Source organism: Scyliorhinus torazame, chromosome 3 (genome assembly GCF_047496885.1).
Source record: "Scyliorhinus torazame isolate Kashiwa2021f chromosome 3, sScyTor2.1, whole genome shotgun sequence".
NCBI lineage: Eukaryota > Metazoa > Chordata > Chondrichthyes > Carcharhiniformes > Scyliorhinidae > Scyliorhinus > Scyliorhinus torazame.
The window spans coordinates 172,220,653-172,292,741 of NC_092709.1; positions in this window are offsets into that span (position 1 = coordinate 172,220,653).

The following is a 72,089-nucleotide window of genomic DNA, read 5'->3' on the forward strand; positions in this document are numbered from 1 at the left end:
TAGAGACTGGAAGCCAGAGTCCAGTGGTGTACCACAGGGATCTGTGCTCAGTCTCCTATTGTTTGTCATTTATATAAAAGACATAGATGACTATGTGGGGGGTCGGATCAGTAAGTTTGCAGATGACACAAAGATTGGCCGGGTGGTTAACAGTGAGGTTGAGTGTCTTGGTTTACAGGGAGATATAGACGGGATGGTCAAATGGGCAGAAAAGTGGCAGATGGAATTTAACCCTGAAAAGCAAGGTGATAAACTTTGGAAGGAGTAATTTGACAAGGAAGTATTCAATGAATGGCCTTACACTGGGAAGTTTCGAGGAACATAGGGACCTTGGCGTGTTTGTCCATAGATCTCTGAAGGCAGACGGGCAGGTTAATAGGGTGGTGATAAAGGAAAATGGGACACTTGCATTTATCAATCGAGGCATAGATTGCAAAAGCAGGGAGGCCATGTTGGAGTTGTATAGAACTTTGGTGAGGCCACAGCTGGAATACTGTGTGCAATTCTAGTCGCCACATTACAAGAAGGATGTGATTGCACTGGAGGAGGTGCAGAGGAGGTCCAGCAGGATGTTGCCTAGGATGGAACAGTTAAGTTATGAAGAGAGGTTGGATAGGCTTGGGTTGTTTTCGTAGGAGCAGAGAAGTCTGAGGAGTGACTTGATCAAGATGTACAATTTGAGGGGCATGGACAGGGTGGACAGGGAGCAACTGTTCCCCTTAGTTGAAGGGTCAGTCACGAAGGGTCCACAATTCAAGCTGAGGGCAGGAGGTTTAAGGGGGGAATTTGAGGAAAAGCCTTTTCACCCAGAGGGTGGTGATGGCCTGGAATGTACTGCCAGGGAGGGTGGTAGAGGCGGGTTGCCTCATATCCTTTAAAAAGTACCTGGATGAGCACTTGGCGCATCATAACATTCAAGACTATGGGCCAAATGCTGCCAAATGGTATTGGGTTGGTAGGTCAGGTGTCTTTCATATGTCGGTGCAGACACAATAGGTCGAAGGGCCTTTTCTGCATTGTACTATTCTGTGATTCTGACTATTTTAGTTTAAAAAAATAGTGGCCACCTTGTGAATTGAGTATTGATGTGGGTTAGGTCTGTGCATTGAATCTGAAAAGAAATTTCAAATCTGTAGAAAGCTGATGGTTATTTTAGGTACTTAAGGTGACAGCAAATTTGTCAAATTTAGAACAATCTCACTCAAAGGTGACAATGAACCTTGTTGTGGTTGTAGGAATCATACATGAACACGCTACGCATGAACATTTGCGTAGGGAGAAAAGGGGTTACTCTTCTTAAGTAGTGATTTATGCATAGTGTCATGGCAATATGTGGAGAGCTCTATATTGTGTGGCCTAAAATTATTTTATGCTATTACTGGATGTTAAGTGGCAGAGTTCTAAGTGGTACAATGCAGTGCTTCATTTTCTAACCCTGTCATCATCCTTCACTCTGATGAGCCTAAAAGTGCAGAAATATTAAAAGAATAATAGACACCTTACCATGCTGTCAACCACTGACTGAAAACAATGATGTTCCTAATGGTTTTATTATGCATGGGAACTCAGTATGAGTAGTAAACCATTCAGAACTTTGTTCCATCATTCAGTGAGAACATGGCAGCTCTATATCTGTACTCCATCTTGGCTCCATACTCAGATTTATCCTATTTTGATCCAAAGAGGATTACCTCACACTTATCTGCATTGATATCCATTTGCCAAACTTTTGTTCCATTACCTACTCTATCAATGTTTCTTTGCAATGGCATGCTCTCTTGTTACTTACTGAACCAACACACTTTTGTCATTGGCAAACTTGTGTGTGCGACTCTAATTCACGAATAAACCTGGTGAATAGATGAGACCCCAGCATAAATTCATGTCAAAATATTACGAGCCATATTTGAGTAATGCCCACGATACCTACTCTCTGAGCTAAAAGTTGGATTGTGCCGTCAATCAAGTGTAGGGGTCATAATTCATGATTTATCTACTTCGATTCAAGTTAAAGTAGGCAGCTTATACAATTTGTGCTCTCTCCGCATTTCTTTGATAGTGCATGCAGCTGAGTTGCCAACCTGCTGCATGCACAATTGGGGAGACTAAAAGCAGGTTAAGTTAGCCTTGTGTACCAGCTATAGTCAAGCTCTTAAACACAGTTTGTTCCCCTGAAAGAGAGGGTGCTTTGGAGAAATGAAGGCTAGAAAAAAAATGTCAAGGTTTGAAAATGAAGGAAAATGATTTACCGGTACAAGAAAAGGCTCTAGGTTTTAGTACTGTCTCTCGTACACTGTTAGAGACAGTAATCTTGGCAGTTCCCAAAATGGGAAGCAATCTTTCCAAGAGGCCAGGAGGCCACACGCCAGCCACTCCAAAAGGAGTGGGAGCTTGTTGCAAGGGGAATAAATGCCTAGGATCTGGTACCAAGTGCTGAAAGAAGTTTAATAGCTTCACATGTGTGGTCAAGGTAGATTGATGCATCTTTGAAACAACTCTCATATCCACCAAAGCTTGAGCCTCTCATACAATTCTGTCTTAACATTACCATCTGTCACCCAACAGAACCTAATGGCACTCAGAACACATGTCCAATATTCACATATTCCACCTCACCCACACACAACTTCCACTGATACCAGCTTCACTCCCACCTCTCATAGCCTAAAAAGGCGTCCAGCAATTCAGAGTATCACCCACGAAAGCACTTCCCAGTCCCTGATATTGTGCCTTCTCACTTGGAGGACAAGGTGACCCAAAACCCCAGGGGGAAGCAGCGGCGTTGGGAGCAGAGGTGAGAGTAGGAGAGGGGGGAGAGAGGGAGGAGGGTGGCATGTGGCACTATGACTCCATCAACTCAGCCCAATGATGAAGATAGTTCACCAAATCGCAGGGCAGGCTGCAAAAGATTGTTTGTCATCTGGTGTGGCTGAGGCCATCAAGGATGATAGCAAGTTATTTTCTTATGCCCTTCTCGACTTCCTGTTCAAACTCATCCTGGAATCTGGCATGACATAAGAGCTGCATGGACCTCCTGTTTTCCTCCCCACAGTAAGCTGTCTATCTGTTTTTATTCTTTCAGGTATCCAAGAACTGCCACCTCTCCAGCTGTTGCAGATTAGAGAGAGAGCAACACCAAACCAGTGATGAGGAAGAACCATTGGCTAATCTGGGCGAAATTCTCCCGAAACGGCGCGATGTCCGCCAACTGGCACCCAAAACGGCGCCAATCAGATGGGCATCGCGCTGCCCCAAAGGTGCGGAATGCTCCGCATCTTTGGGGGCCGAGCCCCAACATTGAGGGGCTAGGCCGACGCCGGAGGAATTTCCGCCCCGCCAGCTGGCGGAAACGGCCTTTGTTGCCCCGCCAGCTGGCGCGGGAATGACAACCCCGGGCGGCGCATGCGCAGGAGGGTCAGCGGTCGCTGACAGTTTCCCACGCATGCGCAGTGGAGGGAGTCTCTTCCGCCTCCGCCATGGTGGAGACCGTGGTGGAGGCGGAAGGGAAAGAGTGCCCCCATGGCACAGGCCCGCCCGCGGATCGGTGGGCCCCGATCGCGGGCCAGGCCACCGTGGGGGCACCCCCCGGGGCCAGATCGCCCCGCGCCCCCCACAGGACCCCGGATCCCACCCACGCCGCCTTGTCCCGCCGTTCAAAAGGTGGTTTAATCCACGCCGGCGGGACAGGCAATTTATCGGCGGGACTTCGGCCCATCCGGGCCGGAGAATCGAGCGGGGGGGCCCGCCAACCGGCGCGGCCCGATTCCCGCCCCCGCCGAATATCCGGTACCGGAGACTTCGGCAACTGGCGGGGGCGGGATTCACGGCAGTCCCCGGCGATTCTCCAACCCGGCGGGGGGTCGGAGAATGACGCCCCTGATGCTTTTAGCCATCAGCACAGGCACTGACACTCCAAGTATTTTAGTGACTAGTATAGAGTTGATATCATCAGTATCAGGACATGAGTCACGGTAGAACAGTGGTTAGAACTGTTGCTTCATAGCCCCAGGTTTGATTCCCGGCTTCTGTGCGGAGTCTGCACGTTCTTCCCGTGTCTGCGTGGGTTTCCTCTGGGTGCTCTGGTTTCCTCCCACAGTCCAAAGATGTGTAGGTTAGGTGGATTGGCCATGCTAAATTGTCCTTAATGTCCAAAATGGTTCGGTGGAGTTACTGGATTATGGGGATAGGGTGGACGTGTGTGCTTAATTAGGGTGCTCTTTCCAGGGGCAGGTGCAGACTCGATGGGCCAAATGGCCCCCTTCTGCACTGCAAATTCTATGGACATCTATGCCTATGAGTAGGCTACAGCCAAGTCAGAAAGAAAGGATTGTTCATCTGCCAACTCATCCAAGGGTGCGGACACAGGTGAGTTCTGTTGAAGAGGACTCATGTAAAGACATTGATGGGGCAGCAAACAGTTGAACATCGATGAACATGCACATTGAGATATTTGCCATATTGACAGGCCTGCAACAAAGTCTCCTGAGACAGTTGTGGACCAAGGAAGAGTCCAGCATCAATGTGGCAAAGGGCATCACGCAGCGTTTGGAGTCCATCCTTTCCTTTGTGGAAATGATAGCCAACTCCATGGCAGCACTGACAGACCCACTCACACTGCAGCATCTGGTTTATGGTGTTGTCACTCCCTTAGAGAAATAAAGGAGGCTGCTTAGGCAGAATCTTTACCATCTAAAGCAATGTTCGTCAAACTTTTTTTCCGGGCGCCCATTTTTACCAACCAGCCAACCTTCGGGACCCTACCCAGCCGACCTTCGCCACCCACGCTGGCCAACCTTCGTGACCCACGCCGGCCGGCCTTCGCGGCCCACGCCGGCTGACCTGCGCAACCCACCATTTTCTCTTATCTTGTTTGCTGCTGACAAAAATGGAGGAAATGGTTTTGGGTCCCTTTGGCCCTCGTACACGCTCCTCCAATTGAACCTGTTGGATGAAGGTGAAGCCTTCCTGTGTCGGAAAGTGTGGAGTCTCCATCTGTCCGAAGTTCTGCATTTTGTTCCTGTAGAATTTTATCAAATAAACCCCCCCCCCCGAACTTGTAAAAACAAATTTTAAAAAATGAATAAAATAAGTGAAAAAATGAATAAACCACCCCGAACATGTAAAACAAAAAGCTGCGACTGTTTTGAAGGCTGTCTGCAGCTGGCGTTATTAAAAGCCGGCTGCTGCGGCTGTTGCATGCAGATTTGCACGATCGGGACCGCCACGACGGACGGCTCCGCGACCCTCCCGACATCCGCCCGCGACCCACCTACGGGTCGCGCCCCCGAGTTTGACAATGCCTGATCTAAAGCTATGCTAACTGTTTATTAGTTATTATTGTTCAGATAATTAATGACCCAGATTTTGCAGTAGTAATGACAGCGAAATCTGTCAGCGATTGCCATCATTATTCCTCAGAAACTGACAGCGATTGTAGGAGTCAGGATGTACACAGTTAAAATGTGGAAATCCAGAGGTTACTGTCTGTGATTCAGCACTTCCTCACACGGTGCCCCATTGAAGTGCTCCCAGGTTACAATCAACTGGAAATCACTGAACTCTTGAGAACCTTTCCTTCTTTTATGCTATATTACTTTCACTGTAAAAACCCTTGACAAACTTAGCCCTTGTTGAATGAGGTGTGAATGAGGCTGAACATCTTCACTGACACTGAAAAACAAAATTTGTATTCGTGGAATGTTAAATTTCTCCATCATGTGAAAAAATTTCACATTTTAAACAAACCAAATAGTACCTTAATCCTATGTGTCAATCATTTACTTCTTTCTTTGTAAAATTTAATTATAACTGAAGGATGATCAATGCATTTCACTTCCTCGATTTTTGCTCAAATTTTGTGGGGAACTTTCTTTGAAGTCAGTGGCGAGCACCATAATTTTGCTGCTTTTTGCAAGATCAGGGTCAATAAGCTTAATGCTTAAAATAAATTATTTTACATTATATGCTGTTGAATTGAAGAGACTATTTGTTCTTTAGTGGCCAATGTCTCATTTGTCAGCTTTTTTTGGAATATGTGTCGCATATTAATCTATGTTCTTATGCTGCCATATAAATCTTTGTTTATTTCTCACAGTACTCTGGGATAAATAATATGTAGTTCTGTTTGCTTTAAGACCTTTTAGCTTGACTATTAGTTGTTTATATCAATAACCTGAATTTTGCCTGGTTTTCTTGTTTTGGTGGACGGGGTGGTTGAAAAAAGCACTTTATTCAGGTCTTTTCTTGTGAATACGATGATAAAATAATCATTCAGAATGTTTTCCAATTTATGCGCATAGAATCATTGACTAGGATCTTACAGCACAAGAGGAGATCATTCAGTCTCCCGTGTCAGTACCAGCTCCTTGTAAGACCTATTCCATTAGAGCCACTTCTCAGTTCCTTTCCCACATCATTGCAATTTCCTCCCCTTCACCTATTTATCCAATTCCCCTTTAAAAAGCAATATTTAATCTGCTCCCATCATTCTTTCAGGCCAACATTCCAGATCCTAATAATTCACTGAATAAAAATATTTTCCTCATTGACTGCTGGCTGTTTTGCCAATTATCTGAAATCTGTGTCTGCTGGTTACCAGGCCATCTGCCAGTGCAAACAATTTCATCTTACTTACCTTATCAAACCCTTCACAATTCCCAACATCAGAACCAGAATCACTAGTTTCAGGTCCTTTATAACGTTCTCACCTCTTCACTGACTGTTCTTTGTCTATTCTAAGATTGAAAGAATGTCAACTCTCATGTTTTGCCTCCGATGTTTCTGCACAGGGGTCTCATTGGCCCGCTGACCAAAATTTACTTGCTTTCTGTTTGATTCTATTTTGTCCCTGTGAATTCCTTCTACTTTGTTTCCACTAGATTTGTAAATGTATCCTGTTATATCAAAACAATACCGAGTCTTGGTTGGACCATACTTGGGGTTCTGTGAACAGTTCTGATCTCCATTATACAAAGAATTAGAGACACTGGAGGTAGCGCCAAAAGGATTACATAGGATATACGACACAGAAAAAGGCCATATGTCCCATTCAGTCCATGCTGACGTTTTTGCTCCACTCAAGCCTCCTCCCATCTTTCCTCAGGCAGAACAGTGGCAAATGGAATTTAACCCTTAAAAATGTGAGGTGATGCATTTTGGGAGGACTAACAGGACAAAGGAATACACAATGAATGACAGGCAGCTAGGAAGTACAGAGGACCAGAGGGGCCTTGGGGTGCATGTCCAAAGATCCCTGAAGGCAGCAGGACAGGTAGATAAGGTGGTTAAGAGGGCATATGGGATACTTGCTTTTATTAGCCGAGGCAGAGAATGTAAGAGCAGGGAGATTACGTTGGAGCTGTATAAAACGTGTGTTAGGCCACAGCTAGAGAACTGCATGCATTCTGGTCACCACGCTGTAGGAATTGTACTGGAAAAGGTGCAGGGGAGATTCACCAGGATGTTGCCTGTGCTGGAGCATTTCAGCTATGAACAGAGGCTTGTTAGGCTGTGGCTGTTCTCCTTAGAGCAGTGACCTAATTGAGGTGTAAAAAATTATGATGGAAATAGATAAGTTGATTGGAAGAAACCTTTCCCTTTAGTAGAGGGGTCAATTACCAGGGTGTACAGGTTTAAGGTAAGTGACAGGAGATTCAGAGGGGATTTGAGGAAAACCTTTTTCACCCCAGCAGTGGTGGAATCTGGAATTCACTCCCTGAAAGTTTGCGAGAGGCAGGAAACCTCACAGAATTTAAGAAGCATTTAGGTGTGCAGTTGAAACACCTTAGCATACAAGGTTATGGACTAAGTGCTAGAAAATGGGATTAAAATGGATAGATGTTTGATGGCCGGCACAGACATGATGCGACAAAGGGCCTCTTCCTGTACTGTAAAACTCTATGACTCATCTAAATCTACCATCATCCGTATAAGAACATAAGAACATAAGAACTAGGAGCAGGAGTAGGCATCTGGCCCCTCGAGCCTGCTCCGCCATTCAATGAGATCATGGCTGATCTTTTGTGGACTCAGCTCCACTTTCTGGCCCGAACACCATAACCCTTAATCCCTTTATTCTACAAAAAACTATCTATCTTTATCTTTAAAACATTTAATAAAAGAGCCTCAACTGCTTCACTGGGCAAGGAATGCCATAGATCCAAAACCCTTTGGGTGAAGAAGTTCCTCCTAAACTCAGTCCTAAATCTACTTCCCCTTATTTTGAGGCTATGCCCCCTAGTTCTGCTTTCACCCGGCAGTGGAAACAACCTGCCCGCATCTATCCTATCTGTTCCCTTCATATTCTTATATGTTTCTGTAAGATCCCCCCTCACCCTACTAAATTCCAACGAGTACAGTCCCAGTCTACTCAACCTCTCCTCGTAATCCAACCCCTTCAGCTCTGGGATTAACCTAGTGAATCTCCTCTGCACACCCTCCAGCGCCAGTACGTCCTTTCTCAGGTAAAGAGACCAAAATTGAACACAATACTCCAGGTGTGGCCTCAGTAACACCTTATACAATTTCAGCATAACCTCCCTAATCTTAAACTCCATCCTTCTAGCAATGCAGTACAAAATTCCATTTGCCTTCTTAATCACCTGTTGCACCTGTAAACCAACTTTTTGCTACTCATGCACTAGCACACCCAGGTCTCTCTGCACAGCAGCATGTTTTAATATTTTATCATATGAATAATAATCCCTTTTGCTGTTATTCCTACCAAAATGGATAACCTCACATTTGTCAACATTGTATTCCATCTGCCAGACCCTAGCCCATTCACTTAGCCTATCCAAATCCCTCTGCAGACTTCCAGTATCCTCTGCACGTTTTGCTTTACCACGCATCTCAGTGTCATCTGCAAACTTGGACACATTGCCCTTGGTCCCCAACTCCAAATCATCTATGTAAATTGTGAACAATTGTGGGCCCAACACTGATCCCTGAGGGACACCACTAGCTACTGATTGCAAACCAGAGAAACACCCATTAATCCCCACTCTTTGCTTTCTATTAATTAACCAATCCTCTATCCATGCTACTACTTTACCCTTAATGCCATGTATCTTTATCTTATGCAGCAATCTTTTGTGTGGCACCTTGTCAAAGGCTTTCTGGAAATCCAAATATACCACATCCATTGGCTCCCCATTATCTACCGCACTGGTAATGTCCTCAGAAAATTCCACTCAATTAGTTAGGCACAACCTGCCCTTAATGAACCCATGCTGCGTCTGCCCAATGGGACAATTTCCATCCAGATGCCTCGCTATTTCTTCCTTGATGATAGATTCCAGCATCTTCCCTACTACCGAAGTTAAGCTCACTGGCCTATAATTACCCGCTTTCTGCCTACCTCCTTTTTTAAACAGTGGTGTCATGTTTGCTAATTTCCAATCTGCCAGGACCACCCCAGAGTCTAGTGAATTTTGGTAAATTATCACTAGTGCATTTGTTCCACTCTCCCTCATTTGGGTACGTTATTTATCTCAATATCATCTGTACAATTCACTTGAAACATTCCCTGTAGTAGCGAGTTTCACATTCTCTCCACTCTTGGTGAAACCATTCTCTGTTTATCCACTTGATTGAAATCTTTCATAATTGTAAAAACCTCTATTTGGGGCTCTTTTCTCAACAAAATATGTGACTGAGAGATGACATGATAGGTTACGATTATGAAAGGATTTGATAGGGTCGACGTAGCAAAGATATTCCTTTGGGAGAGCAGAACAAGGGCCATAAATAAAGACAATCACAGTCATCAATTAATCCATGAGGGAACTCAGAGAGTGGTTACAATATGAAATTCTCTACCTCAAGATGTATTTGAGGCAACAAGCTTAGATGCACCAAAGTGAAACTTTTACAAGCACAGGAGAGGGAAATGAACAGAAGGATATGTTGATGGGGTTGAATGAAGTATGGTGGGAGGGGGCTCATTGAGCATTGGCAAGACCCTGTTGTAACATTTGGCCTGTTTCTGTGCTCTAAATACTATGGGTGGCATTTTCCAGCCCTCCTGTGCCATGTTTATCGGCAGCGGAGGCGATTTGCCATTGGTTGTCGGTGGGATCTTCTGGTCCCGCTGATGCCTATGGCATTTTGCGTGGCTTGCCCATCCTGCCACCGGAGGGCTGACTTCTGCAGGACTGGGAGATCCCACAGGCAGGAAGGGCCAGAAAATACCACCCTTAGTAGGTATTTCTTGTGCTTGACGGATAGCCTGTAACATACCCAGCACAGTAGCACAAGTGGCTCACACTGTGGCTTCACAGCGCCAGGTTCCCAGGTTCAATTCCCCGCTGGGTCACTGTTGTGCGGAGTCTGCACATTCTCCCCGTTTCTGCGTGGGTTTCCTCCGGGTGCTCCGGTTTCCTCCCGCAGTTCAAAGACATGCAGGTTAGGTGGATTGGCCATGATAAATTGCCCTTCGTGACCAAAATGGTTAGGAGGGGTTATTGGGTTAAGGGGACAGGGTGGAAGTGAGGGCTTAAATGGGTCGGTGCAGATTTGATGGGCCGAATGGCCTCCTTCTGCACTGGATGTGCTATGTCCTATGTTGGACGCACAATGTTAAATGGGACATTTTCACATCCACAGTGTAAATACATCTAATTTAGTCATCAAAATTGTTGGAGAATTTGTTTAATAAGTTAAATAAGTCCACACCTGCCACTATCTATAATCGCTGAGTAGTTTGGCAATCATTTTTGCAACTGGGCTCTTGGACAACTGGAATGACAGAATAGCTTGCACAATTGCTTTGTTTAACAGCACTGCTGTTAGATGTAAATTGAACAAAAACGTCTACCATGACAAAAATGATCATGTTGAAATGCAGCTACTCCACTGTGGATTGATTAAATCAACTTTCAATTTGATGCAGCTTCTGTATAACTGGAACAAATATCATATTATCATTTAACAGTCAGAGAAATATCAAAGTGAGGGCCATATGAGATGTTGGAAGAGGCAAATGTGATTGATTCTTTCAACAGCAGTTACTGTGCACTACTTATTACATTTTAATAACTCTTGTTGTATTTGGCCATTGTCTATAAAGTAAGGCACTTCCTCATCTCTACAGCTTTCCAGGCATGTAATTTTGATCTTGATGGTTAAATGCATGATGAATAATTCATGATAGGATTCCCTATGTGCTTTACATTTATATTTAAAACTATGGAATAAGTCTGTTTTTTATATTGAATAATTATTTTCCTTTGATAATGCTTTTCAGATTGTACAAGCAAGAGGCGTGTTCTCCAATCCATTTCAATAACTTTTGACAAAAATATTGATTTCTGAAGGATTTTATAAATAAGCTATTTTATCAAGTGCTTCAAATCTGTTTGCATGCCAGATTTGTGCATGATATCTATCTTAGATAAGCAATATTATCACATTGTGCGATGTAGGGAAAAGTCACACAGCAAGATTTAAAAAATTCACGGTTAACCTTAAACTGCTGAAATGCTTTGAAATAAAAAGCATCATTCAATGAACATCGGCAGTCCACACTAATCAAAGATTGAATTATTTTTGACATTAAAACAAAATGAAAAATCAATTCATCGTGAACCCAAAACTTTCAATATCCGTTGTTCAGTGGGCTTTTTCATTTTTACCATCACATATGACCTCAGATTGACATCCATACATTCTCCTGGCGCCATGCCCCAAGTATTAATCCTTTCCACATAATGGTGAGTGATATGCAAGCTATTAAATGTACTTATATTGTGTTTTGCTTGACTGCCTTTTTAAACCTTCAGTGTTAAACCATTCACCTTCAAGGATATTTCCTTCAGCTATCGTAGCAGGCATACATCTTAAAATAAATTTAAAAGTGAATAAATTGTTCAGTATTGTGATGGATTTTGTTTTGGATTGCAACACATCACAACTGTATGATTTATATTACAATTATTATGTGTCCTTTAAATGATTATTTTTTAATATCTTGCACTTATAGAATGCTGACATTTGTTAAAATCACCATCTTATCTACACTGAAAATGTGCAACTTTGGAGAATAGAACAATTCCTGCCATTTTCTATCTGAATATAAAATGGACAGGTAAACCACAATCCATATTTTCTTCAGTAAATAATGAGAGCTGGTCCTGATGATAGAAGCAACATATTTTATGGTCGCTGTTTCTAAAAACCTTTTGAAACCTTATTTTGGAACCTCTCAACAATTCTGATAGAAATAACAAAGATAATGGGCGAAATTCTCCTACCCGCCCCGCCACATTTCTGCCCCGACCGGCCGGCGGGAGTCTCCGTAACACCGGCCGGTCAATGGGGTTTCCCATTGTGGGGCAGCCCCACGCCGTCGGGAAACCCCCGGGCGCCGGCAAAACGGAGACTCCCGCCGGCGGAGAATGACGCCCAATATTCCTCCGAAATTTACAATGCAGCTAATTCATAAGAACCAGTCAAAATCTCATCCCTTCCTCTGGCTCTTAAGGTAGGAGGTTAATTTCTTGCTATGCATTTGGGCACATGGGTTCTTGAATTGTAAATTGGTCTCCTTGCCTCATTAACATTGAACAAGTGAGCAACCAATGCTGCTCAATGCTACCAATAGCTCGCCTATTTGATGGCCTGAAAATGTCTTCTAATCAAATAGGACATGTACTTCAGCTACTGAATGCTGAAATCTTGTAAGGACAATTCAGATATGCCTGATACAGTTACTGTGAGGGCTCCCAAATTGTCAGATGCTGCACTGAGGACGTGATAGAGATTGTCCACCAGAGGAATGATGTGCTGATCCTACTTGGGGTTAAGATCATAAGACAATAAGATATAGGAGCAGAATTAGACCTTTCAGCCCACCGAGTCTGCTCCACCATTCAATCATGTCTGATATGTTTCTCATCCCCATTCTCCTGCCTTCCCCCCATAACCCCCAATCCTCTTATTAATTAAGAACCTATCTCTCTCTGTTGTAAAGACACTCAGTGATGTGGTCTCCACAGCCTTCTGCAGCAAAGAGTTCCACAGATTCACCACCCTCTGGCTGAAGAAATTCCTACTCATCTCAGTTTTAAAGGATCGTACCTTCAGTTCTAGTTTTTACTACTAGTCCAAACATCCTCTCCACGTCCATTCTATCCAGGCCTCTCAGTATCCTATAAGCTTTAATAAGATCCCCCCTCATCCTTCTGAACTCCAATGAGTACAGACCCACAGTCCTCAACCGCCCCTCACATGACAAGCTCTTCATTCCAGGAATTATTCTTGTGAACCTCCTCTGGGTTGGGGAGGTGCAGGGTGAGGAGGGAGGGGAACCAGTCGTGTGACAATTTAGGTCCATGTTATCTATGGCTCGGTTTTCAAGTATTTGCCACAATAACAGAGCTTGATAAGGCAAAGGCAGCTGATACATTTATGCATTCCTGAGAAATAACACAAAAAAGACTTGTCAGAAAAATGTGGTAGATGTTTATGGCAGCGATTGGAAGAACTGGGCCTATATTCAACTTTGGAGCGATTTCCTGAACAAAAGTCCTGAATTTACACATTGTTGTTAGGAGAGGATTTTAGTAGCACTAACTGCTGCGGTAAAGAATGTTGGTAAAGAAGGAGAATGCAATTTCTTCTGTGTGGTATTGTTTGATTTTTCCCTATAAATGCCTGCACTCTAAATAGGTGGTAAACTCTGCTAAATTGATAACATTGGTATTGATCTTCTCCATTCTGTGAGACGAATAACACATCTGACTTATCTCAAGAATTTGACAGAGATCTCCATTTGTAGCCGTGGAAAAAAAACAATCCCCAAACTCTGGAGGTAATTTTGCCTTCAGGCAATAATGAAAAACGGGTAATTCTGAATTAGAGGCCCATTTTGCATTGACTTTAAGGGGGAAAAAAATTAGGAGCAATGTGGAAAATCGGATTTACAGTATAAGCATGTTCAAAATGAGCCCCGATTGTATCTGTGCATATCTAAACTGTAAATTGTAACTTAGGTAAAAGTTTGTTTCGAGTACAGAATACATTGAGAGGTTGAAATTCTGTTGATAAAGTACTTGCTCAGTGGTCTATTTATATTTCTGTCTTATTATAGTTACTTTCAGGTGTCTCTGTGGTTGTGCAATATTTCTATTGTTCTTTTATCTCCAAAGTTATTGCCTTCAATTCTCATCTATTTTTCCCCTTTTTCTGTCATGTGTAGGCAGAAGTATCAATTGTGTGGAATATTTTGGTCATTTCTTTGCAAGAATGAGGGCTGCAGTTAGGCAAATAGATTGATGTTGACATATATAGGTTATGAGTTAGAATATCTGACCAATGCAGTGTAGACAGAAATAAACTGACTCCACAATCAAACTCATGAGTGGAATGTTTCTGGGGACTTCCTAAAGATGCACAAAATAATAGGATGAAGGAGTTGAACCATATGTGCTGAGAAATAATATTTAGTGTGCCAAAACTGTAATCTGGTATGAAGATAATAATTTGATAAAGTCTATGGTTGTGAGGGCGAACAAGATGCTGTCTGATGCATTACCCTCAAAAGAACAAGGCACTAAAGGTGCTTAAAAAAAAACACTTTATACAACAGCTGTGGATTGGCTGTGATAACTTAGCGTGATGCCACCTTTTAATTTACACATTTCACCATTGCGAGCAGCACATGGCCAATTTCACACTGCTATGATCTGCTGTCGAGCCAAATAAAGGGGAAAAAAAACAAGGTTTAAACTGCATCTTATGTAACCATTTCTAAAGTTAATATTGCGTAAAAATATTGTGGAAATAATGAAGACTGCAATGGCCATTTGTTTATTTTATTTTCCTTTATTGAGCAAGCGTTTTCACAAATCTTAACAGGTAGGTTTTTTTTAACTTGCTCTCAGTTGTGAGCAATGATGGCAGGGCTACATTTATTGTCCATTCCTAACTGTCCTGAAAAGATTATGCTAGGATTTCCCCTTGAACCATTGTAGTCTAATCTATTAGTGGTATTTCCGCAAGGGTGGATAGCAACATCAGGATATTGACCCAGTAACAATGTTAGAGCCAAGATGTAGGGCGCGATTCAGTGGTGAAAAGTTAAAGTCCGCTTTTCGGTGGTTTTGGCAGGGTGCTTCTCGGCGGCTGCAGTGCCGAAATTCACTCTGCCAATCACCGGCACTTTGCCGGGTTTCTGGGCCTTAGGGGGCGATGCACGATCAATGACCACTAAAGCGAGGTTGTAGTCCAACTGAAGGCTTTAATAAGCTAGATGTTTCCCCCAGCAGCTTAGGCACAGAATGAAGGCTGCTGGGGCGGCTTGGACTCTTATACCCCGCCTAGCAGGGCGGAGCTACCATACATCCTGACCAATAGAAAGCATACAGTTTCCACCAATGGTGCTCCAGCCTATCAGGTACCGTAATACCTCTAATACCACAGGGGGGTTTCTCCCTGCTGAGTTCACACTTTAGTTGATTTATTGCTGGCGACTGAGCTTGTCAGCAGGAGCGGCTATTTGAAGGTTGGGACGCCATTTTTAACGACAGCCCCGATCTCGCCCCCCCCCCACACTTTCAGCTTCCCCCACTTTATTTATTTATTTTTTTTTAAATAAAAATTTTTAAAGTACCCAATTCATTTTTTCCAATTAAGGGGCAATTTAACGTGGTCAATCCGCCTACACTGCACATCTTTGGGTTGTGGGGGCGAAAACCACACAAACACGGGGAGAATGTGCAAACTCCACACGGACAGTGACCCAGAGCCGGGATCGAACCTGGGACCTCAAGGCCGTGAGGCAGCAGGGCTAACCCACAGTGCCACCGTGTTGCCCCTCCCCCACTTTATTAACGCTTCCCCTTCACCTAGCACCTGGCAGCGCATCCACACATGACAGTGCCACCTGGGCACCCTGGAAATGCCAGAGTGGCACTGCCAAGATTCCCAATTGCCAGGGAGAGTGGCAGGGTATCACTCTGCCCCAATCATCCGGGGGTTTCTAATAGCCTCAAGACCCCCAGTGTGCTGCCATGCCTGGTCCACATTTGTGGAAACCAGTGCAAAACGCACCCTGGCAAGGTCTCGCAGGCGTAACCATTGGCTCCCGTGTGCCGGGTGCATACGGTGTCCGGGTATTTAAATGAGCTTAATCCAGATCACGCTGGGCGGAGCAAGTCAGGTAACTCGCAATTGGCCTGGTGCCAGGTGTGGAGCACGATTTGGAGCCCTTGCGAGATTCACTCATTGCGCTGGGCTCTGCATCTATCGCAACGCAGTGGCTGAATTGCACCCCTAGTTTCAAATCAGAATGGTATGTTTCCTGAGTGGTATGAGGGGCTGATAGTATCCCACAATATTGCTGCTCTGATCGTTCTTTGGGATAGAGATCACAAGGGAGGAGAATTGTTGTTGATGTAATCTCAGGGCTGGATTTTACAGCCTTCCACTTTGAGATAAAATGGGTGGATAGCTGCTGCTTTCTCATCCTCCTTCAACTTGTCTCCCATATTATAATGGTTAGGGAAGCCATCAGGCAGTCCATCGACTGAAGCCCAAAAATAGCCACTTGTGGGCTAATTCCGCTTCTGCCACACTGAAAGACAGAAGCAAGGCAGGCAGCACACGAGCTTTAACTGTGAGGGATGCTTTCCGGTAGGAAGGGGTTTATTTCCTTCGGAGGTGTGCCTGGTGCCCATCATAGTCTTGAAGCCTCCCCGCTTGGCCTAAATCCCAATCTCCATTCCACCGCTGTGGTTAGCCAGACAGGCTGGTATGTAATCTCTACCTGAAATCTGGGATCCCTGACACTACTTTGGGCCTGCTTGTAGTCCCAGCAGTGGCCCCATCTCAATCCTGACACTGCTGGGACTACAAAGCTGCTGATTAATCAGAATGGCAGCGGATCTTGGCTGGGATTCTCCCCTACCCGGCAGGGCGGGGGGCCCCGGCGGGATGGAGTGCCGGGAACCACTCCGGCGTCGGGCTGTCCCAAAGGTGAGGATTTCTCCACACCTTTAGGGGCCAAGCCCTCACCGTGAGGGGCAAGGCGTGCGCTGGAGTGGTTTCCGCTCCACCGGCTGGCGTGGAAGGCCTTTGGCGCCATGCTAGCCGGGGCCGAAAGGACTTCACCGGCTGGCGGAAGTCCGCGCATGCATGGGAGCGTCAGCGGTTGCTGACGTCATCCCCGCGCATGCGTGGGGTGGGGGGTTGCTCTTACGCATCGGCCATGGTGAAGGCTGTGGCCGAGGTGGAGGGAAAAGAGTGCCCCCATGCACAGGCCCGCCCGCGGATTGGTGGGCCCCGATCACGGGCCAGGCCACCGTGGGGGCACCCCCCGGGGCCAGATCGCCCCGCCCGCCCCCCCCCCCCACCAGGACCCCGGAGCCCGCCCGTGCCGCCTAGTCCCGCTGGTAAGAGAGGTGGTTTGATTCTCGCTGGTGGGACAGGCATTCCAGCAGCGGGACTTCGGCCCATCGCGGGCCGGCGAATCGCCGGGGGGGGGGGCCCACCGACCGACGCAGCGCGATTCCTGCCCCCGCCGAATACCGTGCCGGAGAATTCGGCAACCGGTGGGGGCGGGATTCATGCCAGCCCCCGGCGATTCTCCGACCCGGCAGAGAGTCGGAGAATCCCGCCCCTTGTCTTGTTTTATGATCTAGGATGACTGACTCCATGGCCGGGATTCTCCAATCCCGTGGACCGGCATGAAAAGCGGCGCGAGCCACTCCGGCATCAACGGACCTCAAGTGGCAGGTATCCACCCTTCCTAGGGGGATAGTACTGCGCCGGAGTGGTTTCCGCAGCTCCGGTACCCGAAAGCCGGCGCGCCGGGCGCGAGTCTTCGCATGCCTGTGGGTTCCCACCTCCGCGCGGCTCTCCGCAGAACTACACCCTCCATGGAACTAGCCCACCCACTGATCGATAGGCCTCGATCGCGGGCCAGGCCATCGCGGAGCCCCCCCACTGGGATTGGATCCCCCCCGCCCCTCTACCAGGACGGCCCCGCAGCCAGATCTCCGAGGCCTGCCAGGTGGAACCATACGTAACCCACACCAATGGGGCTCAGCCGAACTCGGTGGGCACTCGCCCCGTCGAGGCCCGGAGAATCGATGGGGGGAGGTGACTGTCAACGGCCCCAAACCGGCGCGACGGCGATCCCACGGACGCCCGAGAATCGGCGGCGAAGAATCGGCGGTGCCCGATTCGCATGTCCCCCCCACCCCAGCAATTCTCCGACCCGCTGCTGGGTTGGAGAATCCTGGCCCATTATTGTAAAGGATCTTTATTGCTCACACAATTTTTGAACATGAACATACAACTATAATGCATTTGCAGCCTTGTTACAATCCTCTCTGGCATGTGCTATCTGACCTTTGTCCCCCAGGTCAGGTGACCCTATGTAGGACAGTCTATCATAGTGTACCGAATATTGAGTCTACGACCACAATCAACTCAGTATCATGGCATTTCCCTTTTTAAGCATGAAACTTTCAATTTGTTTCTGTTCGAACAAAATAGGCTGCGAGAATAGCCTACTCAAGTACACAAAGTCTATTATTTATTCTTCGCATCAGTTTTAATTGGACTGTTTTGTCTTTTACTCTTCTCTGTATCTTCAATACACCATGCAGTCACTACAGGGTTTAATCTTTTGGTATTCATTCAGCTTCTGAGGTGTTCTACAGAACAGTGAAGCAGATGTTTCAAGGGTTAGAGGGTGTGGAACCCAGGGGGGCGGGGGTATCAGTCTCCGGAGGGGGGCTCCACGTCAGTCAGGCCCGCGATCAGGGGTCACCGATCGGTGGGAGCACACGATCTGGGGGGGGGGCCTAACCTCTTCCACGCTGGCCCACTGTGTGGATGTTGCGCGGCACCAGCGCGCAAGTGGCAAGCCGCGCGCATGCATGGACCCATGGCGAGCAGTGCAGGGCCGCATACGGCAGCTGGAGCATCACGGAGCACCCCGGCGCCATGCTGGCCCCCTGTGGGCTGCAGAATCACTGGGCCAAGAGGCCCTTTGACGCCGGCGTGAATCACTCCCACTTTTACGCCGGCATCAACGCTTTGCTGTTTTTGGAGAATCCTGGCCATTACTTCAGCATCCTCTATTTCTCATGGATAATGTACCTATGATTTCATCTCAAGTACAGAGGTCTACAAAAAACTACCCATTGATGGCAAAGATGATACACTAGGTCCAAAAATGAACGTCAGATTTTCATTGTAAAGAAACAGACTTCAGGCCCTAAATCACACAAAAACTTGCATTGACACTTCAGAATAAAGTTCTATTATGGGGAAACTGAGTGATTATTCCTCCGTGCTTGCGTAGTAAAGTCCTTGACCAACTGTATGAGGGACATCATGGTGTGTAAGGATGAAGAAACTGACATGCAGTTATTTTTGGTGTCCAGGATTAGATGCTCAAATCAAAGAGAAAGTGGGGCGATGTCAGTCCTGTGCAAAACTAATGTTTGTATGATTTGGTAGTCCGGAGCAGGTCGTAAGTGGTAATTGTACTCAGTTCACTTTGAAGGAGTTTGAGGACCACCTAAGAGGGAATGGTATACAGCAATTAAAGTCATCTCCGTACCATCCTGCAACAAATGGGTTGGCTGAATGTTTTGCTCAATCATTAAAATATTCCATCGAGGTATCGAAGGACCAATGTACATTGGAAGAGTAAACACATTTTTAATGTCTTCCTGGAACAACATACACGCAATAACAAAGAGTTCACCAGCAATGCTGCTGTTCAGAAAGAAACTGCGAACACAGTTTAATTTATTACTACCACCTGACACTTCAGATATTGTCAAATGACAAGACAAGCACAGATCACTAGGAGAGAACAGGGGCGTCATTCTCCGACCCCCCGCCGGGTCGGAGAATGGGCCGTTGGCCGCCGTGAATCCCGCCCCCGCCCCCGCCGAAGTCTCCGAAGGGAGAAAAGTCGGCGGGGCGTTAATGGCGCCGCTTCCGCGGAGAATGTCACGGGTCTGCGCAAGGCAGCCGATTTTCGGCCTGCCGATATTCTCCCTTCCGGATGGGCCGAAGTCCCGTCGACGTGATGACCGTTCACGTCGACGTGAATCAAACCTCCTTTTCATCGGCGTGACCCGGTGCTCCAGGCTCACGCCGACCAGCGAGGAGGTGAGTGACGGCCTGGGGGGTTGGCTCTGGGCAGGAAATGGCGTGGCCGCAGACTGATTGCGTGAGGAGAGGTGTGTCTCGGCTTGTGTGTGTGTGCGGCGGGGGGGGGGGGGTGGTTAGAGTAGGCTGGGCTCCGGGGGAGTGCCGGAGGGGGTCCGTGCCGGGGTGGAGGTTGGGGGTTGTGGAGGGGGTCCGTGCCGGGGTGGAGGTTGGGGGGGGGGTCCGTGCTGGGGTGGAGATTGGGGGTTGGGGAGGGGGTCCGTGCCGGGGTGGAGGTTGGGGAGGGGGTCCGTGTCGGGGTGGAGGTTGGGGGAGGGGTCCGTGCTGGGGTGGAGGTTGGGGAGGGGGTCCGTGCCGGGGTGGAGGTTGGGGGGGGGTGTCCGTGCCGGGGTGGAGGTTGGGGGGGGGGTCCGTGCTGGGGTGGAGGTTGGGGGTTGGGGAGGGGGTCCGTGCCGGGGTGGAGGTTGGGGAGGGGGTCCGTGTCGGGGTGGAGGTTGGGGGAGGGGTCCGTGCTGGGGTGGAGGTTGGGGAGGGGGTCCGTGCCGGGGTGGAGGTTGGGGGGGGGGTCCGTGCTGGGGTGGAGGTTGGGGAGGGGGTCCGTGCCGGGGTGGAGGTTGGGGAGGGGGTCCGTGCCGGGGTGGAGGTTGGGGAGGGGGTCCGTGCCGGGGTGGAGGTTGGGGGGGGGTCCGTGCTGGGGTGGAGGTTGGGGAGGGGGTCCGTGCCGGGGTGGAGGTTGGGGAGGGGGTCCGTGCTGGGGTGGAGGTTGGGGGTTGGGGAGGGGGTCCGTGCCGGGGTGGGTGATGGGAGGGCAAATGAGTTGGTCCACCTGGCCAGGTGCCAGCCTCTAACAGTTGGACCCATGCGGTCCATGCCATCTGGCTGGGGGGAGGAGGGGATATGGGCAATGATGACATGTCGTCGTTCCCCTCCCCCCCCACCAGGCCGTCATGTTTTCAGACCATCCAGCGATGTTGGCCGCCGTGGTGGCAGCCGCTCATGTCTATGTTGCCCTGGATGAGGAGGAGGAGGAGGAGGAGGAGGAGCGTGCCAGAGAGGCGGCGCAGGCTGCCGCAGAGGGAAAGGCGGCAGCCGCCCAGGCTGGAGGGACACCTGACCGACAGGACGAGGAGGGGGAGGAGGACGTCGTGGCCCCACGGCAACGGAGGCACCCGAGGGCGCCCCGTGTGTAACGGCCCCGGCAGTCATACCAGGACCTCACGGACCGGGAATGCAGGAGGAGACTCCGGATGAGCTGGGAAACCGTGGCACACATCTGCCACCTGCTGGCACACCTGTCACCGCGTGGCACTGGCGGGGGACACCCTTGTGGTGTTGGGTGCTCTGGTGCACAGATGAGCCAACACAGTTGTATGTGGTACAACTCTATTTTATTATAACTCTTATAATACAGTTCGTTCTGGATACTCTGCACGTGCTGTCTCCCTGAGTGTGTTTGGCAATAGATGTGTCCTGGTTCTCCTCTGCAGCTCTTACTGACCACCAGGGGTCGTGTCTGTGCTTTTATATCTTTCTGTCATTGGTTGTGGTGTTGTGTGTTCTGATTTGTCTGTTGGTGTGTCTATCATGATGTGTGTGTTTGAATATCATGACATCCCCCCTTTTTACAAAGACAAGTGCCTACGTGGTTATAAATATAATTGTGTCGTGAGTGCATCTAAGAGTGTGCATTTGTGTTGTGTACAGCGTGTGTTTATGACGTAACTATTTACATGGGGCGATGTCGGGTGCATCACACTAACAAGGTTGTACCATAACAAAACTTGGATGCGAGAGAAAAAAAAAACTTGAACATTGGTCCGGTCAGACGATATCTGGAACAATAAACAACAACAGGTTATAATACAGAAGTGTTTGACTTTTTGAACGTATTAACAGCGTTATAAGTCCAGTCTAATGGGTGACCGCCTCAAGAATGGGCTGGTCCTCAAGCCGGTTCAGCTGTGGAGATTTGGGGTCACACTGGTTCACCTTGGACTGTTGGAGGTGATGCTGTTGCCGAAGTCTCTACTTTACCATTTGTTGTACTTCATGCAGTGCTTGGTTTTTTTCATTCTTGCAAATATAACATTCAACATCTTTGTTAGTGGTGCCCTGGCTGTGGTTTGGTTCTGGTGGCGATGGAAGGGGCATGATCCGTGGCATCTCCACGAAGTCATCCTTGGGAACCAGTGGAGGATCCGGCGTGTGCGTACGGTGCAGTTGCGAGCGTGGAAGGCGGCACAAAGCCCGCTGATTGCGCCTACGCACCAATCCATCCGCCCTGCATGCCAGGAACAAGGTGGAGTCTGTTTTCTTTTTATGTTTGTGGTGGACGGCATCTTGTAGCCGATGGGTCGTTGCCATCGAAGTAGCACCATCACTAATATCATGCAAGGCGATGACTGTGCCAGATGTAGAAGTTGGCCAAGACCGTGTACGCTGGTTCCGGCCTTCTGCTGTGCCGGAAGGGCGACTCCGCAGAGAAACGTCGAAGCATGTCGCCTTGGAGAGAGAATTGTTGCTCGCATCAACGTCTGGCGATGGCGCGAATTGGTGTGTCCATCTTGGACCGCCGGTGCTGGTTGCCACTGCCAACCCAGTGGGACTGCCACGCGATCCATTCCCTGTCGCCGTGGCATCTGCCGTCACCCTGAGCGTGCCATCACCGAGGCCGCGACACCGCCCATCCGGAGCAAGGTCTGGCGTGCGCAAATCAGAGTCGGCGCTTGGCTGCTCCCCATCTGGAGTCCGGTCTGCCTTCCGCCGATGCCCCCCGTCCGGAGTCCCAACAGGTTCACTGGAGGCAGCCGAGATTCCCTGAAGCTGCACTTCTGGAGTCGGAACATGCAGGAATGCACCAACCAGTGGAGAGGCTCGAGCCATCGAGGGTGGAAGCGGTGCGCCGCCACCGCAGTCGTCATTGGACCCACCGTGATCGTTGAGTGCCTCGGTACGCACTAGGCGAGGTCTGTCACCTTGCACCTTTTGCATGGGAAGTGGGATGCTGTCGTCACTCGTCTCACATCCCGTGGATAGATCGTCATTAGCAGCTTGCTGTTCACGAGGGTTGGGTAAATTGTCAGAGTTTTCATCTGGTGGTGCACACCATGTCGGTGGACTGTCATTGTCTTGCCATTGTCCTTCATTTGGGCTTTTCTTCTTTGGAACTTTAAATCTTCCCCCAGACATTGCAGAACCTTGTTTATTACCCCCAAATTCTCCCATATGTATGGTCTCGAATATAGGATCCACTGTTTCTATCGACATTGTACCATTTTCCAAAGAACATTCCGTTTCACTTTTCTTCTCAGGTACCTCATATGTAACTTTGTTTAATGTACATGCCTTCATGGTCTCTGGGTCTGATTTTGCTGGGACTGGCATGGTCACAGTCTCTCTTTTACTGTTCTCAATTGCCCACATTATACTCCCCATACATAACTGCTTAATCACTGGGGTTAGTGTGGTACAATGGACAATCGGGTCGACCTTATCTGCATCTTCACCATTAGTGGAAAGCACACTTGGTTCACTTGAAACTGCTGTGGGTTTTAAATTCGTTATCTGGCTACTCGATGTCGGTGTCCTCAGGATTCTTGCTCCAATGTTCTGCTCAATAATCAGTGGAGTGTGTATAGGTTCAATGCAATTAATGTTCCCCTCCAGGTTTGAAGAGTCATTACTGACTAACTGCTGGTCTCCGAAGTTGGGATTTTGCGGCATTGTGTTGAAGGGAGACATTTGTCCCTGCTGTAGATATGATTTAGGTTGTGTTATTTCCATTACCTGAGGATCAATGTCTTGTCCATTTTTTCGATCCGTACTAAAACACTGGCAATTCTCAGTCTGCTCCTTGCAAGTTAAACATTCAATTAATTTCGTTAGCAAATCCTCAGCATCCTTCTGTGGCCGTGCAGCATTATTAATCTCTGTCCGGCTACAATGATCCTGAAGGTCAGCGCATAAACCTTTTTTCTTCGGGCTTGGACGAGGCGATTCCTTTGGCTTGTCTTCAGTTGGGCTTGAACAGTCTTCAGCGCTGTGCCCTTTATTGTAGCATGAGAGACCGTCATGGTCATGCTGCTGTGTAGTGGAGCATGGTAGGCTGTTATAGCCTTCTTGCTGTTCACGGGAGCATGGCAGACTTGCATCGTCTGCCGCTGGTTGGTCAGGAGAGGTTGCTAGACCCTCATGGTCTTGTTCCTGCAAGGACTGCGCTCTGGAGTCTTGCGTTCCTTCCATCGTGGAGTCTGTCCACGAGCTCTCTGTGGAGGCTTGTGACACTGGAGTCACTTCTTGTTCGTGCAAGGACTGCGCTCTGGAGTCTTGCGTTGCTTCTATCGTGGAGGCTGTCCACGAGCTCTCTGTGGAGGCTTGTGACACTGGAGTCACTTCTTGTTCGTGCAAGGACTGCGCTCTGGAGTCTTGCGTTGCTTCTATCGTGGAGGCTGTCCACGAGCTCTCTGTGGAGGCTTGTGACACTGGAGTCACTTCTTGTTCGTGCAAGGACTGCGCTCTGGAGTCTTGCATTTCTGCAATTGTGGAGTCTGTCCACGAGCTTGCTGTGGAAGCTTGTGACACTGGAGTCACTTCTGGTTCATGCGAGGACTGCACTCTGGAGTCTTGCATGTCTTCTTTCATAGAGTCGGGAACGTTGAGCGGGACGTGGACCACGCTCTGTGTGGCAGCAGGGCACTCTCCGTGTGCTTGCACCGCTCCCTGTCTGTTAATGTCAGGCTGCAGCATCATCCGGTACTGATAAGTTGGAACATCATATCTGCTGGATTGAAGATCCTCAAATCCGAAAAATGAATCCGCATCTGCGTCGGATTCAATGTGGGGGCCGCCAATGTGCAACACGAAAGGTTCGTCCGAGTCATAGTCATATAGGACCACGGAGCTATCATTGGGCTCGCGAGGTCCGGAAACACTGTAAAAATCGTCATCGAAGTATTCAAGGTCGGAATCATCGGCTTGTGCGTAGGTAACTGCTTGTCGGAGGGTTCTTCGGAGGTTAAATTCATCTCCTGGGTCAATTTGCGGCACTGTGCTGTCATTCCAGGTGAAGGAAGGTTGTTTTACAGCTTTAACAGATTTTTGTTTTTTTGATTTGGGACGTTTCCCTTTTAAATTGGATTTGGGACATTTCCCTTTTAAATTGGTCCAGTCTGGGGCCTCTGACATCCTGACGCTCGGTATGTAGCACGTAGGAAGCGACTGCGCATGCTCAGATCGCTGTTCCTTTACCGATGGCCGTTTTCTTGACTGCGCATGCGCAGCATCTCGCGCATGCGCAAACGAAACTTCCGGTTCTGCGCACTTCTCGCGCAACTGTGCTAGCGTTATACCTTGAGCAAGATGGCCGCCGACCTCGACCCAGCCTTCTCTCAGGACCGGGATTTCGGCCTCTGGGAATTCGGACTCCGGGATCCCAGCCACGAGGTGAGTACTGCAGCTTTTCTTACCTTTAAGTCCCCATTGGATTGCGTATTCTTCACAGTACTTGGCGAATTTGCCCATGACTGCCTGGTAATCGTGCCTTTGCTGCCTCCTGAAGAACCTGAACCTTCTGAACATTTCTCTTGCCCTTGCACCGGCGACGGTGAGGAGAAATTCAATTTTTTCCTTATCATCCAGGTCCTTGAGTTCAGCTGCCGCCAGAACAACTCGAACATTTGCCGGAATCGCCGCCAGTTTTCGTGGAGGTCGCCGTCGCACTGGAGCGCCTGCGGAACCGGGAGCTTGTACATCATGCCTGGGCACTGCTGGTTGTCTCTGTACACTGAGGTATGCCGGCAGGTATCGATCCACTCCTGTACCATGTGGTGTTGGGTGCTCTGGTGCACAGATGAGCCAACACAGTTGTATGTGGTACAACTCTATTTTATTATAACTCTTATAATACAGTTCGTTCTGGATACTCTGCACGTGCTGTCTCCCTGAGTGTGTTTGGCAATAGATGTGTCCTGGTTCTCCTCTGCAGCTCTTACTGACCACCAGGGGTCGTGTCTGTGCTTTTATATCTTTCTGTCATTGGTTGTGGTGTTGTGTGTTCTGATTTGTCTGTTGGTGTGTCTATCATGATGTGTGTGTTTGAATATCATGACAACCCTCTCCCCGTGTCCGTCAAGGTTACGGTGGCCCTGAACTTTTATGCAACGGGGTCATTCCAGGCACCGAGTGGGGACCTGTCCGGCATATCGCAGACATCGGTGCATCGGTGCATCCGGGCAGTGACAGATGCCCTTTATGCCATGGCGCACCGCTACATCCGCTTCCCCGTGGACCGGGCCAGCCAAGATGCCCGGGCTGTGGGCTTCTCTGCCGTTGCCGGGTTCCCCATGGTCCAGGGCGCGATCGATGGGATGCACATCGCCGTGCGGCCACCTGCAGAGAACAGGGCCGTGTTCACTAATAGGAAGGGGACCTATTCAATGAACGTACAGGTGGTCTGCGACCACCGCATGATGATCCTGCACGTCTGCGCCCGTCACCCAGGCAGTGTACACGACTCATTCGTGTTGTCGCGGTCATCCATCCCCGGCATGTACGAGGGACGCCATCCCCGGCTGAGGGGCTGGTTGCTGGGCGACAGGGGCTACCCATTGCGATCGTGGCTGATGACGCCTATACGGAGGCCACGCAATGAGGCGGAGAACCGCTACAATGATGCCCATGTAGCGACAAGGGGAGTGATCGAGAGGTGCTTTGGCGTGCTGAAGATGCGTTTCAGGTGCCTGGACCTCTCTGGGGGCGCCCTCCAGTATCGGTCAGATAGGGTCGGCCGCATCATTGTGGTGTGCTGCGTCCTGCACAACATAGCCCAGCAGAGGGGCGATGTGCCGCAGGCAGAGGAGGGCGGAGTGGAGGAGCAGCAGGAAGAGGCCCAGTCCTCCCCAGATGAGGGGGATGGGGGCAATGGTCAGGGCAGACGGGGTAGACACAGGCGGGTGGCTGTCCACCGTTACCGGCTGGCCCAGCGGGCACGGGACAGACTGATAGACGCCCGCTTCACTGACTAGATGGGCGTGGGAATCGGGTAGTATGGCCACAGACCGCACACCATGACAACAGCCGACCACCCACACCCCCCACCCATCCACCCACCCAGCACCCTCACCCCCCTCCCCAAACCCACACACCCCACCCGCATGCACACCACCCCCCCACCCCCAATTGCCGATCCACCGGCGGCACAACGGGCCGGGCTCACCCAGTTGCGGGTGGACGCGTGTCTATCGCAGGCCATGGAGGATGATGACAACCCGCCTCCGATGAGCTCCTGGCTCTACATCGTTGGACTATGTCTGACCCATGGCCACAGTACCACCATCCACCCGGACCATCCCTGCATGCGGCTGTGACACTGCAGCGCACGGTCCCGTCCTCTGCCCGGGGGATGTTGATGGCGGCCCAGGGGGAAGGGGGCAGACTCACCTGGGGCTGAGGTAAGACCACCCGTCACACACACACTTGCGCTCAACGTACATGACACGCCCGCACACTTTGGACAGAGCACAAAGGCAGCTTCGGTAGGTGTAACATTGACTTTAATAACCAAAGGAGTTCATGCACGTGCCCTAGCCCCTAAAACTCATCTGTGCCCTGCACCCGTGCCAACTTACTCAGTGTCTAATTGTTTGGCCTTACGGGCCCTTTGACTACGTCTACGTGGTTCCCCAGACGGTACAGCAGAACTGGAGGTGGACTCCTGTGATTCCTGCCCTCTGACACCGGATCCCTTTGGCGGCCGTTTCCTGAGGCGTCCTGGCCTAGATGGGCCAGGCTGCGGCCCAGGCGACTGGGATGGCGAGCTGCCAGCCTGTCCTGCCCGTTGCCCACCCGATGCACCTGGGACGGAAGGGGGGGAGTCCGAGGTGTCGCGGTGTACCGGGACCTCCCCTACAGAGGGAGCCGGGACGGACCACACCACCTCCTCCTCCCTCAGGGTGCCCGATGGCCCCCAGGCCTCTACATGGGTGGGGGATGCGAACGGACTGACCATCCGACGCGCCCCCGACATCTGGCGCTGCCAGTCCTGGAGGCCCGTGCTGGTACCGACAGGGGTCTGCAGGTTTGCAGCCATGGAGCCCAGGGGGTTGTCGAACCCTGTCTGCGACAGTGCGACGCCAGCTCGCACATGGCCACTGGCGCCGATGCCCTCAGCGATGGCCTGCTGAGACTGGGCCATGGCCTGCAGAGACTGGGCCATGGCCTGCAGAGACTGGGCTATGGCCTGCTGAGACTGGGCCATGGCCTGCTGAGACTGGGCCATGGCCTGCTGAGACTGGGCTATGGCGTTGAGCGCCTCTGCCATCTGGCGCTGGCTCATGGCCTCCTGTGAGAGGGCAGCCATTTCTTGGGCCACAGACGCCGCCTGCACGGAAGGCCCCAGGCCTCGCAAACCGTTCCCCATGTCTGACACCGTCGCACCCATTGCCTCCACCGCGGACGCCACCCGTGCGGTGTCAGCCTGGGTGGCACGCATGACCGGGACCACTCCCAGCTCCTGGACGCGGGTGGACTCCTCCACCTGCGACCGCAGCCGCCGCAAGCCACCCGCCACCCTATTCGCTCGTCTCCGTGTCGGTGGTTGCATCGGATCTATGTGTAGGTGTGGTAACTGCAGGAACCCGGGATCCATCTGGGCGGCAGATGTTCGCTTGGCCTGGGCTGCCCTCCGACCGCTCGGTCCTTCTGCTGCTCCTACCTCCACCTGCTGTACCGGGACGGCTGTGTTGTGCGCACCAGTGAGTGTACCAGACGCCTCATTACTAAAGTGCCCAACCGTGGTGAGTGTTTCTGCGATGGTGGAGGGTGTTGGTGACAGCAGTGGCGTTGTGTCGTGCTCTTCGTCCCACTCTGAGTCCATGGCACTTTGGGGTGGGGGTTCGTCTCCACCCATCCACTCTGAGTCACTGTCCGGTATTTCGTCTTCCCGGGTAGGGGTGTCCTGGGTAGTGCTGTCCCGGGTAGTGCTGTCCCGGGTAGTGCTGTCCCGGGTAGTGCTGTCCCGGGTAGGGGTGTCCTGGGTAGTGGTGTCCCGGGTAGGGGTGTCCTGGATAGTGGTGTCCTGGGTAGTGGTGTCCTGGCTCAGATGTGACGGGGGCCTGTGGCTGCCCCCCTCATCGCTGGGTGGTCGCTCCCGCACGTGACGGAGGTGTCGTCTCCCTGTTGCTCCAGGTCTCTCCGTCTCCCGTGGTGTGCGAGGGGCATCCTGCGGGCGTCGCATGCTGGAGGGTGCGGGTCTCTCCGTCTCCCGTGGTCTCCGAGGGGCATCCTGCGGGCGTCGAATGCTGGAGGGTGCGGGTCTCTCCGTCCCCAGTGGTCTCCGAGGGGCATCCTGCGGGCGTCGCATGCTGGAGGGTGCGGGTCTCTCCGTCTCCCGTGGTCTCCGAGGGGCATCCTGCGGGCGTCGCATGCTGGAGGATGCGGGTCTCTCCGTCTCCTGTGGTCTCCGAGGGGCATCCTGCGGGCGGTCTGCATCTGCGGGGATGGCTGCCTGGACGTTTGGTCCTGCGATACACAATGAAGCATGCATGGTTAGACATCAGGCAGTGATCAGGTGATACGGGGGAGGGGGATATAGGGGAGGGGGGATATGGGGACGGGCTGTTGGTGGCTCACTTGCTCGTGGGGCCCCGACCTCTGCATCAGCAACCTCCCGGTCCTCAGGTCCGCCAGCCAGTTCCAGGGCCCTTTCCTCGTGTACGGTCAGTGGCCTCTCATCAGCGGGCCCTCCTCCTGTCCTCACATGCTCCCTATTGTTGTGTGCGCGCTTCTCCTGTGGGGGGGGGGGTGGTGGCAGGGGTAAAAGGCAACAGTGTTAGGCAGGTATATGAATGCACGCCATCGGTTGCGCGTGCATTGCAGAGGTTAAGGTTAGGGCTGGATTCACTTGGGGATATGGGGGATATGGGGAAGGGGGGATATGGGGGATATGGGGGAGGGGGGATATGGGGGAGGGGGGATATGGGGGATATGGGGGAGGGGGGATATGGGGAGGGGGGATATGGGGAGGGGGGATATGGGGGAGGGGGGATATGGGGGAGGGGGGGATATGGGGGAGGGGGGATATGGGGGATATGGGGGAGGGGGGATATGGGGGAGGGGGGATATGGGGGCTATGGGGGAGGGGGGGATATGGGGGAGGGGGGATATGGGGATATGGGGGAGGGGGGATATGGGGGAGGGGGGGATATGGGGGAGGGGGGGATATGGGGGATATAGGGGAGGGGGGATATGGGGGAGGGGGCATATGGGGGATATGGGGGAGGGGGGATATGGGGGAGGGGGGATATGGGGGAGGGGGGATATGGGGGATATGGGGGAGGGGGGATATGGGGGATATGGGGAGGGGGGATATGGGGGATATGGGGAGGCTCACCCTGCCTGCTCTGACGAGGTTGTTCACCGTCTTGTGGCACTGGGTGCCTGTCCGTGGTGTTAGGGCCACAGCGGTGACGGCCTCTGCCACCTCCCTCCACAGACGCACTGATAAATTGCCCCTTGGTGTCCAAAAATGTGCAGGTTAACTGGTGTTACAGAGATAAGGCAGGGGAGTGGATCTTGGTAGGGTGCTCTTTCGGAGGATCAGTGCAGACTTAATGGGCCGAATGGTCTCCTGCACTATAGGGTTTCTATGATTTTATGAAATAGATACCTGCTGTGATTGGAGCAAAGACAAGTCCAATTTTATACACCATAGAGGCAGATGGTGAAAGAGTTTGGCGACATCATGCTTACCTGCTATTAGCTTCACAAAGTGAAATCATGGAAGCTTCTCAAGACGTATTTCAATTGGACAATGTAAACAGTGATTCTTCAGAACAGAAACTGATGAAGAGACAAGTTCAGTTTTGTTTCTGAGGACTTCCCATTGCTTATAGAGATGGAAACTGGAGTAACTTTCCAGGAAGTACCACCTACTGAAGGAAAAGAGGACACTTCCAAGGCTTCGAGTAGCCTCGTTCCAGACTGTCGAATTGAACCTAAAAGGAATAGACGCCCACCTGAGAGACTGTCTTACTGAGATGTATATATGTAGCACAGTGGGTAGCACTGTTGCTTCACAGCTCCAGGGTCCCAGATTCTATTCCCGGCTTGGGTCACTGTCTGTGCGGAGTCTGCACGATCTCCCTGTGTCTGCGTGGGTTTCCTCCGGGCGCTCCGGTTTCCTCCCACTAGTCTCGAAAGATGTGCAGGTTAGGTAATTTGGACATTCTGAATTCTCCCTCAGTGTACCCAAACAGGTGCCGGAATGTGGTGACTAAGGGATTTTCACTTCATTGCAATGTTAATGTAAGCCTACTTGTGACAATAAAGATTATTATTATGTATAGAGATAATGTATAAGTGGGTGTATTGTAAAAATATTCAGCAGTTGTCGTTGCACTAAATAGGTAATGGGGGAGGGGTGTTATGCATCAAAGAAAACCTCCCCGCTGGTGAAGCATCACATGTTTTGTAGTTTCGCCAGCAATGAGTGTTTGTGCGGGCTTCAGTTCTCCATCTTAGATTCTATGAGCAAAATCCCTAATAAAACCTCTCATCATGAGTTCCTCAGGGTAGTGTCCTCGGCCCAACCATCTGCAGCTGCTTCATCAATGACCTTCCTTCCATCATACGGTCAGAAGTGGGGATGTCTGCGGATGACTGCACAATTCACGATTCCTCTGGTAATGAAGCAGTCCATGCCCAAATGCAGGAAGACCTGGACAATATCCAGGCTTGGGCTGACAGGTGGCAAGTTACATTTGTGCCACAAGTGTCAGGCAATGACCATCTCCTACAAGAGAGGATCTAACCATCACCCCTTCACATTCAGCATCGCTAAAGCCCCCACAATCAACATCCTGGGGGTTACCATTGATCAGAAACTGAATTGGACTCGCCATATTAATACTGTGGCAGGTCAAAGGCTAGGAATCCTATGGGAGTAACTCACCTCCTGACCCCCCAAAGCCTGTCCGCTAGCCACAAGACACAAGCCAGGAGTGTAATGGAATACTGTCCACTTGCCTTGATGAGTGCAGCTCTAACAAATCGCAAGCAGCTCGACACCATCCAGGACAAAGCAGCCTGTTTGATTGCTCCTTCTTCCACAAACATTCAAACCCTCCACCACCGAGGAACAGTGACAGCCATGTGTAACATCTATTAGATGCACTGCAGTAATTCACCAAGGTTCCTTACACAACACCTTCCAAATCCACACCCATTATCATCTAGAAGGACAAGAGCAGCAGATTCCTAAGAACCCTGTCACCTGGAGGGTCCCCTCCAAATCACTCACCACCCTGATTTGGAAATATATCGCTGTTCCTTCACTGTTGTTGGGGGAAAATCCGAGAACTCCCTCTCAAACAGCGCAGTAGGTGTACCTACATATCAAGGACTACAGCGGTTCAAGAAGGCAACTCACCACCATCTTATGAAAGACACCTAGGGATGAGCAATAAACGATGACCTAGCCAGCGACGCCCATGTCCTGTAAATAAATAATAAAAATAAATAATGTTTGCAAAAATCCATGGTGTGGGCACATTGGTATGACACCCTAGGTGAGTGCACAGTCAATTCCGGCCCCACTTGACCCAGAGTCACAACATAGAACATAGAACAGAAAAATACAGCACAGAACAGGCCCTTCGGCCCACGATGTTGTGCCGAACTTTTGTCCTAGATTAAGAACAAATTAATCTACACCACATCATTCTATCGTAATCTATGTCCATATCCAATAGCCGCTTGAAGGTCCCTAATGTTTCCGACTCAACTACTTCTACTTTCCGACTTCAACTACGAGCAGTGCATTCTCACTACGCTCTGGGTAAAGAACCGACCTCGACATCCCCCCTATATCTTCCACCATTCACCTTAAATTTATGTCCCCTTGTAATGGTTTGTTCCACGAAGGGAAAAAGTCTCTGACTGTCTACTCTATCTATTCCCCTGATCATCTTATCAACCTCTATCAAGTCGCCCCTCATCCTTCTCCGTTCTAATGAGAAAAGGCCTCAACCTTTCCTCGTAAGACTTACTCTCCATTCCAGGCAACATCCTGGTAAATCTCATTTGCACCTTTTCCAAAGCTTCCACATCCTTCCTAAAATGAGGCGACCAGAACTGCAGACAGTACTCCAAATGTGGCCTGACCAAGGTTTTGTACAGCTGCATCATCACCTCACGGCTCTTAAATTCAATCTCTCTGCTAATGAACGCTAGCACACCATAGGCCTTCTTCACAGCTCTATCCACTTGAGTGGCAACTTTCAAAGATCTATGAACATAAACCCCAAGATTTCTCTGCTCCTCCACATTGCCAAAAACCCTACCGTTAACCGTGTATTAAGCATTCATATTTGTCCTTCCAAAATGGACAACCTCACACTTTTCAGGGTTAAACTCCATCTGCCACTTCTCAGCCCAGCTCTGCATTCTATCTCTGTCTCTTTGCAGCCGACAACAGCCCTCCTCACTATCCACAACTCCACCAAACCTTGTATCGTCTGTAAATTTACTGACCCATCCAAGTCATTAATGGTCAACCGTTTTCCCCACCAGCCACTAGGAGTGCCGAAGCTGCCATGGAGATCGAAGCCACGCTCCCGGAGTCACAGACGCCCGAGCCTCCACCGGAGTCACCACCGAAGCTCCGATGCTCGCAGAGGATGACCAGGGCCCCTGATCAACTGATTGCTTCATTTGAATTGTAATCTGTAAATATAAACCATCAAATGTACATAGTTACCAGAATTGTAAATAGTTGCTAAACACTGTACAGAGGTATTACGGTACCTCCATAACTAATTATACCATGTTGCCATGTTTTGTAGTTTCAGCCCACCACCCCCGCCAGACTCTTTTTTAACAGGGGGTGAATGTGGTATTATAGGTATTACGGTACCTGATAGGCTAAAGCACCATTGGTGGAAACTGTATGCTTTCTATTGGTTAGAATGTATGATAGTTCCGTCCTCATAGGTGGGGTATAAGAACCCGTGCTGCCCCAACAGCCTTCATTCTGTACCTGAGCTGCTGGGGGAAACATCTAGCTTATTAAAGTCTTCAGTTGGACTACAACCTCGCTTTTGTGGTCATTGATCGTGCATCAGAGAATATTTGTTTCAGAAGGGTGTTTCCAGCACCATATTCCTCTTAAAACTTTGCTTTCAATTTGAGGTTCTACTGTAGATTCCTTCAGGTCTCTGTAGTTTCAGGAATACAGCTCTCACAGCCTTTCTGGAGAAAACATGGAGGGGGGAGAGATAGTCCTTTTCTCTCTGCTTACAGGAGTTAAACTGAGCTTCTTGGGACTCTGAAAATCATTCCACTAACTAGGACAGGATCCAATCACCACCTGTTACCTGGCATAGTATGGCTTTTTGGCCAATTCATTGGCCAATCAATCAAACCGGGACCCACCCCATCTCTCTCTCTCTGGTGCCGAAAGGTCTGAAGCTCCTTCTCAAACTATCAGAGATTAACAGAGTGTTCTCTCTTGTAACTTCTGAATTCCTCATTTTCTCTGCTCTTTGGCCTAAATATACATGTCAGTTAATCACCCATTGACCAAAAATGATAACGACAAAATACTTAATGGAAATCCTTACATATATCAGACTTTTCAGCTGCTTGATTCTTTAGTTCCATCACTTGCATCTCTGCAGGTATAGTTAAATAATGTTTTCATTTAAAAAAGTTGTTTGTCCATGGAATGTTATCTTGTTTCAAAATATTTAAATCTCTAACATTGTATAAAATTTTCATTAAAATAACCTAAATATATCAGGAAATAAATTTAGCTTAACTTATTGGGAATATTCATTGGGCGGGATTCTCCGTTGTCCCAGCTGTGTGCTTCTTGGCAGTACACCATTCGCTGGTAGTGGGTTTCTCTACTCCCGCCACTTGTTAATGGGATTTCCCATCGAAGCCACCCCACCTGGGCAGGGGTGCTCTACCAGCAGGAACAGAGAATCCCAACCGCCAGAGAATTCCTGCCATTATCTTCTCCCAACAAGTTGGTTTTGAAATTCATTCATCTTTCGCTGAAGCTTTTTATGTAAATATGTATTAACTAGAACTATATACTAAATAGGTTTTCATATGCGATACCTGGGCTCTGGTGCCTTTTCGGTTGCACAGTGGCACAGCGGTTAGCACTGCTTCTCACAGCGCCAGGGACTCGGGTTCAATTCCAACCTCAGGTGACTGTGTGGAGTTTCCATATTCTCCCAGTGTCTGCGTGGGTTTCCTCTGGTTTCCCGGTTTCCTCCCACAGTTCAAAGACTGTGCCGGTGGATTGGCCATGATAAATTGCCCCTAAGTGCCCAAAGGTTCGGGGTGGCTATCAGGATAGGGCAGTGGATTGGGCCTCGGTAGAGTGGTCTTTTGGGGGGTCAGTGCAGACTCGATGGACCAAATTGTCTCCTTCTTTACTGTAGGAATCTATGATTTTAAAGGATTCTATGATTTTAAAGGATTCTATGATTCTACTCAGGAATAACTCAATATAACTCAGAGAATGTAAGCTTTCGCACTATTGCATTGTCATAAATGTTGTGATAAAGCTTTATGACTGAAAAACATCCATTATCCCACTGTCTATTCAACAATTCATTACTGATCTTGTTCAACTTAAGTATGCTCTAAGACAAAAAGAATGAATTCTACTTCACTCGACAGGAAGCAATCTCCTTTTTCAATGTAACTATCACAACTAATTGATTTGTTTTGTATGCATATTTGTTATTCATTTCACAATTGCAATGGACATGTTATGCGCTTATTTTAACTGTTGAACCATTATTGTGAACACTAATGAAAATTGGTCACAGTTTGAAGGAAATTGCTTCTGTGATAAACAGCAACATGGACTGTTGTTCATGTACCGTATTATATTTAAAACAAGATGAAGCAGTCAACTCAAATTTGAGGTCATCTTCACTTGCATGAGCCACTTAGAACTGTTTGTAGAATCGGGATCAGCAAGAGAAAAATTTGAGCATCTGAAAATATCAATATTTGTGGACCAAATGGATTTTGTTTTCAAGGCTAGTTTCATTTTTGCAGTAATAGGTTTTTAAAAGAGCTGGAGGACTGTAAGTTTGTTGGCACCTGCAATTCTATTTATACCATCAATCATGATATAAGTGAAGTGCAGAAGTCAGTGGTGAAAGTGGTGCCCATAAAATATGTGACAGTTTTCATCATACTTTTAAAGGATGAAGGAGAATTAACTTTAAAGGAAGCATTGAAAGTTAAAGTAATAGTTCATCAAGGTTGTTTAGCTCAGACAAATTCATATGCTTATTGCTTTGTATTGTCGAAGAAACTATAAAAGCAAATGGTGGCATGACATTGAAGCTTCGGTGACTCAAAGGCAGCAACAGTAGAATAAAAACATTGAGCGCTGAATTCTTTTAAAACTGTCACAAGAAAAGAAATAGCTACAATTATGTCAAATATACTTTCTTGGCTCTGGCATTTTTGTTCAAAGTTTGTTAATAGGTTTGAGGAAAAGGTCAATGCGCAAAATCTATTTTAATCTATTTTGGTGTTAGTTTTTCGTATAACTACTGAAAATTGGAGTTGAACTTCAAAACATTAGTGAGAGAATACTGTGCAATAATTTATTATAATTCAGAAAAAAATACCTTAAACTTTTAACATATTCTTTATGTGCCAAAAAAACAGCATACCTCACAGTTAACTCTTTCAAGAAAATCTCCTTTCTCTGCCAAATAAAATTGTTGTTTTTGTGAAATCATGTTCTGGAGAGAATATTTCGACAAACTCTCTCTATTTGGGAAAAGCCAGGGCATTTGAATAACACTTAGGACCCACTGAAACATATTCAACAGTGGAGTTGGACAAATTAATTCTCCTTCTTTAAATACAGTTATATCTTTATAATCTTTGTTGTCACAAGTAGGCTTACATTAATACTGCAATGAAGTTACTGTGAAAAGCTCCAAGTCGCCCCATTTTGGTGCCTGTTCCGATACACTGGGGGAGAATTCAGTATGTCCAATTCACCTAACAGCACGCCCTTTGGGACTTGTGGGAGGAAACCAGAGCACCCGGAGGAAACCCACGCAGACACAGGCAGAACGTGCAGATTCCGCACAGACAGTGACCCAAACCGGGAATCGAACCTGGGACTCTGGCACTGCGAAACAACAGTGCTAACCACTGTGCTACCGTGCCGCCCACTGTGCTACCATGCAGATTTCCATCTGTTGTAAAGGATCATCCCTAAAGGTGACTTCTCCTGGCCAACACAAAGTATAATTATGGATAGTCCTCGTGGTCTCAAAACGTTTGGATATCTGCTGTGCTGGTGCAGAGGACTAGCACAAATGTAACAGAATCCAAGTGGAAGCAGGTTCCATCCCAAATCCCTGCTCACTCCCCACCCTGGACAGAAATAGGGCTGGGATTTTCTGCTTTCCACATGGCAAGTTTCCCGGCGGCAGGAGGCAGCCGGCCATTGACTGGCGGTGAGAATTTCTGCTCCGGCTGCTGCCCATGGAATTTGACATTAAATCCACCCAGTGGCCAGGGTTCATCGTCAGTGGTACCGGAAGATCCTGTTGGCCAGAACGGTTGGAAAATTAGCCCCCCCCCACCCCACCCCCTCCCCACCACCACCACCACCACGCCCAGGATATTTCATCTTCTTCAACCCAATAAACCTTTGGCACAAAAACAGAAAATGTTGGACAATCTCAACAGGTCTGACAGTATCTGTGGAGAGAAAAGGCAGCTAACATTTCGAGTCTGGATGACTCTTCGTCATCTTTGGGCTTATTGTGTTTGATATTTCTAATGAAATCATAAACATGTTCTATTTGGAAATTTTGAAAGAAATAGTGATTGTTTTTCTGCAATTGCCTCCATTGATAGTGTTTTTAAAAATAAATTTAGAGTACCCAATTGTTTTTTTTCCAATTAAGGGACAATTGAGCGTGGCCAATTCTGCGTAAGTGCAGACACGGGGAGAATGTGCAAACTCCACACGGGATTCGAACCCAGGTCCTCAGTGCCATAGTTCCAGTGCTAACCACTGTGCCACGTGCCGCCCCCTCCATTGATCATGTTGATGCATTGTTACAGGAGAAAATCATTGCCATTGATATTTTAATGTCTCTTACAGTTTTACACCATTAGGTCACTGGCAACATCGTTTTACATTTGTTTCAATTTTCATTGCGTATGATGTAGTGCGGTTAGTACCAAAACTGGGGCCAAATATGGTATTCCAATGCATTTCCATACTCAAAGCAAGGCAGCCAACCCTACATGAATTATCAGGACTGAATAATTTGTGTTGTTTTAACATGCATATTTTCTATGTACACAAAGAGGGCGTCATTCTCCGACCCCCCGCCGGGTCGGAGAATGGCCGTTGGCCGCCGTGAATCCCGCCCCCGCCCCCGCCGAAGTCTCCGAAGGGAGAAAAGTCGGCGGGGCGTTAATGGCGCCGCTGCCGCGGAGAATGTCACGGGTCTGCGCAAGGCAGCCGATTTTCGGCCTGCCGATATTCTCCCTTCCGGATGGGCCGAAGTCCCGTCGACGTGATGACCGTTCACGTCGACGTCAATCAAACCTCCTTTTCATCGGCGTCACCCGGTGCTCCAGGCTCACGCCGACCAGCGAGGAGGTGAGTGACGGCCTGGGGGGTTGGCTCTGGGCAGGAAATGGCGTGGCCGCAGACTGATTGCGTGAGGAGAGGTGTGTCTCGGCTTGTGTGTGTGTGCGGCGGGGGGGGGGGGGGGGGGGTGGTTAGAGTAGGCTGGGCTCCGGGGGAGTGCCGGGAGGGGGTCCGTGCCGGGGTGGAGGTTGGGGGTTGGGGGGGGTCCGTGCCGGGGTGGAGGTTGGGGGGGGGGGTCCGTGCCGGGGTGGAGGTTGGGCGGGGGGGGGTCCGTGCCGGGTGGAGGTTGGGGGGGGGGTCCGTGCCGGGGTGGAGGTTGGTGGGGTGTCCGTGTTGGGGTGGAGGTTGGGGAGGGGGGTCCGTGCCGGGGTGGAGGTTGGGGGGGGGGTTCGTGCTGGGGTGGAGGTTGGGGGGGGGGTCCGTGCTGGGGTGGAGGTTGGGGGTTGGGGAGGGGGTCCGTGCTGGGGTGGAGGTTGGGGGTTGGGGAGGGGGTCCGTGCCGGGGTGGAGGTTGGGGGGGGGTCCGTGCTGGGGTGGAGGTTGGGGAGGGGGTCCGTGCCGGGGTGGAGGTTGGGGGGGGGTCCGTGATGGGGTGGAGGTTGGGGGGGGGCTCCGTGCTGGGGTGGAGGTTGGGGGTTGGGGAGGGGGTCCGTGCCGGGGTGGAGGTTGGGGGGGGGTCCGTGCCGGGGTGGAGGTTGGGGGGGGGTTCCGTGCTGGGGTGGAGGTTGGGGAGGGGGTCCGTGCCGGGGTGGAGGTTGGGGGGGGGGTCCGTGCTGGGGTGGAGGTTGGGGAGGGGGTCCGTGCCGGGGTGGAGGTTGGGGGGGGGGTCCGTGCTGGGGTGGAGGTTGGGGGGGGGGTCCGTGCTGGGGTGGAGGTTGGGGGTTGGGGAGGGGGTCCGTGCTGGGGTGGAGGTTGGGGGTTGGGGAGGGGGTCCGTGCCGGGGTGGAGGTTGGGGGGGGGGTCCGTGCTGGGGTGGAGGTTGGGGGGGTGTCCGTGCTGGGGTGGAGGTTGGGGGTTGGGGGGGGTCCGTGCCGGGGTGGAGGTTGGGGGGGGGGGTCCGTGCTGGGGTGGAGGTTGGGGAGGGGGTCCGTGCTGGGGTGGAGGTTGGGGGTTCGGGGGGGTCCGTGCCGGGGTGGAGGTTGGGGGGGGGGTCCGTGCTGGGGTGGAGGTTGGGGAGGGGGTCCGTGCTGGGGTGGAGGTTGGGGGTTGGGGAGGGGGTCCGTGCCGGGGTGGGTGATGGGAGGGCAAATGAGTTGGTCCACCTGGCCAGGTGCCAGCCTCCAACAGTTGGACCCATGCGGTCCATGCCACCTGGCTGGGGGGAGGAGGGGATATGGGCAATGATGACATGTCGTCGTTCCCCTCCCCCCCACCAGGCCGTCATGTTTTCAGACCATCCAGCGATGTTGGCCGCCGTGGTGGCAGCCGCTCATGTCTATGTTGCCCTGGATGAGGAGGAGGAGGAGGAGGAGGAGCGTGCCAGAGAGGCGGCGCAGGATGCCGCAGAGGGGCAGGCGGCAGCCGCCCAGGCTGGAGGGACACCTGACCGACAGGACGAGGAGGGGGAGGAGGACGTCGCGGCCCCACGGCATCGGAGGCACCCGAGGGCGCCCCGTGTGTACCGGCCCCGGCAGTCATACCAGGACCTCACGGACCGGGAATGCAGGAGGAGACTCCGGATGAGCCGGGAAACCGTGGCACACATCTGCCACCTGCTGGCACACCTGTCACCGCGTGGCACTGGCGGGGGACACCCTCTCCCCGTGTCCGTCAAGGTTACGGTGGCCCTGAACTTTTATGCAACGGGGTCATTCCAGGCACCGAGTGGGGACCTGTCCGGCATATCGCAGACATCGGTGCATCGGTGCATCCGGGCAGTGACAGATGCCCTTTACGCCATGGCGCACCGCTACATCCGCTTCCCCGTGGACCGGGCCAGCCAAGATGCCCGGGCCGTGGGCTTCTCTGCCGTTGCCGGGTTCCCCATGGTCCAGGGCGCGATCGATGGGATGCACGTCGCCGTGCGGCCACCTGCAGAGAACAGGGCCGTGTTCACTAATAGGAAGGGGACCTATTCAATGAACGTACAGGTGGTCTGCGACCACCGCATGATGATCCTGCACGTCTGCGCCCGTCACCCAGGCAGTGTACACGACTCATTCGTGTTGTCGCGGTCATCCATCCCCGGCATGTACGAGGGACGCCATCCCCGGCTGAGGGGCTGGTTGCTGGGCGACAGGGGCTACCCATTGCGATCGTGGCTGATGACGCCTATACGGAGGCCACGCAATGAGGCGGAGAACCGCTACAATGATGCCCATGTAGCGACAAGGGGAGTGATCGAGAGGTGCTTTGGCGTGCTGAAGATGCGTGTCAGGTGCCTGGACCTCTCTGGGGGCGCCCTCCAGTATCGGTCAGATAGGGTCGGCCGCATCATTGTGGTGTGCTGCGTCCTGCACAACATAGCCCAGCAGAGGGGCGATGTGCCGCAGGCAGAGGAGGGCGGAGTGGAGGAGCAGCAGGAAGAGGCCCAGTCCTCCCCAGATGAGGGGGATGGGGGCAATGGTCAGGGCAGACGGGGTAGACACAGGCGGGTGGCTGTCCACCGTTACCGGCTGGCCCAGCGGGCACGGGACAGACTGATAGACGCCCGCTTCACTGACTAGATGGGCGTGGGAATCGGGTAGTATGGCCACAGACCGCACACCATGACAACAGCCGACCACCCACACCCCCCACCCATCCACCCACCCAGCACCCTCACCCCCCTCCCCAACCCCACACACCCCACCCGCATGCACACCACCCCCCACCCCCAATTGCCGATCCACCGGCGGCACAACGGGCCGGGCTCACCCAGTTGCGGGTGGACGCGTGTCTATCGCAGGCCATGGAGGATGATGACAACCCGCCTCCGATGAGCTCCTGGCTCTACATCGTTGGACTATGTCTGACCCATGGCCACAGTACCACCATCCACCCGGACCATCTCTGCATGCGGCTGTGACACTGCAGCGCACGGTCCTGTCCTCTGCCCGGGGGATGTTGATGGCGGCCCAGGGGGAAGGGGGCAGACTCACCTGGGGCTGAGGTAAGGTCACCCGTCACACACACACTTGCGCTCAACGTACATGACACGCCCGCACACTTTGGACAGAGCACAAAGGCAGCTTCGGTAGGTGTAACATTGACTTTAATAACCAAAGGAGTTCATGCACGTGCCCTAGCCCCTAAAACTCATCTGTGCCCTGCACCCGTGCCAACTTACTCAGTGTCTAATTGTTTGGCCTTACGGGCCCTTTGACTACGTCTACGTGGTTCCCCAGACGGCACAGCAGAACTGGAGGTGGACTCCTGTGATTCCTGCCCTCTGACACTGGATCCCTTTGGCGGCCGTTTCCTGGGGCGTCCTGGCCTAGATGGGCCAGGCTGCGGCCCGGGCGACTGGGATGGCGAGCTGCCAGCCTGTCCTGCCCGTTGCCCACCCGATGCACCTGGGACGGAAGGGGGGGAGTCCGAGGTGTCGCGGTGTACCGGGACCTCCCCTACAGAGGGAGCCGGGACGGACCACACCACCTCCTCCTCCCTCGGGGTGCCCGATGGCCCCCAGGCCTCTACATGGGTGGGGGATGCGAACGGACTGGCCATCCGACGCGCCCCCGACATCTGGCGCATCCAGTCCTGGAGGCCCATGCTGGTATCGACAGGGGTCTGCAGGTTTGCAGCCATGGAGCCCAGGGGGTTGTCGAACCCTGTCTGCGACAGTGCGACGCCAGCTCGCACATGGCCACTGGCGCCGATGTCCTCAGCGATGGCCTGCTGAGACTGGGCCATGGCCTGCTGAGACTGGGCCATGGCCTGCAGAGACTGGGCCATGGCCTGCAGAGACTGGGCTATGGCCTGCTGAGACTGGGCCATGGCCTGCTGAGACTGGGCTATGGCGTTGAGCGCCTCTGCCATCTGGCGCTGGCACTGGCTCATGGCCTCCTGTGAGAGGACAGCCATTTCCTGGGCCACAGACGCCGCCTGCACGGAAGGCCCCAGGCCTCGCAAACCGTTCCCCATGTCTGACACCGTCGCACCCTTTGCCTCCACCGCGGACGCCACCCGTGCGGTGTCAGCCTGGGTGGCACGCATGACCGGGACCACTCCCAGCTCCTGGACGCAGGTGGACTCCTCCACCTGCGACCGCAGCCGCCGCAAGCCACCCGTCACCCTATTCGCTCGTCTCCGTGTTGGTGGTTGCATCGGATCTATGTGTGGGTGTGGTAACTGCAGGAACCCGGGATCCATCTGGGCGGCAGATGTTCGCTTGGCCTGGGCTGCCCTCCGACCACCCGGTCCCTCTGCTGCTCCTACCTCCACCTGCTGTACCGGGACGGCTGTGTTGTGCGCACCAGTGAGTGTACCAGACGCCTCATCACTAAAGTGCCCAACCGTGGTGAGTGTTTCTGCGATGGTGGAGGGTGTTGGTGACAGCAGTGGCGTTGTGTCGTGCTCTTCGTCCCACTCTGAGTCCATGGCACTTTGGGGTGGGGGTTCGTCTCCACCCATCCACTCTGAGTCACTGTCCGGTATTTCGTCTTCCCGGGTAGTGCTGTCCCGGGTAGTGCTGTCCCGGGTAGTGCTGTCCCGGGTAGTGCTGTCCCGGGTAGTGCTGTCCCGGGTAGTGCTGTCCCGGGTAGTGCTGTCCCGGGTAGTGCTGTCCCGGGTAGGGGTGTCCTGGGTAGTGGTGTCCCGGGTAGGGGTGTCCTGGCTCGGATGTGACGGGGGCCTGTGGCTGCCCCCCTCATCGCTGGGTGGTCGCTCCCGCACGTGACGGGGGTGTCGTCTCCCTGTTGCTCCAGGTCTCTCCGTCTCCCGTGGTGTGCGAGGGGTTTCCTGCGGGCGTCGCATGCTGGAGGGTCCGGTTCTCTCCGTCTCCCGTGGTGTGCGAGGGGCATCCTGCGGGCGTCGCATGCTGGAGGGTCCGGGTCTCTCCGTCTCCCGTGGTCTCCGAGGGGCATCCTGCGGGCGTCGCATGCTGGAGGGTGCGGGTCTCTCCGTCTCCTGTGGTCTCCGAGGGGCATCCTGCGGGCGTCGCATGCTGGAGGGTGCGGGTCTCTCCGTCTCCTGTGGTCTCCGAGGGGCATCCTGCGGGCGTCGCATGCTGGAGGGTGCGGGTCTCTCCGTCTCCTGTGGTCTCCGAGGGGCATCCTGCGGGCGTCGCATGCTGGAGGGTGCGGGTCTCTCCGTCTCCTGTGGTCTCCGAGGGGCATCCTGCGGGCGGTCTGCATCTGCGGGGATGGGTGCCTGGACGTTTGGTCCTGCGATACACAATGAAGCATGCATGGTTAGACATCAGGCAGTGATCAGGTGATACGGGGAGGGGGATATAGGGGAGGGGGGATATGGGGACGGGCTGTTGGTGGCTCACTTGCTCGTGGGGCCCCGACCTCTGCATCAGCAACCTCCCGGTCCTCAGGTCCGCCAGCCAGTTCCAGGGCCCTTTCCTCGTGTACGGTCAGTGGCCTCTCATCAGCGGGCCCTCCTCCAGTCCTCACATGCTCCCTATTGTTGTGTGCGCGCTTCTCCTGCGGGGGGGGGGGGTGGTGGCAGGGGTAAAAGGCAACAGTGTTAGGCAGGTATATGAATGCACGCCATCGGTTGCGCGTGCATTGCAGAGGTTAAGGTTAGGGCTGGATTCACTTGGGGATATGGGGGATATGGGGGAGGGGGGATATGGGGGAGGGGGGGATTTGGGGGAGGGGGGATATGGGGGATATGGGGGAGGGGGGATATGGGGGAGGGGGATATGGGGATATGGGGAGGGGGGATATGGGGGAGGGGGGATATGGGGGAGGGGGGATATGGGGGATATGGGGGAGGGGGGATATGGGGAGCGGGGGATATGGGGGATATGGGGGAGGGGGGATATGGGGGAGGGGGGTATGGGGGATATGGGGGAGGGGGGCTATGGGGGAGGGGGGGATTTGGGGGAGGGGGGATATGGGGGATATGGGGGAGGGGGGATATGGGGGAGGGGGGATATGGGGGATATGGGGGAGGGGGGATATGGGGGAGGGGTGGATATGGGGGAGGGGGGATATGGGGGAGGGGGGATATGGGGGATATGGGGGAGGGGGATATGGGGGAGGGGGGGATATGGGGAGGGGGGATATGGGGGATATGGGGGAGGGGGGATATGGGGGATATGGGGGAGGGGGGATATGGGGGAGGGGGGATATGGGGGATATGGGGGGGGATATGGGGAGGGGGGATATGGGGGAGGGGGGATATGGGGGATATGGGGGAGTGGGGATATGGGGGAGGGGAGGATATGGGGAGGGGGGGATATGGGGAGGGGGGATATGGGGGATATGGGGGAGGCTCACCCTGCCTGCTCTGACGAGGTCGTTCACCTTCTTGTGGCACTGGGTGCCTGTCCGTGGTGTCAGGGCCACAGCGGTGACGGCCTCTGCCACCTCCCTCCACAGACGCCGGCTGTGGCGTGGGGCAACTCTGCGGCCGCGCCCGGGATACATGGCGTCCCTCCTCTGCTCCACCGCGTCCAGGAGCGCCTCCACATCGCGTGACTCGAACCTCGGGGCTGAGCGACGGCCAGCCATCCAGTCGGGTGTTGCGGTCGGCTGTTCCGGTCGGGTGGGGGGGAGCTGCGCGGCCTTATGAGCCGTCACGCCGTGCAGCGCGTATGACGCTGCACAGCGTGAACCACTGCGCAAGCGCGGATCCCGTTACGTCGCTGCTAGCCCATTTCGGGCCGCAGACTATCGGCCCATTTTTATGACGTGACGCAAGTGGGATTTGCGCCGTTTTTTTGCGCCGATCGGCGGACTTTCCGCCGATAACGGAGAATTTCGCCCAGAAAGTGGAAGGGATCTTTAAAGCAAATGCATTCTTAAAAAGAGTTACCAGATTTGTTAATGGTTGTTTTAAGAGTCAAAAAATAGCTGGAGGAGCTCTCAGAACTACCCTCTTCAGCAAAGAAAACCGACATGGGTGCAGTAATGCTGAGAAAATCAACAATTTTGGAGGTATAGGGAACTTTTCCAAACAGAACAATTGTAATTTAGCACAGCAAAAGTCGACCAATTGTGTCAATGATGTCTCCTCATATATCACAAATGGGAGCAAATGGTAAGTAGCCCTGTGGACAAGGAAGACTATTCGTGCATCAAGTACTCAGATCACGGTATGTTGTCTCATCTGTCTTGCAGCCTACAAACAGTGAATCCACTCCTTTATTGTCTGAAGTTCTCAATATGATTCTCCATTTTGATGGTTGAAAAACAGACTTGTATTCTTAGATTTTTAGAGACAGTAATATTCAGCAAATGCGTCTAACTACCTGGAGAACAAGCCATGGTGTCAGAGTAATCATAGCTTTCCAGCTAGTGAAACAACAAAGGGACAGAGAGACTCCAGGCCAAGGAAGGTAATACCCAAACAGACCACAAGAGGGTCAGCAACCATGTCAGCACTGTGGACCAACTGACCTCACAAGCGAGAGCAGTGTTCAGCAAGCGCAGTGCCGTGCTTCAACTGCAACCACCTGGGACACTTCAGAAAGGTATGAAAAGCGAAGACACCCTTGTGGATGGACGATCCCAAGACCATGAGATTGAGGCACTATACCAGGAAGATACCTAATTATGTTTCTTGAGAAAGGTCAAGGATCCTGAATCCCAACTTTCTGGAGTGTGGACATCTCAGTTATCTGTCATATCACCAACTTGAAATTGTAATTGGGAGACTGTGGCCCTCTTGGATAAGGAACTGTGGCTGAGAAACCTCTGCCAAGAATGACTGACACACAACTCTCTGGCCTGGAAGAATTCAACTTTCAGTCATCCACATAATCATCGGGTCACTTAGGTATGGTGACAAGCACATATTTGAAGCCATGTACATCATCTGAAACCAATATTTTTCTCTTTTCATGAGGGTGCCTGTGTTGCCCTTTTTGAAAAAGCAGAAGACATCAAGACAACCTTTGTTGTCAACTGTACAGAGCTGCAAGATCCCAAGAGGCCCAGCAGTAAAGAGACTTTTGACTGGGAATTCAGCTCTGAAGTGTCTTCACTCCTCACAGAGTCGGTTTGGCCAATTTCTTTGCAGGTGGCATAAGCTCCTCTTTGATCAGACCAGCCAAACCTTCAGGTAATTACCACTGTCACAGGACTATGTCCCGTGACAGAAGAATTAACTCCATCCCAGGCTTTAATAGTTGTTGTCTCACACATATCACAGCACAGACAGTGCAACCTCCAGCCAAAACACAAAGCGGCAAGATTATGCAGAAGCGAGGACCTAGTGACCATTAACTCACCATAGCACAACTCAGTGAGGCACAGAGGCACATGCACAGTGGTTAGCACTGCTGCCTCACAGCACCTCGGACTTTTGTGACTGTGTGTGTGGAGTTTGTACGTTCTCCTCATGTCTGCAGGGTTTCATCCGGGTGCTCTAGTTTCTTTCAGGTGCTCTGGTTTCTTTCACTGTCTAAAGATGTGCATGTTAGCTGTATTGGCCATGCTAAATTGCCCCTTAGTGTCCGAAAAGGTTAGGTGAGGCTACAGGTATAGGGCGAGGGAGTGGGTGTAGGTTGGGTGCTCTTTCAAAGGATTGGTTTAGACTCGATGGGCCAAAAGGCCTCCTCTGCACTGTAGGAATTTGATGCTTCTATATAATAACTCAGTGTCATGCTAAAAGCCAGACTGAAAAGGAACATCCAAATAACAGCGATATAGAGAGATACATGACCTGCAACTAGGGTCAGTGGGTGGACTGGACAGGGACCTGTGTAGAAGCAAGCATGGAGTTGGTTCATAGCTTGGGTTTTGCCCTGCATGTATGTACATAAATACTGTTATCAATAAACACTTAATGTTCAGCCGCACAAGACTCAGAACCTCTTTGTGAGATCAACTAAACATACAACAGAAACAGCAAAGGCAGGAGGACCACATCACGGCTTTTCAGCCAGGGATGTTAGGGATTAATTTATTCCAGAGTTTCTCACACCCTGAAAGCATGAAGACAGATGTTCCTGTGTGGAAGTGTCTTAGCCGTGCCAGCAAGAAGATTCTTCGGGGGTCCAGGCACTGCCTACCCTGAAGGCAGCAAGTACAAGGCAGAGACAGATGTGGCTGATACCACCATGGACAGGTCAAAAGGCCTGCCTCCATTCCCAGAAACATGGGTCCAGTTCTTCAGTGACACCAGTGGCTAATCCACATCAAATTAAATTTACAAATCAGTGTAAAACTGCCCTCATCTTCATCCTATCATCTCCCTATCAGTCTTAGTATCCTCACATCACCTAACAACTCTTTCCCAGCATTCAGAAGTTATTAGAAAGCTCATAAATCTGTGAAAATAAACAAACAGAACTTGAAAAGGCATTTAGGTAAGCCTCTGCAGAAGCGCATAGATATGTCAAAGCCATCAGACTCACATTCCTTATTAGTCAGGCTCCCAAAACATGGCTGCCTCCATGGAAGTTCCATAATTTCTAAAAATGAGCACTTCTAACATGGCACTGTCAGCTTCTAAATAGCAGCATGACAGTTTCACAGCCCACCCTCTTTCCTGCATCATTCTTACAAGTCAAATCCAGCTTATAGTTACCACACGTTAAAGTGCGGATAGTCAAGTCTGGGAAACATTTTTTCCTGATCTAGCAAAGATATTTAAACTGCCTGGACAAAGGTTTTTGCGTGATCTTAGCTCCAAGACCTAAATGCTAGCCTAGGCTCCTGGCTGGTAGATTGGAAACTGGCCTCACAGGTTGTTAGATATAAACTACTCTTCTTGGCTGTCAGATGTAAACTGCCTCTCTGGCTGTTAGGTGTAAACTGCCTCTCTGCTCCTGAGGATGCCGGCAACTGTATATCATTTGTCTGGACACCTGCACGTCATTACTTTTAAAATTGCATCTCATTATGCCTTTTGAATGCTGACTACTGCTGTCACTAATCAGATTTCCACCTGTTGCTGGGCAGACCCGTGACAACTGTTGCTTGGCAGATAACATCCCATCATGCCTTGTTACAATCTTGTTACTGCTGTTACTAGGCAGACTTCTCCCTGTTGTTGGGCAGACCTGTTGCTGGGACGATTCACGATGATACATGACACCTGCTCTGGCATTTCGACAGTTGTAGAAGGCTTTGAGTGAACCAATCCTTTCGGACCTGGCTCTACTTGGCCATTGATCTCCCTGGCACCTTTCTGTGCCTTAAAATATACCTGAATTAAAAATGGGTCTTGAGATAGCCAAACATAGATAAGAAATAATTTAAATTACCAATTCCTACAATACATTTGCTTCCTAGTTCACAATAAAGAAGTGTGATTTTCCAACCCTTATTTAGGAAAATATTAGAATTAGTTGAGCAAAGCAATGTACATGATAAAAACAAAATATATTTGAATTGAGGTAATTGTTTTTAAGATCCCTGTCTTTGTATTGGCAGTCGCCAACCTTTAATCTAGGGTAAACTTATCCATGTTTATCATTGCTACGTTCTCACAAAAATTGTGATTGTTGGCATTGACAAATTGGAGGATGTTGTTTAACTAAATTCAATAATGAAGACTGTTAGTTGATCTGGCGGAGGAGCTATATGGATCGACAATACTTAAACGAACATTCAGAGGGCTAAGCAGTCTGGCCATAATGCAGCAAGTGTGCCAGATAAAAGATAACCAGAGTGTTCATGCAGGTAACTCGACAAGGTATAGATCAGAGAAGCAGCAATCTGGAAATGTGCCAGACAGTCCATTTGTCTGTTAACACTCAAAGGGCAAGACTCGTACCAAAACGCATCCTCAGCGATTGCCAGCAATGAACAGTTGAAACACGATCAGGTTATTATTGAATCAGCAGCAGCTTAGACAGGTTCTGTTGGGAAACGTCCAAGTTCATCCCTGTGGGTTCGCAGTAAAATGTCTGATGATATTACCATCGTTGTTTTTTGTATGATATGCTGTATTTTGCCAGATTGTTTTAAATTATGGTTAATAAATAATATGTTTTTGATATCTTTTATTGTTTGACAATTCTAACCCAGTTAAAAATAGATCAGACATTGAGCTTTTCTGGGAAGGTTTAGTGATTCTCTTTATTTTGTAATTCCAGTGATTCACTGCACTTGCCAGCATAACATGCACCAGTGAAATGATAGCCCAAGCTAAGTTGAAGTGAGTAAGATGAAAAAATAAATCAAGCTCAAAATAGAACAATCATTATTTTATTTAATGGCTGATCAATAGAGTGAAAAAAGGCTAATTCGTAAAGTGTTCCATTTTGGCAACGCATCTATTATTTTCAGAATTCTGATCGGTAATGACTGACCACTCATTTTATCATGTAAACTCTCAATAATTGCCGATAGCTTCTTAACTAGGAATACGCAGCAATGCATTACTATTCATTAACCAGGTATAATCACCATCAATACAAGAGTGTCTAAAATAAAGTACAAATATGAGTCTAGATATTTCAAGATATTTTCTTGCATCAGTGACCTGGTAATGAATGATGCACAAATAATACATTAAATCCTCTGGCAGCCTAGACAGTCATCAGGAATGAAAATATAGGCAAACAGTTTATGCCTCAGTTATTTCATTCAGTTGACGAGTTTTATCAATACAACACAAATTCCAACTCCACACAGCAAACTCCACCACCATTCCCCTGTAATTGGTATTTTATAATACACAATTATTGGTCACAAAACAAGTAGGCAGTGGAACTAACCCTGGTCATCTGTTTTCTCAAAATAAATATGCAATGACTCAAAAAACGCTGTTAAAAGAATGACAAAGCTCGTGCCAAAAATCCAAAATGCTGCTGTCTGATGTGTCCCTTATCAGAGTTAACTTTGCAAAAATTGATTCTCATTGTTTGCCTCCCTATTCAAATGCATTGAATGGTTTGATGTTGCTGCATTAGTTTGGAATGATGTAATGATTTTTTAACTTTTTCTTTCTGTTTTTTCCCCCCCTCTTAATACAATTAAGCTTTGCCTTCTGTATTTCTCTTTCTGTCCCTGACTTGACATTAAATTCAGCCACTCTAACTTATACTTCATTGTCCAGACTGGGCACTGTTAATTTCACAATCCTTGTGTCTAATTGGTTAAGAAGCTGTTTGCCCTCCTAACTCAGATGTCCTGCATACACTGTTGAAGAATTCCCACACATCCAGCGAAATGCGGGGCAAAATATCATGGTAATTAAATAAGCAAGGTCAAGACTAACAAATAATGAGTGCTGTTTGGGGAGATTATCGTGCAGTCAGCATTGCAGTGAAGTAGTCTGGGAAGAGTGTCTTACAGTCAGTGTGATGAATGATATCTGTATACACATGTACTTTTAATGCGTAGGCCCTTTTAAGACCGGGTTTGGAACCCTGGGGGACTCCGCCTCTGGCTCCGCCCCCAGAAAGCTGTATATAAGGTTACGTTCAGTGGGCAGCGTGCAGTGAGCACACTTCTCGGCAGCTGTCTGGTTCTCTGGTAATTAAAGCCTTTGAATTATCAAACTTCTCTCCTGAGTCGTAACTGAGGGTATCTCAATTTAATTACCAGACTACATCAAGATGGACAGCGGTCTAAAGCCGGAGAAGCTCAATTTGGACGCTCGGTCGCCGGAGGCCACTAAAATTTTTAAATACTGGGTCCGGTGTTTTGAGGCCTATCTGAATTCCTCAGAGACTGAAGTTGACGGACCTCGCAAGCTGAGCTTACTACATGCCCGGGTGGGCCACCGACTATCCTCCGTGATCGAGAAAGCTACGACGTACGAAATGGCAGTCGAAATCCTACAGAAGCGCTTCGTAAAGCCGATAAACGAGGTACACGCCAGACATTTACTCTCGACATGCCGCCAGCACTCCGGGGAAACGCTAGACGAATACTTGGAGACACTCACCGTGCTCGCCAGGAACTGTGACCATAAAGAGGTGGCGGCAGAAGTCCACATGAACTTACATATTCGTGATGCTTTTGTGTCCGGTAACCGATCTACGTACATCTGGCAGCGGCTCCTAGAAGACGGAGCGAAGGACCTCCAAGGCACGGTAACGCTCGCCTCTTCTCTGGAAGCGGTCCACCATAATCTACGCACGTACTCCGCGGACCTTGCAAACCCCTCTCGGTCCCCTCCAGACTCGGCCACGCTACAGGCCTGCGCCGCATGGCGACCTGCTCACACCGGGAACCCCCATGCTATTTCTGTGGGCAAGGCCAGCAATCACGCCAGCGTTGCCTGGCCCGCTCCACTATCTGCAATGAATGCGGAAAGAAGGGACACTTCGCAAAGGTCTGCCTGGCTGGGCCCAAAGGCCAGAAACAAAAGTCTCATCGGGCCCAGAAATCGAACTCCCGGGAGCACAGGCCCACAACGTGGCCGCGCGGCGGCCAGACCCGCCCACTTCCGACGCGTCATCGGCCTCGTGCGAGTCAAGGGGGCGGCCATCTTGGCAGCGGCCATCTTCAAAACCCAACACATGCGACCGATGGCGGCGGCCATTTTGCGAGTCCGATTCAACCGAGGACTCTGATTGACTGCAACTAGGAGCGATCACACTCGATCAATCTCGGTTGAAGCACCTGTGAAACTCAATGATGCAGGTTCAAATCAACGGCCCGCAACCCCCCCTGCCTTTTTGACTCGGGGAGCACGGAGAGTTTTATCCATCCAGACACGGTAAGATGCTGCTCCCTGCGCACCTATCCCACCACCCAAACTATCGCCCTCGCATCTGGGTCTCATTCGGGCCAAATCACGGGGTATTGTGTCGCGTACCTCGCTATTCAAGGCGCCAAATATGCCCGTTTTAAACTTTATGTCCTCCTAAACCTCTGCGCACCCTTGCTGCTCGGTCTGGACTTTCAGTGCAGCCACCGAAGCCTGACCCTGAAGGTCGGTGGACCCCTGCCCCCACTCACTGTATGTAGCCTGGCGACACTCAAAGTTGCACCACCCCCCCTCTTCGCAAACCTCACTCCCAACTGTAAGCCCGTCGCCAGGAGTCGGCGGTACAGTGCCCAAGACATGACTTTCATCAAGTCAGAGGTTCAGCGGCTAGTAAAAGAAGGGGTCATAGAGGCTAGCAACAGCCCTTGGAGGGCACAAGTACTGGTAGTCCGCTCCGGAGAAAAACAACGTATGGTGGTGGACTATAGTCAGACCATAAACCGCTTTATACAACTCGATGCGTACCCACTTCCCCGCATAGCAGAAATGGTGAACCAAATCGCCCAGTATCGAGTATTCTCCACGGTCGACCTGAAATCTGCCTATCATCAACTCCCTATCTGCCCAGAGGACCGCCCCTATACGGCCTTCGAAGCAGCCGGTCGGCTCTCCCACTTCCTCAGGTTCCCTTTTGGTGTCACGAACGGAGTCTCCGTTTTCCAAAGGGCAATGGATCAAATGGTGGACCAGTATGGCTTACGGGCTACATACCCGTACTTGGACAACGTCACCATCTGCGGCCATGACCAGCAGGACCACGACGCAAAGCTGAGGAAGTTCCTCCAGACCGCCCGGGCCCTCAATCTGACATACAATAAAGAGAAATGCATGTTCCACACAACCAGGCTAGCCATCCTCAGCTACGTCGTGGAAAACGGGGTCCGAGGCCCAGATCTCGACCGCATGCGCCCCCTTAAGGAACTTCCCCTCCCCCGTAGCCTCAAGGCACTCAAAAGGTGCCTGGGGCTCTTTTCCTGTTATGCCCAGTGGGTCCATAGATATGCGGACAAAGCCCGACCACTCATTAAGACCACGGTTTTTCCCCTGACGGCTGAGGCTCAGTCGGCCTTCAGTCGTATCAAAGCCAATATCATCAAGGCCGCCATGCACGTGGTGGACGAAACCATTCCCTTCCAGGTAGAAAGCGACGCATCAGAGGTCGCCCTGGCTGCTACCCTCAAGCAGGCGGGCAGACCAGTAGCGTTCTTCTCCCGGACCCTCACCGCCTCGGAAATTCGACACTCTGCAGTCGAGAAGGAGGTACAAGCCATAGTGGAGGCCGTGCGGCACTGGAGGTACTACCTAGCTGGTAGGAGTTCCGCCCTCGTCACCGACCAACGGTCGGTCGCCTTTATTTTCGATAACGCACAATGGGGCAAAATAAAGAATGATAAAATTCTGATGTGGAGGATCGAACTCTCCACTTACACGTGTCCGGGGAAGCTCAACGAGTCCCCAGATGCCCTGTCCCGTGGCACGTGTGCCAATGTGCAAAAAGACCACCTGAGGGCCATCCACGATGACCTCTGCCACCCGGGGGTCACCCGGCTTGCCCATTTCATCAAGTTCTGCAACTACCTTACTCCACCGAGGAGGTCAAGGCCATGACCAAGGCTTGCCAGATCTGTGTGGAGTGCAAATCGCACTTCTATCGACCAGACAAGGCTCGCTTGGTAATGGCATCTGGGCCGACTAAGCGTGGACATCAAAGTGCCCCTCCCGTCCACCAACCGCAACATTTATTTCCTCACCGGCATCGATGAATTCTCCCGCTTCCCCTTCGCTGTCCCCTGCCCTGATATGACCTCGGCCTCCGTAATCAAGGCACTGCACAGCATCTTCACGCTGTTTGGTTTCCCTGCTTATATCCACAGTGACCGGGGTACATCGTTCATGAGCGATGAGCTGCGTCGATATCTGCTCAACAAGGGCATCGCCTTGAGCAGAACAACCAGCTATAACCCGGGGGGAAACGGGCAGGTGGAGAGGGAGAACTCAACAGTTGGAAGGCTGTCCTTCTAGCCCTACGGTCAAGAAGTCTCCCAATCGCCCGCTGGCAGGAGGTCCTACCCGATGCCCGACACTCCATTAGGTTGCTCCTCTGTACGGCCACGAACGAGACCCCTCACAACCGTTTGTTTGTCTTCCCCAGAATATCCTGCAGTCAGCATCGCAGTGAGGCAGTCTGGGAAGAATATCCTGCAGTCAGCATCGCAGTGAGGCAGTCTGGGAAGAATATCCTGCAGTCAGCATCGCAGTGAGGAAGTCTGGGAAGAATATCCTGCAGTCAGCATCGCAGTGTGGCAGTCTGGGGAGAGTTGTTCGGGTAGTGCGCTTGGTTTAAGAAAAATATCAATAGTAATGTCACAGGAAAGCGGTAAGATGTTTGGTTGGTGATTAACTGATATTAGGAGCTGTGTAGGAATAACTGAAACTCAAATAGCTGAAAAAAGTAAGGAATGGAGCTGAGAGGAAAAAGGAGAAGTGAAGCTGATAGCAGAACCAGGAAATCAAAAGAGTAGATTGGGTGAGTGCATTTATATATTCTATCACAAGGAGCAGAGAAGAAGGGCCCTAGTTAGTATTAGTTAATACTAGTTAATATTATTTAAAAGGATACATTTAATTTAAAGGGTAAGACATGGCAGCAGAGCTCCAAGCCATACTGTGCTCTTCTTGCTTCATGTGGGAGAACAGGAACGTTTCCAATCCCCAGGACCAGCATGTGTGCAGGAAGTGTCACCAGTTGCAGTTCCTGGAAGCGCAGGTGTCGGAGCTGAAGTGGCGGCGGGGATCACTACAGAGAATTCATGAGACGGACAGTACCGTGGCTAGCACGTATAAAGAGGTGTTCGTACCGCAGGCTCAGACTCACAGTGAGGAAAGGAATGGGTGACCACCAGGCAGAGCAAGAGAGCTAGGCAGGCAGTGCAGGAATCTCCTTTGGCCATTTCCCTGAAAAACATATACTGCTTTGGGTACTATTGAGGAGAATGACCTCTCAGGGGAAAGCAGCAACAGCCAAATTCATTGCATCATGGTTGGTTCTGCTGCAGAAGGGAGGAGTAAAATGTGTGGGAACACTATTGTTACAGGGGATTCAATTGTAAGGAGAATTGTAAGGTGTTTCTGTGGCTGCAAACGAGACTCCAGGATGGAAGGTGGCCTCCCTGGTGCTAGGGTCAAGGATATCTCAGAGCGGTTACAGGACATTCTGGAGGGGGAGGGTGAACAGCCAGTGGCCTGATACACATTGGCACAAACGATCATCGGTTAAAAAAAAGAGATGAGTCCTAAAAGCATGATGTAGAGAATTCGGAAGAGAAGTTGAGAAGTCGGACCTCAAAGGTGGTGATCTCAGGATTACTACCAGTGCCACGTGCTAGTCAGAGTAGAAATAGCAGGATATATTGGATGAATATGTGGCAGAAGAAAGAGAGAGGGGGAGGGTTTCAGATTCCTGCAACATTGGGTCCGGTTCTGGGGAGGTCAGCAAAATACAGCAACAGAATAAGAAAAATGATAGGCAGAGAACTCAAGGGCCTGTATCAGATAATGACACTGTAAAAATAGTAGGGACGGGACAAAGAACGTGAAGAACTGTAGCCTTAAGGTTTTGTACCTGAATGCCTGGAGCATTAAAAATGAAATGGTGAATTAGTTGTGCAGATAGATGTAAAGAAATATGGTATAGTTGGGATTACAGAGACAGCTCCAAGATGACCAAGGATGGGAACTAAACATTGAGGGCTATTCGGATTTTAGGAAGGACAGACAAAAGAGGGAAAGGTGGTGTTGTTGCATTGTTGAATAAAGAAGATATTGATACAATATTGAGGAAATATATTAGCAAAGACGATGTGGAACTATATGGGTCAAGTCAAGAAACACCAAGGGGCAAAAGACCTTTCTAAGGGTGATACACAGACAACCACACTGCAGTAGTAATGTTGGGAATAGCATTGACAGGAAATCAGAGATCTAAGTGATAAAGGAACATCTGCGATTATGGGTGACTTTAATCTGCGTATAGATTGGGTGAGTAAAATTAGTCACAGTACAATAGAGGGGGAATTTCTGGAGTAGAAACGGGATTGTTTTCTGGACCAATAGATTGAGAAATCAACAAGGGAACAGGCCATCTTGGACTGGGTGTTATGCAATAAAAAAGGATTACTTGGCAATCTAGTTGTGAGGGAACCCTTGGGGATGAGGGACCATAATATGATAGAATTCTTCATCAAGGTGGATAGTAAGGTAATTGATTCTGAGACTAGGGTCCTGAACCTCAATAAAGGTAACTATGAGGCATGAACTGCCAATGACGGACTGGGAAATAGTACTGAAAGGAAGGATAGTGGACAGACAATGGCAAGCATTTAAAGAATGAACAGGTGAACTCCAAAAGCTTTTATTCCTATTTGGCACAAGGGTAGAAAGAAAAATGTGGCCAAATCATGGTTTACAAGGGAAATTACAAGGGAGATAGTGTTAGATTCAAAGAAGAGGCATATAAATTAGCTAGAAAAAGCAATAGACATGAGGATTGGGGACAGTTTAAAAATGGACCAATAGATTGATTAAGGGCAAAATACAATATGAAAGTAAGCTAGCAGGGAACATAAAACCTGACTGTAAAAGTTTCTTTAGGTATTTAAAGAGAAAGAAATTGATAAAAACGAATGTAGGCCCCTTACAGTCAGAAACAGAGAATTCATAATTGAGGACAAAGAAATGGCTCAGGGACTAAATTTGTACTCTGCTTGTGGCTTCACAAAGGAAGACATGAATAATGTACCAGACATTCTGAGAAACGCAAGCTTTAGAGAGGAGCTGAAGGAAAATAATATTGGTAGAGAAATGGTTTCGTGCAAATTAATGGAATTGAAGCTGGACACATTCTCCCCGTGTGTGCGTGGGTTTCGCCCCCACAACACAAAAATATGCAGAGTAGGTGGATTGGCCACGCTAAATTGCCCCTTAATTGGAAAAAATAATTGGGTAATCTAAAATTTATTTAAAAAGAAAAAAGTGATTGAAGCTGGATAAATCTCCAGGGTCTGATAATATTCATCCCAGAGTACTTAAGGAAGTAACCCAAGAAATAGAACATGCAATGCAGAAGGAGGCCATTCGGCCCATCGAGTCTGCACCGGCTCTTGGAAAGACAACCCTACCTGGGCCCACGCCACCAACCTATCCCTGTACCCAGTAACCCCACCTTTTTCTGCACACTAAGGGCAATTTATCATGGCCAATCCACCTAACCAGCACATCTTTGGAATGTGGGAGGAAACCGGAGCACCCGGAGGAAACCAACGCAGACATGAGGAGAAAGTGCAGACTCCACACAGACAGTGACCCAAGCCAGGATTCGAAACCGGGACCCTCCAGCTGTGGAGCAACTGTGCTAACCACTGTGCTACCATGGTGCCCCGGTAGATCCATTGGTTGTCATTTTCCAAAATTCTTTGGACTCTGGAATGGTTCCTGCATATTTTTGGATGGCTAATATAACCCTACTATTCAAAAAGGAACATTGAGAGAAAACAGGGAACTATAGACCAGTGAGCCTGACGTCAATAGTAGGCGGCAAGTTGCTCGAGTCCATTGTCAATGATTTCACAGCACAGCATTTGGAAAGCAGTGGTATAATCAGACAAAGTCAGCATGGATTTACAAAAGGAAAATCATACTTGACTAATCTACTAGACTTATTTGAAGATTGTAGCGCACAAAGACTCCGTGAGACGAATAGAGTGAAGTCGATGAGGCTTTATTAAGCGTGTCTGTTCCCCCGCAGCTCGATAGTAGAATGGCCTGCGGGGGAGGACTCCGCCTTCTTATACTCCACCTTCAGGGCGGAGCTAGAGGTCAACGGCCAACCAGGACCCGGGATCTGTCAGCCAATGACATTAGGGCTTCCAGTCCCACATGACCCCTAATACATACTACCACAAAGATGTAACTGGTAGAGTTGGCCAGGGAGAACTGGATGGATGTGGATTATTTAGACTTTCAGAAGGCTTTTGACAAGGTCTCACATGGCAGATTATTGTATGAAGTTAAAGCGCATGGGATTGCAGATAGTGTCTTGAGATGGATAGAAGATGGTGAGCAGGCAGAAAGCAAAAACGTCGGAATAAATGTGTCTCTTTCCGATTGCCAGGTAGTGTCTCCTGGGTACCTCAGGGATCTGTACCAGGACCACAACTGTTCACAATATATATTGATGATTTGGACGAGGAAACCACAGATGATACAAAGTTGGGTGGGAGGGTAAACTGTGGGGAGGATGCAGGTATACTTCAGTGGGATTTGGACGGGCTGAGTGAGTGGGCCCACGCATGGCAAATGCAGTATAATGTGGAAAAATGTGAGGTTATCCGCTTCGGTACCAAAAATAGGAAGGCAGATGTAGAATCCGCCAAAGTAGCACGTACGGACCAAGCAGGTAGTAAGGTTTATTTACACTACATAAGAATCTCCACTCCCCGAAGTGACTCCCTAGTGAGCTTGTCCTTTGTTAAGGGGAAGCCCCATCCTGTCACCGGGAAAATTTGTACTCTGTGGAGGACATGCGGAATCTGATACTTCTTATGCTGTGACCTTTGCAAGGGTTATAACACTCCTCCCCTCACTCCCACCTCCCCACCCTCCAATCCGGAGAAATGTCCATGTCCTTTGGTAGGTCCAAGAAACCTCTAGTATTCTTAGTCTGGGAACGGCCTAAGGGAGCCAACCCCATGGTGTCCGAAGGCGTTAACTAGACTGGGGAGCGGTGTTTTCATGCAGAACCTCTGGGTGGGGTTGGTGGAATGGAGGCAGCCTCAGGCGCTGACACGACGGGCTCAAGCGGTGGGCAATATTTCCCTATTGTTTTCAGAATCGGAGCTTGGAGGGACGTCGTGCAGCATCTTGACGTCTGAATCCGACTTTCCCACGGCTGCCGCAACCGGGGCAAATGTAGGCATCTGCGGTGGAGATGGCAACTGGAACCGGATCTTTTGCATCAGAGTTGCACACACGGAGGTGATCCACGTGTCGATTAGACCCGCGCCCTTGTGCCCATACCTGATAAGAGACTGGTCCCATGTTGGCTAACATGACACCCGGGATCCACATGGTGCCTTTACAAAGATTCTGGACGTGCACCAAGTTTCCCAAAGTGAATATGTGCAAGGACGTACACCAGCCTGCATCAGCCTCAGTTTTGCCCTGACCCTGGCCAAAGTTGGGGACAACCAAACTCAAGCAGGTGCGAAGGCAGCTACCCATCAGTAATTTAGTGGGAACAACATCCGCTGTGGCATGTGGCATCGTTCAGTAGCAAAAGAGGAACCGCGCCAGTCGAGTCTCCCAGGAACATGCCGTCCGTTTTTTCATTCTGAGCTTGAATGTCTGGACCTCTCGTTCCGCGAAACCATTTGATGGCAGATGTTACGGGGCGGTACGCACATATCATATGCTGTTCGCGTTCATGGACGCCCTGAACCCTGCCATTTCATTGTCCAACACCAGCACCTCAGGTATCCTGTGTCTACTAAACAATTGTCGCAGCATTCAATGGTAGCCCGAGCTGACAGTACCTACATTTTATCAAATTTGAGTTGACATCCACAACAATGAGAAAGATCACTCCTTGAAACAGCCCACAAAATCCTGGACGCGGGACCAAAGATGGCCTGGCTAATCCCATTCTCGTCGCCAGTGTAGAATCCTCCAAAGTAGCAGGCACGAACTAAGCAGGGAGAAAACAAAAGTACGGTTTATTTATGATGTCCAAGAATCTCCAGTCCCCAAAGGGTCTCCCTTCCTGACCTGCATCCAAGCTGGGGTTTTTAGACGAGTTAAGTTTTCCCTTGTTAAGAAGAAGCCCCGCCCCCGTTGCCGGAGCAGTTTGAACTCTGTGGAGGTCAAGGGGAATCTGATAGTTCTTCTGCTGTGACTTCTGTGAGGGTAATAACAGCAGATTATTATTTGAATGGGTGTAAATTGAGAGCGGTGAATACTCAGTGAGACCTTGGTGTCCTTGTGCATCAGTCGCTGAAATTACGTGTGCAGAAACAGCAGGCAGTAAAGAAGGCAAATGGTTTGTTGGCCTTCAGAGCGACAGGATTTGAGTAAACGAATTGGGATCTTTTACTGCAATTGTATAGGGCATTGGTGAGGCCACACATGGAATATTGTGTGCAGTTTTGGTGTCCTTATCTGAGGAAGGATGTTCTTGCTATGGAGGGAGTGCAGTGCATATTTACCAGGCTGAAGTCCTGGGGCGCAGAAGAGTTTGGGGCAGGTAATTTGCGATTGAATCTGGAACTGTTGGTTTTCTACTTCATTTACCCTGTCCAGAAAATCACAATTGAATGCAATGGGCGGGATCTACCGGTCGCATTGCACCGGAAAGGCAGCGTGGCGTGGCGCAGTGCAAGTGGTTGATGCCGGGAAATCTCACTTCCGGGATCTACCTGGCTCGCACACCTCGCGAGATTGAACGCGATCTTCCGAGAGGTCGCGATGTGAAACCCGCACATTGTGGGCAGGATCATTTTCTGGTAAATCTGCATATAAGAGTGAAACAGCTAGTCACACTCTAACATGCATTCCGAGATCTAAAAAAGGTGTGGGATCTAACTCCCTTGGTTTGGAGGTCTCGGCGAGCGCCATTCAGTGCTGGTGCCCCTTTGGTCCAGATGGAACAGCACTCATGGGGCCCCAAAGGGATTGGAGGCCCTCAGGTGCATGCCCTCTGGGCAGGGTGGTATCATAGTGACATCATAGAATTTACAGTGCAGAAGGAGGCCTTTCGGCCTATTGAGTCCACACCGACTCTTGGAAAGAGCACCTTACTTAAGCCCTACTTAAGCCCACACCTCCATCCTATCCCCGTAACGCAGTAACCCAGCCTAACCTTTTGGACACTAAGGGGCAATTTAGCCTGGCCAATCCACCTAACCTGCACATATTTGAACTGTGGGGGGAAACCGGAGCACCCGGAGAAAAATCACGCTTACATGGGGAGAAAGTATAAACTCCACACAGACAGTCACCCGGGGCTGGAATTGTACCCCGGACCCGGAGCTGTGAGGCAGCAGTGCTAACCACTGTACCACCCTGCCGCCGGTATGCAGGCTCTGCTGGTGCCACTCGGGCACCCTGGCACTTTCACCTGGGTCCAGCCTGACAGTGCCAAGGTGACCAGGTGGCACGGGAATTGCCAGGGTGCAAGGCTGGCATTTTATGCACAGAGATGTTCAGGCCGGGGTGTGCTCGTCATGGGTGTGGGGGAGATGTGGGGTCCCAGGCACCTCACTGAGTTGGGCCTTGAGAGAGGGATTGGAGGTCGCTTCAGGGGCTTGAGAGATTAAAGGAGCAACAATTTGGCCTCTTGGATGAAATAAGCTAAGAAAGGATATTGGAAGAGAAGCTGCAAGGAAATGGCTATTTAGGGCATAAGAGTAGGAGTTGAGGAGGAACAGTGGTCTAGGAACAAAAGTCGGGAGGCAGCAGAGGCAGTTGTACAGATAGAGTTGAACTTAACGACAAAGAAATTCATCAGTTTCTCTCACATGATGCTTGACGCAATGGTAAAGGAGGAAGAAGGCATATATGTGGCACCAACAAGGTTTGCATTTATTGCCCTGAGAACATTATAGTTGGGCTTCCTTCTTGAATCATTGGTAGAGGATAAAATTGAAAAAATTCACATCAGAGAGCAGTTCAGCTATAACCATTTTGGTTAGAACTGGAATTACATATTGGCCAGACCGGAAAGGTGGCATGTTTCCTTCTTGTTATAATCCTCACGCAGACATGGGGGAAATCGCTGAAGATCTCCCCGTGGGCTTCGTAGAATATGAGTTCCTGTTTTGAGTGAGTGGAGGCCTGCCCAACAGGGGCCCACCAGCAGGGCCTTAAATATCAACCCCAGACCTGGGCCAGCAGTTCCCAATACTCTCGGACTGGGACACAAGTTTAATACTCTGCGGTTGTATTTGTGTTGAAGAATAAATTTGCTTTGCCTTTTAGCCTGCGCCGCCTGGAATTATTACATTGGCACGATGAGGATCGAGTATGGTATTCTGAGCAGCCTTTTTAGAACTTCAGAAGACAACTCCACATGATGCACACGTAAAGGACTGGGGCCAGTATACCTAGCAAATGCGCTTTTTTTCACACAAGTGGCTTTGAAGGAAATGAGAGACAAAAGGCAATCCTCCTAACAGCATGTGGGGCTCCGACGTTTAGCATTTTCAAAAGTTTAATCTATCCAGCGGCCCCGATACCAAAACGTTCAACGGGTTCATGGACCTGTTCAGAAACCATTACGATCCAAAGCCATCCATAGTCCTCCAACACTACCATTTTAACACAGCTGGGAGAACCCCAGGGGAATCCGTTATGGAATTTCTTGCTACATTGCAGGGGTTGGCAGAGTATTGCGATTTTGACCCGTCCATAACCGAGATGCTACATGATAGGCTAATGTGTGGGATTGTGATGATTTGAACATTTAAGGACTATTAGTTTCCAAATATAGGGATAATTTAAGGGCTAAAAGCCTGGCGTTAGAATATGTTTATTTGCAATGGTCAGGGTTATAAAAATGATTTTGATTTGCTTCTCAGAAAAGCAGGTGAAGGGCAGCACAGTGGTGCAGTGGGTTAGCCCTGCAGCCTCACGGCACCGATGTCCCAGGTTCGATCCCGGCTCTGGATCACTGTCCGTGTGGAGTTTGCACATTCTCCCCATGTTTGCATGGGTTCTGCCTCCACAACCCAAAGGTGTGCAGGGTAGGTGGCTTGGCCACACTAAATTGCCCCTTAATTGGAAAAAATGAATTGGGTATTCTAAATTTTAGAAAAAAAAGAAGAGCAGTTGAAATTGACCAAGATCTTTGTTTCAGTCTGGGCTAATGCCTAGTGGTTTGCCTGGGGAAGTCGCTGGGGAGTTAAAGTGCTTTGCAGCCTTAGAGGGAATTTTTTCTTAGCTTGGGGAGATGAGTTCTTTGCTGAATGGAGCCAAGGAATGCAGAAAGACATTTTGAGAAGCTGTATAGCGAGGTAGTTTTGGAGAAACCTGTGGAGACAGAGTGTTAGAGATAGGCTTTTGGAAGTGAAGTGTGATCAGGGGCGAAATTCTCCACCAACGGCGCGATGTCCGCCGACTGGCGCCAAAAATGGCGCCAATCAGACGGACATCGCGCCGGCCCAAAGGTGCTCTGCATCTTTGGCGGCCTAGCCCCAACATTGAGGGGCTAGGCCGACGCCGGAGGGATTTCCGCCCCGCCAGCTGGCGGAAATGGCGTTGGTTGCCCCGCCAGCTGGCGCGGAAATGCGGCGCATGCGCGGGAACGTCAGCGGCCGCTGGCAGTTTCCCGGCGCTTGCGCGGGAGCATCAGCGGGCGCCGACAGTTTCCCGCGCATGCGCAGTGGGGAGAGTCTCTTCCGCCTCCGCCATGGTGGAGGCCGTGGCGGAGGCGGAAGGGAAAGAGTGCCCCCACGGCACAGGCCCGCCCGTGGATCGGTGGGCCCCGATCGCGGGCCAGGCCACCGTGGGGGCACCCCCCGGGGTCAGATCGCCCCGCGCCCCCCCAGAACCCCGGAGCCCGCCCACGCCGCCTGGTCCCGCCGGTAAATACCAGCTTTGATTTACTCCGGCGCGACAGGCAATTTCTGGGCGGGACTTCGGCCCATCCGGGCTGGAGAATTGAGCGGGGGGTCCCGCCAACCGGCGCGGCCCGATTCCCGCCCCCGCCCAATCTCTGGTACCGGAGACTTCGGCGGGGGCGGGGGCGGGATTCACGGCGGCCAACGGCCATTCTCCGACCCGGCGGGGGGTCGGGGAATGACGCCCCTGGTTACCACAAAGTCCACAAGTAAAGGCAGTTTTCTCTCCCAGTCAGATAGTTAAAAAATAGTAATAATATTTTGAAGCAAAGCAGTCTTGTCTGAAGACAAGGAAGAGGCTGAAACAACCTATTTGAAGCAGCTATTTGAAGATATTCAACCAGAGTCTGCAGGGGTTCCAACTGGTGCCAGATCTGTTTGAGCCAGGGTCCCAGGATCGATTCCCGCTTGGGACACTGTCTGTGCGGAGTCTGCACGTTCTCCCCGTGTCTGCGAGGGTTTCCTCCGGGTGCTCCGATTTCCTCCCACAAGTCCCGAAACAGACTGTTAGGTGACATTCTGAATTCTCCCTCTGTGTACCCGAACAGGCGCTGGAATGTGGCGACGAGGGGATTTTCACAGTAACTTCATTCCAGTGTTAATGTAAGCCTACTTGTGACAATAATAAAGATTCTATTATAAAGCAAGAATTACTCTATGCCGTGCTGATTCTTAAGCTGGATTGAGAACTGTATGTTTCTTTTATTGTTTAATGGGAAATTTTCTAGTAGTGTTAAGGGGTAATTGTAAGCTCTTCTTTTCGGGTGTAAAGTTAAAAAATGTAATATTATATTCATAAAAAATTTTGTTTTAGAAATACCATAGCCCTATTTTTCCATGCAATCACTCCTGGAGAGAATCATTCTTTCCGCACAGCCTTATAATAAACTAAAATATTGGGGTTTCGGCCCAGTATCCGAGCCACTGTTGGGGTCTGGCATCATAATAGGATTAACAATGTTAAAACCGAGAAAATATTACTGGCAGAGACCAATATAGATATCAAAAAGGCCATAGAAATAGCTTTGTCCCTGGAGAATGCTGAGAAAGGGGTGCAAAAATTTCAAGGGATGATAGATGGTAGAATCTTCTGGTTTGGGGGAGGGTCCTCGCATAAAGACACCAGCATATCCAGGGAAGGTACCCACCATCACCCAACATTCCGAAAGGGCATTCTGCCATTTCTAAAAAATGGCCAGATAACCTCAGGAGTACCCGGGAAACTTCCCCGTCGGATCACAAGTGCCAGCCGCAGGGGTACTGCAGGTGCTGTCACAAGGTACAACCCAGGCAAGGCTGCCAGAATCAGCAATATGCATGCCACCCAGGCCGGAAGACAAATCCACCTTAGGCCAAACCTTGCAAGTATAGCAGCAGTTCAGCTGCATTGCCACTACCAAGGCCAATAAAGATAAGGCTGCTTGTCAACGGTCATTCCTTAGAGATGAAGGTGGATACTGGAGCTGCCGTCTCCGTCATTCAGACATTCCAGCATTCCCCAACAGGTATCCTGCTCTGAACCTAAGGGACACCATGGCCAGACAAGCCACATACATGCGAGAACCTTTGAAGATTATTGCGACACCCACAAGGTGGCATGGTGGCACAGTGGTTAGCAGTGCTGTTTCACGGCGCCAGGAACCCGGGTTTGATTCTGAACTTGGGTGACTGTGTGGAGGTTGCACATTTTCCCCATGTCTCTGTGGGTTTCTTTCGGGTGCTATGGTTTCCTCCCACAGTCCAAGCTGTGCAGGTTAGATGGGGTTATGGGATAGGGCTGTGGAGTAGGCCTAGATATGGGGGGTCGGTGCAGACTCGATGGGCCGAATGGCCTCCTTCTGCACTGTAGGCATTCTATGAACCAGAGCACAGTAGTTTATGGACAGCAGTTGGCACAACTCCTATTCATAGTCATGTGAGGATCAGGGTCTAATCTCAAGATCAGGGATTGGCCCCAAAAGATCTGACTGGACTGGCTGGAAAATTTTAAATTAGGGATTGGTAGATTGTACGAAGTTATTAACAAATACCCCGAAGAATTCAAAGAGGACCTTGGTAAAATAAAAGGAGCAAGGGCCAAGATCTATGTGGATCCTGACGCCTAACCAAAATATCTTAGAGCTTGGCCAATTCCAAACTCCTTGCCTGTGAAAGTAGAGATGGAAATTGAGTGGTTGGAAAGCCTTGGGATAATATAACCAGTACAGTTTGGGAAGTTGGCTGCATCAGTGGCCACCGTCCTCAGGCCTGACAAGTCAGTCTGCCTTTGTGGAGATTTCAAACTTACAGTTAGCAAAACCTCAGGGTGGATCATTACCCCATTCCGCCTATAGAGAATTTGTTTGCCAGGTCAAACCTTCACAAAACAGGATACAGGTCAGGCCTGCCTCCAGCTTGAACTAGATAAAACATCCAGAAAGTAGGTCACAATTAACACCCATACGGGCCTGTACAAATATACACGCCTGGCCTTCAGAGTCTAGTCGGCATGTGCCATCTTTCCGCATCTAATGGAAAATATTCTCCAAAGACTCTCTGGGGTGACATTATACCTCGACGAAGTATTAATCACAGGGACCACTGAACAAAAGCACCAAGCGAACTTGGAGGAAGTCTTGAGATGATCCTTCAATGCAGGCATACGTCTCAAGAGAGCTGCATTCCAGGCAGGTGAAGAGAGCTACCAGGGTACTGAGTAGATAAGAAAGATCGATACTTCATGAATGATAAAGTCAAGGCTATCAAGAAGGTTACGGCCATGTGAAATAAAACAGAGATGAAATCTTTTTTTGGCCTGATGAATTACTATGGAAAATCCATCCCAAATTTGGCCACTTTGTTGTCACCCCTGCAGATGCTATTGAAAAAACATCAAAGGTTGTCATGGCAAGCACCGCAGGATGAAACCTTCACGATCGTAACACAGGCCATGATTAAGCAGCTGGATTACCTGAGGAGTAGGGAACCCACTTCAGTGGAAACTGCATCCCCAACACCTGTCGCGGCCAGCTTCAGCACAGCAACTCAGCCGATGGAGAACCCGAGGGTAATTTTCCTGACAGTGAAGGTTTAGGGTACGTGATTCAATGGCCCCGTCGTGCCCGACATGGCGTTAGGATGAGGCTGTTGAATCTCATGAGAGACCCCTTGAGAGATTCACGACACTCAAAACGACTTACAAGATTCACTGGAATCTCACGAGACGTCACAATCTGGATCTCACCCTCACTAGGTAGCATTAGTGTTGTATGGTGGGGAGGGGAGGAGGGAGTCTGCCGCCATGCTTCGGGATTGGGCCGCCTGCTAAACGTGGCAGCTCGATACCAGGATTCCAATGGAATCCGGTGATCTTTCCACCATGCATATATTTGCATGGTTAATGAGAGAGACCCCCACCTGGATCTTGCTCCCAATTCCAGCAGAGACCAGTCCCCATTCTCCACTGGCAGGAGCACCTAGAATCCTGAATAGAGAATCCCGGCCCTGCTTTGCCTTTTAGCCTCCTGGAATTATTACACTTCCCAACAGGACATTAATGAATCAATGAAACTTTTATAACAATTCAACAGTTTCAGTGAAGGTTAAAGACTTTTCATAAAAGATTTCAATCCATCTACTTTCAATCAAAATCAAAATTTAAATTACTAAACTGCCTCAGTGAATTTAAACACATTCTTTGAAAAGCAAGCTCAATAACATAGCTACATTACCATACCACTTAAGTTATATTGCAGAAAATTGGAACCTGGATCATTTGTGTGTTCTCTGATGGTTCTTGAATAGTGGATGCTTTTAACTGAAAGGAACAAAGTACACAAATGCTTGGTGTAACCAAACCAGATCAGCAAATTAATGAGTTTTAGATGCCAGGAAAAGAAAATGGAGGCTGTGTCAAAAAGTACAAATTGGGTGGTCGACAGTGAGCTATTGGAATTACACTACCTCCCAATTGGAGGGTTCTCCAGTCTTTGGTTAAGGCAAGGTAAAGTTGTGATAGTTCCAGATGACCATCGGCTGCTTTCCTCTTTGAGGGGGAGAGCTGATTGGTGGTGATTTAACCTCAGGGTCACCACACCTCAAGTGAGGGGCAAAGTTGCGAAGGCGGGCCTTCATGAATAACCTCTGGTAAATGTTAGAGCATAACAGTACGAGCTCTTGTTTTAAACTTAAATTATTAAGCAAATGTAATTGACAGAACGTGAGTACATTTATTTACCACTTAACTTCAACAAGCTCAACTTAAATCTGCGGCAATTTAAACATCCCTGAAAACAGTTACTGGGGCATCGTTGCATTGGAATAACTACCCACTCAAATTTAATAAGGAACTGTCATTCACGCACAAATGGAATGAATAACGCAAGAATGATGAGGAGTTTGTTCGCAAAGTACAGGCTTGTTAATGATGGACATTCTTAATAATGTGCAAATCAACCAGTAAATTCAGGAATTAAGAGAGATATTCTGAGTATGAGTCTCCAGACCTTGCTCGTTGATATGTGCCACTCATTGTTTGATTCACACAAATGAAATCCCATTCCTAGCCTCACTCTTACTTTAAATAACGTTCTGCATTTGCACATTAAGTGTTCATTAAACTCACTGCATAAAGTTAGAATTTAATAAGTACTTTTTTAACAATGTGGTATTTGTTAATACTTTGCCAATCAACCTCTCTAGCAAGGAAGTGAACAATCTAAATAGGTCTATCTCAATGCTACATGTACTCAATTGTTAGAGATCTTTAAAATGTTGAACATAAGGCTGGAATTCTCTGGTAATTGAGATTCTCTTTTCCTGGTGGTGTGGGCTGGCTTCAATGGGAAATCCCAAGGTGGGAAGATAGAATCCTACCGCCAGCAAATGGCGTTCCGCCAAGAAACATGGGGGACTGGAGAATCTCGCCCTACATGTTTTTCTTTTCTGCCGCCTTTCACTCTCTCTTTCTTAATCCAATCTTACTTTCCCTCTCTTTATTGCTTTTTTGAAGTTAAATTGATTCTAATTTATTTACAATAGTTCACCTTTCATAGAATCATGGGCCGGAATTTTCAAATCCTACGGCCAGGTTCTGACGCTGGCATCAAAAGTGGCGCAAGTCATTCCGGCGTCAACGGGCCTCCAGGCCCGGGTATTCACCCTTCCTCGGGGGCTAGTGCGGCGCCGGAGTGGTGTCCGCTGCTCGAAAGCCGGTGCGCCACGGTCGGTGCAGTTCAGCGCATGCGCATCACGGCCGGCGCGAATCCGCAGGGGCCTGGCGCAGAGGAATACACGCCCCCCCACAGAAATAGCCAGCCCACGGATCGCTAGACCCCGATCCGCGGGCCAGGCCAGAGTGGAGGTCCCCCCAGAGTGAGATCTTCCCGCCCCCCCACCAGGACGACCCCCGCAGCCAGAACTCTGAGGTCTTGCCGGGTAGGACCATATGCACCCTGCGCCGGCGGGACTCGGCCGAACTCGGCGGGTACTCGGCCCCCGACCAGCGTGGCAGCGACCCCACGGGCGCCGGAGAAACGCCGCCAGAGAATCGGCGGCCCAGAGTCGGAGCGGTGTGGCGCGATTCTCGCGCCCCCCACCGATTCTCTGGCCCATCGTGGGATTGGAGAATCCCGGCCATCAAATTCCTACAGTGCAGAAAGAGGCCAAATGGCCCATCGACCCTTTAAAAGAGCATCCTATCTCAGCCCACTCCCACCCCCACATGCCTGTACCTCATAACCCCACCTAACCTGCACATGTTTGAACACAATTTAGCACAGCCAATCCACCTCACCTGCACATCTTTGGACTTTGGGAAGAGGCTGGAGAATCTGGAGGAAACTCATGCAGATACAGGGAGAAAGTGCAAATTCCACACAGACAGTGACCCAAGGCTGCAATTGAACCCGGGTCCCTGGCACTGGAAGGCAGCAGTGCAAACTACTGTGCCAACGTGCTGCTCCTCTTCTTTGCTGTTCCTCTATTTCTTTACCAATCCTTAAATCGCATTGGTGTGCCAACATTTTATCTTCTTAACAAAGCCGGTGCGCCACGGTCGGTGCAGTTCAGCGCATGCGCATCACGGCCGGCGCGAATCCGCAGGGGCCTGGCGCAGAGGAATACACGCCCCCCCACAGAAATAGCCAGCCCACGGATCGCTAGACCCCGATCGCGGGCCTCTGTACAGATCTATGACTTTTAACAAGAGATCTGAACATCCAATTCATAGTTAAAAGAATTGGGTAACAATATTTAACATTTTAAAACTTTTACTGAAACAAATTACAAATAGGACTTATATCAAACATTTTTCTTTGATTGGCAAATTGTACTTTAACCTACAGAGATCAAAATTCCCTTTTATACTTATCACCTTCACATTTTTCACCGAATTACACTCCTTACAGAAAAGAGTTCACATTTGAAGCCAGGTACCTGTATCCCCATTTTGCCAAGTAGTATCTTTAAATGATCATCTCCAGGCACTTTCCTCAGTTTTCAGAGAGTTCCTAATTACATAAGTTCATAAGCAGTAATAAAGCCTGTTCTGATGTTTCTTCTTACACCTGACCATGCCAGGATGAATCTCCTGGAATCCCTCAATGGCGGCATGTATCATTTCTTCTACTCCGGACTGCCCCACTCCCACAACTGGCTGTGGCAGCCTCCTAAGCCAAAACAGCCTCTTTTATCCATGACCACACTGAACTGCTGTGAGTATGTGATATTCATTCCTTTGTAGGCAGCCTGTAACCTGACCTCAAAAGTGACTATCTCTGCCCTCTTCACCATGTCAGTGTGAAACACATTAACCTTCCATTAAGGTAGAAATGCTGAAACCTAACCCATAACTGTCTTTCATCTTTGAAGTAAATGGACAATTTACATCACAGCTGTTTACACCCCAATACCTCCAACACCTTTCTGGAACTTTAGGAGCTTCAGAGTCTACCCATTGTGAACCCATAAGCTGCTGTAACTTTCTCCAAGTATAAGTACCTTGCACCTTCCCAGTAATGCAATCCAAACCTACATTTAATCTCTAAAAATCAAACCGCATAAGTTTACTGTGAGGCAGACTTCACAAAAGGCCACATGCCGCCCCCACCCCAACTTCATTTTACCTTAATTTAAAAAACACAGTCCAAGTCATAATAATCTTATAAAACTCACAATTGTAAAGCCCAGTTACCTTCACCACATAGTGGTGCACAACCACCAGTTTCTCAAGAGCAGTTAGCGATAGATGATAAATGTTGACCTTGCCAACAACACCAAGATCCTGTGAATAAATATTTTTAAAAAGCATTGAGCATAACCCTGTCATTGTCAGTTCACACATCCAGCAAGATACAATGCAAATAAATGTCAAACTCAAGGTGCAGAAAATATGAAACTAACAGTGGCCATTATGAGTTGCTCCACTCCAGAGCTGATACCAATATTCACCACAAGTTAAAACTTTTAAAAAATATCTTCTTGTCATGGAGGTTAAATAATGTGAAATGTTGATAAGACCAAAATTCATGGAATCTTTCTTGATGTCACTGTAACTTTGATGGAATTCCTTTGTGCATGTATTTGGGTTTCCGCCTATCTCTCACCCAAGTTACAGCAGCTAATTGGAAACCCTCTCATTTCCCGGAAACTCTCAGTGAAAAAGAAAAGATATTTCTACTGGTTGGTGACCTGGTAATCAGAAGACCCAAATTACCTTCAATTAGAAGAGTTTCCTGATGCAAACAGAAGTCTGAACATGGAATTCCCTTTCAGAAATAAAGGTGAAAATAGGATTAATTCCTGCTTTTACAAGAGTATTTGAAGAAGAAGAATTAAAAGGCGTAGGGAAAGGGCAACTGAATCAAGTTAAGTGGTTAT